The sequence below is a fragment of the Heptranchias perlo genome, chromosome 20 (assembly GCF_035084215.1).
Source record: "Heptranchias perlo isolate sHepPer1 chromosome 20, sHepPer1.hap1, whole genome shotgun sequence".
In the NCBI taxonomy this organism is placed as follows: Eukaryota; Metazoa; Chordata; class Chondrichthyes; order Hexanchiformes; family Hexanchidae; genus Heptranchias; species Heptranchias perlo.
In genome coordinates this window covers 18,945,063-19,017,151 of record NC_090344.1, presented here as the reverse complement: position 1 = coordinate 19,017,151, position 72,089 = coordinate 18,945,063, and the positions used below count along the sequence as shown (strand labels likewise).

General features: G+C 44.0%; 11 non-coding genes across 11 annotated transcripts; 3 read left to right on the top strand and 8 right to left on the bottom strand.

The window, feature by feature from the left end:
* Positions 1–12,030: 12,030 nt before the first annotated feature.
* Positions 12,031–12,112, bottom strand: trnas-gcu (transfer RNA serine (anticodon GCU)). The gene has a single exon. It is a non-coding gene; the product is annotated as a tRNA-Ser (tRNA).
* Positions 12,113–12,823: 711 nt separating this feature from the next.
* trnat-ugu (transfer RNA threonine (anticodon UGU)) lies at positions 12,824–12,897 on the bottom strand. The gene has a single exon. It is a non-coding gene; the product is annotated as a tRNA-Thr (tRNA).
* A 7,918-nt stretch (positions 12,898–20,815) lies between these two features.
* On the bottom strand, positions 20,816–20,886 carry trnag-ccc (transfer RNA glycine (anticodon CCC)). The gene has a single exon. It is a non-coding gene; the product is annotated as a tRNA-Gly (tRNA).
* A 5,713-nt stretch (positions 20,887–26,599) lies between these two features.
* On the bottom strand, positions 26,600–26,685 carry trnak-uuu (transfer RNA lysine (anticodon UUU)). The gene is given in 2 exon segments: positions 26,600–26,635; positions 26,649–26,685. It is a non-coding gene; the product is annotated as a tRNA-Lys (tRNA).
* A 7,701-nt stretch (positions 26,686–34,386) lies between these two features.
* Positions 34,387–34,458, top strand: trnaw-cca (transfer RNA tryptophan (anticodon CCA)). Its single transcript has one exon. It is a non-coding gene; the product is annotated as a tRNA-Trp (tRNA).
* A 3,899-nt stretch (positions 34,459–38,357) lies between these two features.
* On the bottom strand, positions 38,358–38,449 carry trnar-ucu (transfer RNA arginine (anticodon UCU)). Its single transcript is given in 2 exon segments — positions 38,358–38,393; positions 38,413–38,449. It is a non-coding gene; the product is annotated as a tRNA-Arg (tRNA).
* Positions 38,450–41,063: 2,614 nt separating this feature from the next.
* On the top strand, positions 41,064–41,136 carry trnar-acg (transfer RNA arginine (anticodon ACG)). Its single transcript has one exon. It is a non-coding gene; the product is annotated as a tRNA-Arg (tRNA).
* An 11,037-nt stretch (positions 41,137–52,173) lies between these two features.
* Positions 52,174–52,258, top strand: trnak-uuu (transfer RNA lysine (anticodon UUU)). Its single transcript is given in 2 exon segments — positions 52,174–52,210; positions 52,223–52,258. It is a non-coding gene; the product is annotated as a tRNA-Lys (tRNA).
* A 6,947-nt stretch (positions 52,259–59,205) lies between these two features.
* trnar-acg (transfer RNA arginine (anticodon ACG)) lies at positions 59,206–59,278 on the bottom strand. The gene has a single exon. It is a non-coding gene; the product is annotated as a tRNA-Arg (tRNA).
* A 9,299-nt stretch (positions 59,279–68,577) lies between these two features.
* trnag-gcc (transfer RNA glycine (anticodon GCC)) lies at positions 68,578–68,648 on the bottom strand. Its single transcript has one exon. It is a non-coding gene; the product is annotated as a tRNA-Gly (tRNA).
* Positions 68,649–71,580: 2,932 nt separating this feature from the next.
* Positions 71,581–71,651, bottom strand: trnac-gca (transfer RNA cysteine (anticodon GCA)). The gene has a single exon. It is a non-coding gene; the product is annotated as a tRNA-Cys (tRNA).
* Between the last annotated feature and the right edge of the window lie 438 nt (positions 71,652–72,089).

Sequence of the window (72,089 nt, the reverse complement as noted above, 5' to 3'; positions counted from 1 at the left end):
TTGCGAGTTGAACCGAAGCGAACGGGGAGAAGTCGGATTCCGTCGTGTCGGGTCGCGTTGGGGGGATAACGTTCACTGCTTTATACTCGGGCCCGGGGCACTCTCCCACCGGGGTTTATTAACCTGTTCCCTCCGATCCTCTTCCCTGCACCGACCGCTGCGACTCCCGCAGCCTCTCCGACCGCTCATGCTCAGAAAACACAGCCGAACAATGAGCCCCTACTGCGCCTGCGCACTGGGCTCCTCTGATTCAGATGGGCGACATTCTGCACCGCGCTGCTTGCTGGGGGCTGCAGCCGCCATTGATGCGCTTAATCTCCGGACTGAAAGCAAAGAGATTGGAATCAGGGAGAACGCGTTTGGACCAAGGGTAATAAAATAAACTGAAACCCCAACGCTTGGTGCTATTCAAACCGCAACAAACAATCAGTGCAGCCGCGACCCGCTACTTTGGTGATCGGCACATAAGATTTTTTTCCCGTGACTATTAATTTCGTTTTATTAAATGTTACAACTGAAGGGTTCAATTAATGTTTATTGCACAACTGTCCCTCAGGACGTCACTGTCACCATTAACTCGCCCTGGTGACTAAGGAGAGTTCCGAACCAATAGGAAGAGCGGAGATGGACTGGAGGACCAAGCGGGCGGCTGATCCTCCAACCCAGTCAGAGTGTGTGAGGAGCGGGACTTCCGGCACGGAGTGGGCGGGTCTGAGTCCGGATGACCCGAATTGTCTGAAACTCTGCATCATTTTTAAAACTTGATTTATCTTAAACACCAGGAGAAAATCGGACCTTTATATTGTAGCTTGAAACAGATGAAACCCTGTGAAGCGGATCTAACGTTTCAACATTTGTTGGTAAAATGGATTAATTAAGGACACCATGACAAAGGAAATGAAGCGGATGTTGTGTTGATGGATTGTGAAAAGGTGTTTGATAAGGTTCCGTACAGGAGCCTTGTTGATAAAATTAAGGCTGAAGTAAATAAAGGGAGTGGGACAGCGCGGATAGGTAGTTGGGTAAAGGGTAAAAAACAGAGAGTAGTGGTGAATGGATGTTCTCCAGACTGGAGGAATGTAAACAATGGTGTCCCCAGGGTCAGTGTTGGGACCATTGCTCTTCTCAATATAAAGGAATGATCTGGGTTTGGGTATATGGGGCACAAGATGAAAATCATCAGTTGACGCCAAAAAAGGAACCAGAGCAAACTGTGAAAAGGACTGTTCGTGACTTTAGTGTGACATACACAGGTTAGTAAATGGGGCAGTTTGGTGTCAGATGAAATTTTTAAAAGGGCAATATGAGATGATACATTTTGTGATTTAAAAAAAAGATAAAATCGGGACAAAATGATAAATGTTTAAAAGGAGTAGAGGAGCCGAATAGTAGCGGGGTGTAAGACTCTAACTAACGCCTTGTCTTATTAATTAGCAGATTCGAGTGTCTAGCGTTATCAACTTTAATACTTTATTAAGAGATACAGGATGAGCAGATTCTCTGTCTTCTAAAGTATCTTATATTGATCCATCAATCAGAGTAAACATGCAAGACCCTGGTGTCCACAGTAACTTAAACGAGTTCAGCCCATTGGACGGAACCTCGGATGCCCTGAGCTTAATCTCTGGTGTCTCCAGTCCCCACTGCCCCCTTCCATCTGCATCCCCTCACTTTGATACCCTGTAGTGATCCATCTCTGTCACCTGACTTTTCTTTGTCTTCTGTGCTGGGTTTAGGCCGGAAGCGAGGAAATGACAGCTGGAGCTTCTCCAATCTGTGATTTAAAAGGACACATTCCTTGATTCCCAGCGATTACTTTTGTTCAGTAATTTTCTCATTATCCCTAAACTACCCTGCCGACTGTTAATTATGTTATTTCTTACACTTTTACAATTATAGGTAGAAACATCACACGTTATCATCCATTCTATTATTTTGCTCACTCTGGTTTAAGTTTATAGTTTGGTTAATAACAGACAAACTCCTGTTCTTTCTCCTTATCAGATTAGAGTTTCCAACTAGCCGATTCTGTGGAATGGAATGTCTGATCAATGTTGCCATGGCGACCTGTCTTCTGTGAAACGCTTGTTTGAGTTTCTAACTCAGACTAAATTTCTCTTTCCCATAATACACATTAGATCAGATTTATGTCAATGTGTTTTAAACATGTTATGTTAATATCTCTAAAATCTACAAGGGGTTCAGATACACAAATCTTTAAAAGTGGGAGGGCAAGTTGATAAAGTGGTTAAAAAAGCAAACGAAAACCAAGGTTTCACAAATATGGGTATAGAGTACAAAAGGACAGAGGTCATGTAAAACTGTACAAATTATTGATTAATCTGCAGTTAGAATATGGTGTAAAGTTTTGGTCGTCTTACACTAGGAAAGATGTCATGGCCATGGAGAGGGTGTAGAAGAGATTGACGGAGATGATACCAGAGACTTTAGTTATGAGGAGAGACTGGAGAAACTGGGGCTCTTTTCATTAGAACAAAGAAGGGTGCGTGGTGTACAAAAATTGATCAGCTAAATCAAGAAAAAACTATTCCCATTGGTCGGTGAGTCGGTAACTGGAGGGAATCAATTTCAAATCTTCACCAAAAGACTCAGCTCCAGGGATAAAATATCGAACAAACTGTACAAAAATGTTAGGGACACTCACTGTCCTTCCAGATCTGTGTCAGGGGAGAAACTGATGGTTTTCTCTTCTCTTCGGAAGCTACAGGGAAATAACGGGGGACTGGAACTAACTGGATTGCTCTTACAAAGAGCCAGAACAGGCTCGATGGGCCGACGGGCGTCTTTCTGTGCTGTCATGATTCCATGATTCCATGATTCTATCTTCGGGTTGAATGTTCTCGTCGAGGTGATGGATGTTAGCTTCGGAGAATTTGGCATTCTGAGCACCTAGTATCTGCTTGAAACACTCTCCATTCAGGTACAGCAAGCGTTAGATATAGAGAAAAGCTCCCTCTACACTTTCCCATCAAACACTCCCAGCGCAGGTACAGCATTTGTTCGGTACAGAGTAAAACTATATTTACACCGAGCCATCAAACACTCACAGACCATACTGAGAAGGGTTTCTAGCCACTGCTGTAATGTCATAAACAGTGCCACTCAGCCCATCTGGGCTTTCCTTGTCCCATTAAAGGTGAAGAGCTGGGACATCCTGTCTCAAAACAAATCCCAGCTGCTCGAAGTGAGGATCGTAGGGGAAGGGTCAAGGCCCAGAGTGTGGAATGCCTGTATAAAATGCCGTCTTTGTTCAAGTCATGACGCTGATCAAAGTCTGCGTGAAGTTCTCTTGCCATTTCTGTCAAGATTTGGAAAAGACCTGCTGCCTGACACTTTAAATGTTGCTCAACTTCAGCTGTAGCTCACAGTGTCCGAACAGGCACTGTTATCATATGATATAGATCCTTCGATTTATCTCCTTGCACTCCATATCATTTTTTCATTCGTTCAAGGGATGTGGGCGTCGCTGGCGAGGTCAGCATTTATTGCCTATCGCTAATTGCCCTTGAGAAGATGGTGGTGAGCCGCCTTCTTGAACCACTGCAGTCCGTGTGGTGAAGGTTCTCCCAAAGTGCTGTTCGGAAGGGAGTTCCAGGGTTTTGACCCAGCGACGATGAAGGAACGGCGATATATTTCCAAGTCGGGATGGTGTGTGACTTGGAGGGGAACGTGCAGGTTGTGTTGTTCCCATGTGTCTGCTGCCCTTGTCCTTCTAGGTTGTCGAGGGCGCGCGTTTGGGAGGTGCTGTCGAAGAAGCCTTGGCGAGTTGCTGCAGTGCATCCTTTGGAAGTACAGACTGCAGCCACAGTGCGCCGGTGGCGAAGGGAGTGAGTTTTTTAGGTGGTGGGTGGGGTGCCAAACAAGCGGGCTGCTTTGCCCTGGGTGGTGTCGAGCATCTTGAGTGTTGTTGGAGCTGCACTCATCCAGACAATTGGAGAGTACTCCATCACACTCTTGAATTGTGACTTGCAGATGGTGGAAAAGCTTCGGGGAGTCAGGAGGTGAGCCCTCGCCGCAGAATACCCAGCCTCTGACCTGCACTTGTAGCCACATTACTTATGTGGCTGGTCCAGTTGAGTTTCTGGTCAATGGTGACCCCCAGGATGTTGATGGTGGGGGATTCGGCGATGGAAATGCGTTGAATGTCAAGGAGAGGTGGTTAGTGTCTCTCTTGTTGGAGATTTTCATTGCCTGGCACTTGTCTGGCGCGAATTTTACTTGCCACTTATCAACCCAAGCCCGGATGGTGTGCAGGTCTTGCTGCATGCGGACACGGACTGCTTCATTATCTGAATGGTTGCGAATGGAACTGAACACTGTGCAATCCTCAGCGAACATCCCCATTTCTGACCCTATGATGGAGGGAAGGTCATTGATGAAGCAGCTGAAGATGGTTGGGCCGAAGACACTGTCCTGAGGAACTCCTGCAACAATGTCCTGGGGCTGAGATGATTGGCCTCCAACAACCACTGCTATCTTCCTTTGTGTTGGGTATGACTCCAGCCACTGGAGAGTTTTCCCCCTGATTCCCATTGACTTCAATTTTACCAGGGCTCCTTGGTGCCACACTCGGACAAATGCTGCCTTGATATCAAGGGCAGTGACTCTCACCTCACGTCTGTAATTCAGCTCTTTTGTCCATGTTTGGACCAAGGTCTGGAGCCGAGTGTCCCTGGCGGAACCCAAACTCAGCATTGGTGAGCAGATCATTGGTGAGTGAGTGCCGCTTGTTGGCATTGTAGACGACACCTTCCAGCACCTGGCTGATGATTGAGAGTAGATTGATGGGGCGGTAATTGGCCAGGTTGGATTTGTCCAGCTTTTTGTGGACAGGACATTCCTGGGCAATTTTCCATGTTGTCGCGTAGATGCCAGTGTTGTAGCTGTACAGTTTGGCTAGATGCGCGGCCAGTTCTGCAGCACAAGTCTGCAGCACTACTGCCGGGAGCTAGTCGGAGCTCTTTACAACACAAGCTTATCACAGCAGTGCTGTCTTCAAATGGTATTCCAGTGTGAAAAAATGCATAATTTCAAAGCGAAGCAACGTGTGCAAGATTGGAAGGAGGTGCGACTGGAGATTATGGGCCTTGGGCAGCGAGAGCATCTCTTCAACATTAGATAGTCAGTATCTGAAAGAAGCAGGGAGATGAGGTCCTTGTATCTATTCATCCTGCAACAAACAAAATCCTTCGCCTCTCAATGCCCAGCATCTTTCTTTCCCACTCCCTGCAGGGAAGTCTTGGTTTCATTAATTCTCCGTGTTTGCATCAAACATCTAATTCAACTGGCAGATCTGGCCTTGTCTTCGAGTCATAAGTCACCCCAACATGCTAACATCATGTTAGCAACACAAGATAACCTGTTTTATGTTCATGGAATTCATTCGAGTCAGCTTTCTAGAACAATATGTCGAGGAATCAACCACGGAAAAGGCTATTTTAGATCTAGTATTGTGTAATGAGACAGGATTAATTAGAAATCTTATAGTAAATGATCCTCTGAGAAAGAATGATCATAATATGATAGAATTTCATATTGAGTTTGAGAATGATCTCGTTAAGTCCGAAACTAGGGTCTTAAATTTAAACAAAACCAATTGCGTAGTTATGAGGGGCGAGTTGGCTGAGGTAGTTTGGGAAATTCGATTAAAAATATGATGGTTTTAAGCAATGGTGAACATTTAAATAAATAAATAATAATTCTCAATGAAAATACGTTCCCTTGAGGAATAAAAACGCCACTGGAAAAGTGGTCCAATCTTGGCTAACTGGAGAAATTAAGGATAGTATTACGTTAAACGAAGCGGCTTACAATGTTGCCATCAAGGCTGGTAGCCTGAGGATTGGGAGAGTTTTAGAAACCAGCAAAGGATGACGAAGAAATTGATACAAAGGGAGAAAATAGAATAAGGGTGAACTAGCAAGAAGTATAAAAATGGATTGTAAGAGCTTGTACAAGTATGTGTAAAGGAAGACATTAGCACAAGTAAACATGGGTCCCTTGGAGGCAGAGACAGGAAAATTATAGTGGGGAGTAAGGAAATAGCAGAGACGTTAAAAAAACTACTTTTATCTCTCTTCAGAATAGAAGACACAAAAAATATACCAGAAATTGTGGGGAACCAATGGGCAAATGAGAGTGAGGAACTTAAAGATTAAGATTGGTAAAGAAAATGTACTGGAGAAATTAATGGGACTAAAAGCCAACAAATCCCTTGGACCTGATTGCCTGCATCATAAGGTTTTAAAAGAGGTGGCTGCAGAGACTGTGGATACATTGGTTTCGATGTTCCAGAATTCCCGAGATTCTAGAACGTTCCCCTTGGATTGGAAGGTAGCAAATGTAACCCCGCTTTTCAAGAAAGGAGGGAGAGAGAAAACAGGGAACGACAGGCCATTTAGCCTGACAATAGTAATAGGGAAAATACTAGAATCTATTACTAGGGACGTGGTAACAGGACACTTTGAAAATCATAATTTGATTCGTCACACGCAACACGGTTTTATGAAAAATAAATCGTGTTTAACAAAACTATTAGAGCTTTTTAGAGAGCAGCTAGCAGGATAGATCCGGGAGAACCAGTGGATGTAGTATCGTTGGATTTTAAAAACGCATTCGACAAGGTGTCACATAAGAGGTTGTTCCACAAGATTAGGGCTCATGGGATTGTGGGTGGTATATTAGCATGAATTGAGGATTGGTTGACGTGCAGAAAACATAAAGTCGGAAAAATTTTCGGGTAGGCAGGCTGTAACTCGTGGGTTGCCGTGAGGATCAGTGCTTGGGCCTCAGCTATTTACAATCTTTATCAACGACTTAGATGAGGGGACCAAGTGTAATGTGTCCAAGTTTGCTGACGATACAAAGGTAGTTGGCGAGAAGATGAAAAATGAAGTATAAAGTGGTGAAATGTGAGTTTATTTACGTTGCTAGGAAGAATAGAAAAGCAGGATATCTTTGAAAAGGTGAAAGACTAAGAAATGTTGGTATTCAAAGGGATTTGTGTGTCCTTGTACACGGATCACAGAAAGTTAACATGCAGGTGCAGCAAGCAATAAGGGAAGCAAATGGTATGCTGACCTTTATTGCAGGGGGGTTGGAGTACAAGGTTCAGGGGGAACTGATGGGGTAAACAGAATAAAAATATGTCCGCCCGTTAGCGTGCCTCGGACTCGGGGACAGAGCATAAATATTCGGGTCAGGACTTTCAGGCGTGAAGTTGGGAAACACCTCTGCAAGCAAAGGGAGAAGAAGGGTGGTGAAGAAGGCATTCAGCATGCTTGGTTTCATTGGTCAGAACATTGAATGCAGGAGTTGGGATGTCTTGTTGAAGTTGTACAGGGCATTGGTGAGGCCACACTTGGAGTACTGTGTACAGTTCTGGTCACCCTATTATAGAAAGGATATTATTAAACTAGAAAGAGTGCAGAAAAGATTTACTAGGATGCTACCGGGACTTGATGGTTTGACTTACAGGGAGAGGTTAGACAGACTGGGACTTTTTTCCCTGGAGAGTAGGAGGTTAAGGGGTGATCTTATAGAAGTCTATAAAATAATGAGGGGCATAGATAAGGTCGATAGTCAAAATCTTTTCCCAAAGGTAGGGGAGTCTATAACGAGGGGGCACAGATTTAAGGTGAGAGGGGAGAGATACAAAAGGATCCAGAGGGGCAATTTTTTCACTCAAAGGGTGGTGAGAGTCTGGAACGAGCTGCCAGAGGCAGTAGTAGAGGCGGGTACAATTTTGTCTTTTAAAAAGCATTTGGACAGTTACATGGGGAAGATGGGTATCGAGGGATATGGGCCAAGTGCAGGCAATTGGGACTAGCTTAGTGGTATAAACTGGGCGACATGGACATGTTGGGCCGAAGGGCCTGTTTCCATGTTGTAACTTCTATGATTCTATGATTCTATGAAACGGCAGTTGATGCGAGCTCAATTGTCAATTTTAAGACTGAAATTGATCGATTTTTGTCAACCAAAGGCATTAAGGGATATGGGGCTAAGGCGATAATATGCAGTTAAGTTACATATCAACCAGGATCTCACTGAATTGCGCATAAGGCTCGAGGGGCGAAATGGTATACTTTTGCTCCTCAGCCCCTCATTGTTGCAGAATGATCCTGCATTGTATTGGGAATCGAACCAAGGTCTCCAGCGTAACAGATAAGAATTAGAGCCCGAGCACCATCAATGCGCGCGTTTGTAACAGCAGCATGTGTCCGGTTGGAACCCTAACTGAATGAACATGCCGTTTACAGCTGCGGTGGCCGAGTGTTTAAAGCGTTGGACTCAAAATTCAATTGAGGTTTTCCTGCGCAGGTTTGAATTCTGCTCGCAGAGCGACTGTTTAAAGATTACTTCAGTGCTGAAATAGATTAATTGGAGTTAATTGACTGCATTTATCTCTCTCCCAGAATGAGAGATTCTCCAGCGAGGCCTATGATTTTAACTTGTGTCCAATCTTCTCTTGCAAGATTTCAAGACCCAAGAAGGAATCTCTCCAAATCTGTAACTTAAATTTGCTCGTTTGCATAACCTGACATTTATACTCTTTATTTTCTTTGTCTGCATCTCTCTATCTCTCCATGTCTCTGTCTCTTGTCTCTCTGTATTGTCCACAATGGACTTCTCAGGCTTCCTTGAACGGCGAGAGCTGATCGAACCTGTAACAATAGCAGAGAATGTGAAAGAAAAAAAAAGACTGAGACAGCAGGAAAAGGAAAGGTGCAACCCAGCTGATAAATTCGTAGCTAATGTCTCCACATTCATGGCTCATCGCTCTCATAGTGAATGAAAGCAGCAATTTGAGTAAAGTGTACTTATGGTGGAGTGTAAACTATGACAATGCCTGGACAGACGACAATGTCGTTTCAGAGTAATTCATTCTGTGAAGTGTTACTTGATAATACAAGTCGTACATTCAAAACAAATTTGATAAAAAGAGAGCAATATTGTTGATCTGAAATAATTAGTGTAGAACCTGATATTGCTCTACATCGTATATCTTACAAGAAAGCGAGTTCGGATGGCCATGGTGTGCTGAAATGATGGCGGATCGGCTGCGTGGCAGCGAAATTTTACAGGGGCTGCACGGCTCTTTTGCCAGTTGATCTTTGGATCTGATTCCCGCTCAGGGAGTTTTACTGGCTCAAATCCAGGATGAACCCTGTTGTGTTCCCGTTTTTGGTCAAAAATCACCAATTGGCTTCTCACATCTTTTCAGCGATGCAAAAGGCAGGTTTGAATAATCTCCAGCAGAGCATGTTTGAACACCAGAGGACAGAATGCAGAGGGTTTGTTCACGAAACACAAGTAGACGAAATGAAGATAATCTTTCAAGAAGTTGTACAGATTGAACCCGGAACATGAATTTATCCCAATTCAGGCGATCTCATGGGTACAGAATAAAAAAGGTAAAGGAAGCTGCATTGGACTGGAACCAACCCCTGGTTTCCCGCCGGCAGGCGAGGATTCCACACTGAGCCACCGATGCACACACGGCTGCAGGCTGCACGTGTAGCGTTGGATACGTGTCGAGAACATGTAGTTTGAAAAAGTTCCTGTGATGAGCCTGCGCAGTCTGCTCGACAGCCGCGTGCTAACTGTGGGTGACCAAACGAGTGGGTCAAGCATGGTCTTGAAATTCACTGGGGGTTCGAAATCGGCTTACACCGCCACTGTGAAATGGTTAAATAAATAAGAGCTGTAGTTACAAGGCAGTGTTTACTTTTTTCAGAAATAAATTTATAATCCAGCCCTACATACACCTCTAAGATTTCACGACATGCGACGAATTTCCTTTAAGCTGCAGCTTAAATTCTGCTCAATCATAGAATTGGAGATTTGTACTATTCTTCTTTGCATGTATCTCTCTATCTCTGTCTGTGTTTCTTCACTTTCGGTGTTGCTCCCCATTGGACTTATCAGGCTTCCTTCAACGGCCAGGTCTGGAAATCCGGGATGGGAAAAGGCTGTCGGTTCTTCGTCCAATTGTTGGATTTCGACGGGATGAGTTTTGCTATTTTCCGTCTCCGTTTTCGGAAAATATAAACCCAGATGGGATTTCCCCTCCTCGGGTCCCGTCACCTCCGGGTAATGGGAATGAACCCGATCTATCACTCGGTCTAAATATCTGTATTCTCATTGGTTAACAATAAAATTACGGGGTTACGGTTATTTTCAGGACACATTTTAGAAATTAACACATAACAGACTTATTCGAAAACTAGAAGCACGTGGGATTAAAGGGCCGGTGGTAACGTGGGCAAGTAATTGGCTCAGTGATAGGAGGCAGAGATTAGTGGTGAACGCATGTTTTTCTGACTGGTGAGAAATATGCAGTGGAATCCCCCAGTGGTCGGTATTAGGACTATTGCTTTTCTTGTTATATATAAATGATTTGGATGTGGGAAAAGGGAGTACAATTTCGAAGTTTGCGGATGATACAAAACTTGGCAACGTAGTAAATAATGAGCAAGATAATAGCAGACTTCAGGAGGACATGGACAGACTGATGAAATGGGCGGTCACTTGACAGATTTAACGCCGATCAGTGTGAAGTGATGCATTTTTGGCAGAAGAACATGGAGAGGCAGTATAATCTAAATGGAACAATTTATGGGGGGTTCCAAGAGCAGAGGGACCTGGTGGTTTATATTCATAAAACAGGGCAAGTTGATAAGGCGGTTAAGAAAGCGTATGAGATACGTGGCTTTGCAGACAGGGCCATTGAATACAAAAAAAAGGAAATCATACTAATCCTTACAAATCAGTGGTTAGGCCTCAGCTGGAGTGTATTGTACAGTTCTGGGCACCACACTTTAGGATGAAAAGGCATTGAAGAGGATTCAGAACAGGTTGACCTGGATGATACCAGTGATGAGGGACTTCAGTTATGTGGAGAGATTGGAGAAGCTGGGATTGTTCTCCTTACAGCAGAGATGGTTAACGGGAGACCTAATAGAGATATTCAAAATAATGAGGGGTTTTGAAAGAGCAAGTCGGGAGAAACTGTTTCCTCTGGCAAGTGGGTCGGTAAACAGAGGTCATAGATTTAAAATAATTGGCAAAAGAACTAGAGGGGAATTGAGGAGAATTTTTTTCACACAGAGGGTTGTTAAGATCAGGAACGCACTTCCTGAAATGGTGGTGGAAGCAGATTCCATGGGATCACTCAAGAGGCAATTGGACATAATTGAAGAGGACTAATTTGCAAGGTTATGGGGAATAATCTCGGGTGTGGGTCTAATTTGGAAAGGTCTTCGAAAAAGCCGGCACTGGCACGACGGCCGAATGGCCTCCTTCTGTGCTGTAAGATTCTATGATTCTTTCATTCTATGATTACCTTCTGAATCATTGCAATTGAAGCTATTCATTGTTGAGCAACCAAGAAAATTATAACCGTGATATTCGGCTTCTCCATTCCCTTATGAATATCGCAGATTATAATGTCCAGGCGGGGGTGGGTCTGAATGGGGGATAGAGTGCGGAGCTTGGAATGGATGCCCAGCAGAATGAACTTGGTCTCATCAGTTTTTGATATTTTTCCCACCAGTTGCCCGAAACAGGCGGTGAACCTTCTTCTCGAGAGAGGATCGTCATTTCAGTTCAGAAGGAAAAAGGTATCAAGAAAATCGGGTACAACGCACACAGAATGATCCGGGAATTACAGCACACCCCTTTTAAACAGACACAGATACGAAATAATCCGGGACTTCCAGGACGTCCCTTTTAAACAGACACAGACACGGAATGATCCGGACATAAATCATAATTATGGTACATAAATTTCTCTTATGTTGATCATAAGATTTACTCTTTTTACAATGACACCAATGTACAATCTGATACTTCGCGACTTTACAATCTCAACACCTTCTTGGAAGGAACTGTTGCTTATTTCAGCAAACAATGCAAACCCCTCCGTCTGCCGTTTCGAGAAGGATGGGACTTCAACCAGACCAACTGGGTGGACTGAATGAGAGAAACAAAACTTAAACACAATGACGACGAGGATGGGATTCGAACCCACGCGTGCACAGTACAATGGATTAGCAGTCCATCGCCTTAACCTCTCGGCCACCTCGTCGCATGCGAAGATACGCGAAAGCCCCTTTATTCAAAATGAAAATACTGAAACAAAAACTGCAAATGTGTTTTTCCTCAGCAGGTCTTGAAACATGGAGACAGAGCTAACGTTTCAGGTCGATGACCATCACATGAAACTCCAACTCACTCAACTTGCGCCTTGTCGATGGTTGAACGGCTTCAGGGAATTAGAAGGTGAGTCACTTGGCGCAGAATATCCAGCCTTTGACCTGCACTTATACAACAGTACAACTTTCGCAGTCCACCAATCCTTCGGCATATCACCTGTAACCAGGGAGGATTGGAAAACTATGGTCAGAGCCTCCGTTAATTCCTTCCTTGCTTCTGTTAACAGCCTGGGATATATTTAATCGGGGTCTGAAGATTCAGGTTGAGTGATTTGAGGACTTAATTTTCCTCTTTGCAAAGATTTTCACCGCAGGTCAAGATCAAAAGTCTCGGTCCAAATTAGGACTACTTCCGCGTGTGAACCTCAAATCGTGAATTCCACCCTGACCCCAGAAACAAGAACGTGTCTTTCAGTTAACCCGTTGCAGACACATTCTATGAGAGGTCTGACTGAACAATGAAAGGGCGTTTTCGAAGAGTCAATTTGATATCCGTTTCCTCCTCAAACCTGAACAAATCCCAATTCCAAAGTGTCATTTTGTCGCTTCATTCCACAAATTAGTTAAAAGTAACTAGTTATGCAAGGCACTGCTGGGAGTTGAGCCCAGGATCTCCTGTTTACAAGACAGATGCTTTAACCAACTAAGCCACAGCGCCCATTCATAACAACTGATCCCCACTCCTCTCACTAATATCTATCAGCGATCCGTCACTGTCTGTTTGGGGTTCAGACCGTTTCATCTTTGTCTGTTTCGCTTGTCCGTTCACCTGTGCATCCCGATGCTGCCTGCATATCTCGTTGCGTTCATCTTTGTGTGTCCATCAATGCGTTGATATACGGATGAGTATGTGTACTTATGTTTGTTACATTAAATAAATTACCAGTTTAGACAATTCTCGCTCTGAAAGTGAAGAACTATTGAGACGAACTTTACAGCAAAGTATTGTTTATTGCGGTGCTGAAAACTAAAAACCGTAAGAGGTCCAAACAGGGAAAAGGAGAAAATCCTGTTGGAAAATGAGGACAACAGTCAAGATTTTTACCAGTATATTAAGTGAAAGAAGGGAGGCTTAGAGTAATGTGGGCCGCTTAAAGACAGATGGAGGTGATATTGTAATTGAAAATCATGAAATGTAGAGTTGCTAAATATTTACTTTGCTTCGTTCTTCACAGAAATAAATGAGGATAACATATCAGAGATATGAGGAAAACTGTAAATAAATTAAGGGGATTCAGTATAAGTACAATAATGGCAATGGAGAAAATAATTAGATTAAAGATAGACAAATCTCCAGGACCAGATATTGACCATCCCAGGGGACTGAGAGGACTAGGTGAGGAAATTGTACATGCTTTAGTCATGATCGTTCAAACTCTCTTGATTCAGGAATTGTTCCTTTGATGGAAACAATTTCAATGTCACTCCATTATTTGGGATGGATAGCAGAGATGATGTTGGAAATTATAGTCCCATTAGTCTGACATCCGTTGCGGGGAAGTTGCCAGTATCCGTTATCAGGGAAAGAAAGATTGAGCACTTGGATAAACATGAATTGATCAGAGAGAGCCAGCATGGATTTGTAAAGGGTAATTCAAGTCTAACAAAACTAGTTGAACTTTATGAAGATGTAACTAACGTGGTAGATGATGGAGTGTCCATGGTTGTTATATGATATTGAATTCCAGAGGTATTCGATAAGGTACCAAATAAGAGACTGTTAACGACAATGACGGTGCGTAGAATTTAAGGCACCCTAATGAAATTGGTAGGGAGTTGGTTAGAAGGTGGGAGACAGAGACCCGGCATATAAATGATGTAGACAAAGGAATAGAGAGCCGTATATCCACGTGTGTCGCTGACACCAAGATAGGTGTCACAGTGAGTCGTGTAGATGGAAGCATAAAGTTGCCAATGGAAACTGATAGATTAAGTGAGTTGGCAAAACTGTGGCAGATGGAGTAACATAGAATTACAGAGAATGTACATCACGGAAACAGGCAATTCGGCCCAACTAGACACTGCCGGTGTTCATGCTGCAAACACGCCTCCGCCAACCCCTCTTCATCTAACCCTATGAGCAAACCCTTATATTCCTTTCTCCCCCATTTGTTTTTCTAGCTTCGCTGTAAACGAATCCATGCTATTCGCCTAAACTACTCTTTGTGGGAGCGAATTGCACATTCTAAATACTCTCTGGGTAAATGTGTTCCTCTTGAATGTCATGTTGAATTAAATAGTGACTACCTTATATTCATTGCCCCAATGATTTGGAGTCCCCACCTCCACAAATGCAAACACCTTATCTACATCTAACCTATCAAACCCTTGCATAATCTTAAAGTCATGTATCAGGTCACCCCTCAGCCTTCTCTTTTCTATACAGAAGAGTTCCAGTCTGTTCAACCTTTCAATATGGAGAAGTGTGAGTTCATCTACTTTGGACTGAAGCAAGATAGATCAGAGTATTCTCTAAATGGTGATAAGCTAGGAACTGTGGAGGAGCAGAGAGGTTTAGGGGTCCAAGTACAGAAATCGCTCAAAGCCAATGGAATGGTAGAAAAATTAATTTAAATGTCTCATGGCATGTTGGCCTTTATCTCAAGGAAGCTGGTATTCAAGGGGGCGGGGGGGGGGGGGGAGAAGGTTACAGATAGAAATCTCTGCTGAGACCCCATTTAAAGTACTGCATTCAGCTCTGGGCACCACACATCAGGAAGGAAATATTGGCCTTGGAGTGGGTTCAGCGCCGAATGACCAGAGTGATACCGGGGCTAAAATGGTTAAATTATGAAGACAGGTTATGCGGAGGTCGGTCCTCATTTTTCTCTTATGGATCCGGCCCCGTCCGTTTACTGTGGACGGGAGCGCGTCTGATGCTAAGTCAGTCAGAATCGGATGCAAATCACATAACAGGCACAGCGGCTCTGGAACTGGCGACTGGTTTTACATTGAGTCTGTTTTATGGGATAGGCTGTGCATTGTTTGTATAATAATAATAAGTTGGATACAATGAAGGTTTTCTTCAGTTATTTCCCATTTCCACCCTCACCAGTTTTATATAGTAACAGGTAACAATGTTTAAGGGATGTGATGTCCAGTGTTGGTGGAATCAGTGTAATTTAACTTGATACATTGACGAATCTCTTGTCTATCCCACGCTCTTACCTCAGGTTTAGATCCTCACCTAGTTTAAAACCAGTCACTCACTGATATAAATAAACCAGTAACAACCCCGAAACCTCAGCGGGTATATTTGTTCCGATACTAAGTGACGGTCCCAATTTCCACTGAAATTCTCGATCAGCAAATAGTAGAGGCTGTTTTCGGTTTGACAAACTGTGAAACCGATTGTTTTAAAAGCCGGGAAGAGGGAAAAAATGGTGATTGCTATAAAGTGTTATATATTAACTCTTTCTGTTTCCGATTTACTATTTATCTTTGTGTGTTGCTGACAGGAGCGGCTATAACGGAGCCCGGTTACTGGGTAACGAGCTGCACTGAATCATTGTCCTGTGTTACAGACCGGCTCGTTAGACCTGTTCATTTCGTCTCATCTCATTGTCAGCAAACAGGAAATTACTGAAGTTAAGGCTGGTGAATAACAGCTCGAAATATCAATCCTCTCCACCATTGGGGACTGAGTCTTCCGAAAAACAGGGATTTTCACTCGTGCAAATTTCATCCACATTTTCTGCTCTTCATTTCTCTGATCTGTTTGATGCGGCTTTCCCTTCAATTCACGACTTACAGGAAAAACCCGATTTTATAGTCGATTTTCGGGTCAAGAGGTATGGTGAGATTTCAAATAATTGAAATCGACCCTTATTAACCCCAATATCGTCACCTACACGTTTGACGAATGCAAAGCGGCTTCACTCACGGTTTTGCTGCACAACTCGTTCAAAGATACTGTCGGTAATTCGAGGGTCTTTGAAGTGATGACACGAACATCACAGTTCGCGCTGCCGTTTTTTTCAAGACGCTTCAGATTCATGTGGAATGATTACGGTCTGGCGGTTAAATCCGTTCCCTTTTCACAAATCCCCCTTTGAACCTGTATCCTTCAGTATTTTTGATAACCGATACTAAATCGGTTTGCCCTGTACTGTACATTACTTTTAAAATATTACAGATAAGCAGAGCACTTGAGCTGTCACGGCTGTGACTTTGACTTTTCTCCCTCTCCTCCAGATCGCCTGGACAACTGTCACTAACCACAATCTTCTGTTACACTTCTCCATCAGAAAGTTCCGAGCCTCGGTTTTCACATGAAATAACTCCCATCTCTTCAATCAACGACAGCTCGGAGAGAGTTTCTCAGTTTCATTTCACACTTTATCCAAATCCTCCTTCAAGTGCCATCAAAAATTGTCCTTTCGTTAATAATAATATAAATAAAAGTTCTTATCTTCTGGGGTTTTGTTTCAGATTCCACGACCTTTAAAGTTCACTGCGGACATTTATCGAAGCGCATCTTGATTGGAGGCTTCTTGGAGAAATCGGAGAAAGATCACAAAGCGATAATTGGGAGACGGAAAATGAAGCTGTTTGACGGGAGCACAGATGTTACCGATTGTGCGCTGCTCTTGTGGCGCAAACGGTCAGCGTGCTGTACTCTTGTTATGCTCCAAAAATGCCCAGGTTGTGAGTTTTAGCCTCACCTGGAACAGTGGAACATTTTAACCGGAGTTCAAGGTTCAACTGATATGTTCCATAACGCATCTACTTCTTAGTGTTCCCACGTGGGCACTTGGGTTCCTCTGGTCTACCGTCTTGCAATAGCAGGTGTGAGTTTACTTGTTTATAGGGGGAGAGGGGGCGATTAGCGGCAGCTGATATGGCAAAGGGGCCGGTACCAGATCTTTAAATCTAAAGAACCAAACAAACAATTCTTCCTTTCGTTTAGCGGATATTCATCGGTTGGAAGTTTCGTGTGGGGAAAATTTGGAAGGGAAATCTGCTGCCTGGTGTCACTGTATAACGGGTGAAATTATTCAGTTTACAGATGTTGATACGCTGAAAGGTCGAGAGGCCTTTTCCAACTCCCGTGTGGGACAAGTTCAGCTTTTGAGCCATTGGGTAAAGTGTTATTTTAATTGGTGCTAACGAATGACAAGACATTTGGCACAAACAAACAGAATTGTAACCTCACGAGTTCACTGTCCATGTTTCTTAAATCATGTTCAACAGAAACAAGGATTCTCCTCAACACGTCACTGAGAATTTTCAAAAAGGGATCCTCATCATGGTTCGACGTCAACGAGGGATAATTCATAGTACAGGAATCTGCATAGTGGAAACTTTTCTAATCGCGAGTCCGGGTAGCTCAATCGGAAGAACATCGGACTTTTAAAACCGATAATGATCTGAAGGTTCAAAGTCTGGTTCAGGCTGTAAATTTTGAAACAGCTGGCAAGTTCTGTCTTTGCAGCGGAGCAACAACTGCGGGACAGACGATGCTGCGATGTGCTGTCAAAGCTTCGGTGGTATCTTATTTCCCAGGGATGGACAGAAATGCGCTTTCTTCGGCGGCATTCGCTGCTTTCCGCCAGCAACGTGTGATTGGAGAGAGCGGGGCCGGACAGGCGGCCTGAATGTTATCGCTGTCATGGCCTCACTCAATCCGGGAGCTGGGGAACATCGAAATCGAAAAACTGATGGATGCAGTGCTGTTTAGAACTGCAGTTATTAACCGAGGCAGCGCTGCAGGATTCTTTAATGATCTCTCACAAATCAACGGAAAACTGTCGCAATTTGCAGCTTTGAGAGGGGCTTTCTGCACCGTCAAGGCAGGAAACGGGAGTGAGGAAGAGACACTGTCGGTAACTCTGCAATGCTTGAGTTTGTGTAGAACTGTGCAGAGGTTCGATGAGGTGCTGTATTTTATTCATATTTAACTACAGAGTGAATTCTTGCTTTATTTATATTTATTAAATGTTAGTGGATAACGTTTTCAAAATATTTCCGCTCGGTTTCGAACCAGGGTTATTTAGTGTGTTAGACGAACGTGATAATTAATACACAACGAAAAGTCAACTGTGTAAATGCATATCGGCTTAACTCAGGAGATACGTGCCGTCTGCAAATGCTCTCAGTGCGAGAGCCGGGTCAGATTCCCGTTCAGGGAATTAACTTTTACATAATAGTTTATTGTATTAATTTAGCAAAAATCATTAAACTCTGCAAAAAGATGAATACTCGTTTTAATCGCCATTATTCAACCAGCAACATTCTGTTTCAGACTGAAGGAAATCCTAACATTTTTTTTATTCATTCATGGGATGTGGGCGTCGGTGGAAAGGCCAGCACTGATTGCCCAATCCTAATTGCCCTTGAGAAGATGGAGGTGATCCGCCTTCTTGAACCGCTGCTCTCCGTGTGGTGAAGGTTCTCCCACAGTGCTGCGAGGTCGGGAGTTCCAGGATTTTGACCCAGCGACGATGAAGGAACGGCGATATGTTTCCAAGTAACGATGATGTGTGATTTGAAGGGGGGCGTGCAGGTTGTGGTGTTCATATGCGCCTTCAGCACTTATCCTTCCAGGTGGGAGAGGTCGCGGGTTTGGGAAGTGCATCTTGTGGATGGTACACACTGCAGCCACGGTGCGCTGGTGGTGAAGGGAGTGAATGTTTAGGGTGGTGGATGAGGTGCCAATCAAATGGGCTGCTTTTTCCTGGGTTGTGTCGAGCCTCTTGAGTGTTGTTGGAGCTGCACTCATCCAGGCAAGTGGAGAGTATTCCCTCACACTCCTGACTTATGCCTTGTAGATGTTAGAAAGGTTTTGGGGAGTCACGAGTCTCCAGTGCAATCACACCTTTCCTGTAATGTGATGACCACAACTGCACGCAGTACTCAAGTTGTGGCCTAACTAATGTTATATACAGTTCCAGCGTAACCTCACTGCTGTTACAGTCTATGCCTCGGCTAATTAAGGAAAGTATCCTGCATGCCTTTTAACCACCTTATCTACCTGTCCATCTACCTTCAGGGATCTGTGGATATGCACTCCAAGATCCCTCTGTTCATCTACACCTCTCAGTATCCTCCCAAGCAAGGTAGTTTCAGAGCAACTAATTGTGAAACGTCTTACTTGATCATACAGGTCGTCCAGACATAACCATTTGGTAAAGGGAGACGAATATTGGTGATTGGAAATAGTTAGTGTGCAAGTTGATATTGCTGTACACCTGAATAGAAAACGAGATGGGATGGACAGAAGCGGTCTGAAAGATGGCTGATCGGCTGTGGGAGACAGCGGACATTTATACTGGCTGCAAGACGTCAGCTGCAGTGGTTTGTTGTTCTCGGGGTATGATTCTCACTTTGGGGATTTTATTGATTAATGATACGAATGATGCCGGGTTCGAATCCACGACGACCCTTACAACCACAAGGCTTTTTGTGAAAAGTCACCAATTGGATTCTGATACCTTTTCAGTGTTGCTGTTGGTCGAATTGAATTATATCCAGAGCAATTTTAAGATCCAGAGGAGAGAGTACGGAACTTTCCAAGGCGAAACACATGTGAAGTAAATAAATGTCTCAAGCTGATGAGGAGATTGAAGCTCGATGTGAATTTACCTTCAGGCGGCCTCATTGATATTAGATGACAGGATAGAAAGCCACATATCCAAATTAGCCGATAACACCAAGATGGGCAGCATTGTACGCAGTGCAGATGGAAGAACAATATTACAGAGAGACATTAATATAATAAATGAATGGGCAAAACTGTGACAAATGGATTTCAATTTAGTCCAGTGTGAGGTCATCCACTTTGGACCGAAAGATAATATTTCAGAATACTTTCTAAATGATGAAATGCTGGAAACTGGTCCAAAGGGACTTCGGGGTGCAGCTACATAGTCATTAGAATGTCATGGACAGGTGCAGAAAATAATCAAAAAGGTTAATGTAATGCTGGCCTTTATATTTAGAGGAATAGAATACTAGAGAATAGAGATTATGCTACAGCTATTCAAAGCTCTGGTTAGATCACACCTGGAGTACTGTGTTCAGTTCTGGGCACCGCACCTGAGGGAGGATATATTGGCTGTGGAGGGAGTGCAGTGTAGATTTACTAGAATGATACCTGGACTCCAAGGGTTAAATTCCAACGAGAGATTACACAAACTAGGGTTGTTTACCCTGGAATTTGGGAGGTTAAGGGCTGATTTTATCGAAGTTTTCAAGATATTAAGGGAATTGTTGGGGTCGATAGAGAGAAACTATTTCTGCTCGTTGGGTGCCTGGGACGAGGGGACAAAGCATCAATATTAGAGTCAGCAATTGCAGGAGTGAAGTTGGGAAACACTTCCACAAGAAAAGGGAGGTAGAAGTTTGGAACTCTCTGTGGCAAACAGCAGTTGATGCGAGCTTAATTGTTAATTTTAAACCTGAGTTTGACAGGTTTTTGTGAACCAAAGGAATTAAGGTATATGATGCTCAGGCGGTTTTCTGGATGTTGGTCACAGATCAGCCATAATCTCATTGAATTGCGGAACAGTCTCGAGGGGCAAAATGGCCGTTGCCAGTTCCCAAGTTGCTCATTGGTGCAGAAAACAAAGCGATCCTGCATTGGCCGGGAATCGAACCCGAGTCCCTCGCGTGGGAAGCGAGAATTCTACCACTGAACCATCAATGCTGGTACATCTATTAACTGCAAATGTCCACTTCCGTCTCTTCGCTCTCATCGTGAATGAAAGTAGCAATTTGAGTAAAGTTTACTTCCGGTCGAGTGTGTAATGTGACGATACCGAGACAGACGATAATGTCGTTTCAGCGCAGTTCATTCTGTAAAGTGTTACTTGATATTACAAGTCGTACATTCAAAACGAATTTGATAAAGAGAGACTAATATTGTTGATATGAAATAATTGGTGTAGAACCTGATATTGCTCTACATCGTACATGGTCCAAGAAAGCGAGATTGGATGGACAGAGCGTTCTGAAAGGATGGCGGATCGGGTATATGGGAGCGGAATTTTACCCTGGCTGAACGTCTCCGTTGCCTTTGGGTCTGATTCTCGCTCAGGGAGTTTCACTGGTTCAAACCGGATGAACCCCGTTGTGTCCCCATTTTTAATCAAAATCACCAATTGGTTTCTCACATCTTTTCAGCGGTGCAGAAGGCAGGTTTGACTTATCTCCAGCAGAGCATGTTTGAGCACCAGAGGACAGAATGCAGAGTGTTTGTCCACGTAACACACAGAGACGAAATGAAGATAATCTTTCAAGAAGTTTTACAGATTGAAGCCGGCACGTGAATTTATCACAATTCAGGCGATCTCATGTGTGCAGAATGAAAAGATAAAGGATGCTGCATTGGCCTGGAACCAAACCCCTGGTTTCCCACCGGCAGACGAGGGTTCCACCACTGAATCGCTAATGCACACACAGCTGCAGGTTTCACGTGTAGCGTTGGATATATGTCTTGAATACGCAGTCTGCAAAGCTCCTGTGCAGCCTGTTTTTACAGCCGCGCGGTACCTGTGGGTTAACTGAGCGAATGAGGCAAGGCATGGACTTCAAAATTCACTGGGCGTTCGAAACCAACTCACACTCATAGTGCGAAATGCTCAAATAAATAACAGCTGTAATGACCAGGCAGTGCTTCTCTCAGAGATAAAGAGATAATCCAGCCAAATGTTTGCTTATAAGATTTCACGATATGGGGTTTAATTTAAGCTGCACCTTAAATTCAGCTTCATCACCGAATGTGGAGATTTATACTATTATTTTCTTTGCGTGCTTCTCTATCTCTGTCTGCATTTCTTCTCTCTCTCTGTGTTTTCCCCTGATGGACTTATCAGGCTTCCTTGAACGGCAGGTCTGGGTGGAATATGGCTGACGGATCTTCAGTCAAATGTTGTATTTCGACGGGATGATCTTTGCGATTTTCCGTCTCCGTTTTCGGAAAATATAAACCCAGATGTGATTTCCCCTCCTCACGTCCCGTCACCTGCGGGTAATGGGAATGAACCTGATCTATCACTCGGTCTTAATATCTGTATTCTCATTGCTCAAGAATAAGATAACGGGGTTACAGCTATTCTCAGGTCACATTTTAGAAATTAATACACAACAGATTTATTCGAAAACTAGACGCACGCGGGGTTAAACGACCAGTGGTAATGCGGGCACGTAATTGGCTAAGGGATAGGATGCAGAGAGTAGTGGTTAACGGATGTTTTTCTGACTGGAGCGAAACATGCAGTGAGATCCCACAGGGGTCGGTACTAGGACTATTGCTTTTCTTGTTATATATAAATGACTTGGATGTGGGAATAGGGAGTACAGTTTCGAAGTTTGCGGATATTACAAAACTTGACAAAATAGTAAGTAGTGAGGAAGATAGTCGCAGACTTCAGGAGGACATGGACAGAATGGTGAAATGAGCAGTCCCGAGACAGATTTAATGCAGATCAGTGTGAAGTGATGCACTTTTGGAAGAAGAACATGGAGAGGCAGTATAATCTAAATGGAACAATTTATAGGGGGGTTGGGGCGGGGTTGTGAAAGAGCAGAGGAACCTGGGGGTGCATATTCAAAAACACGGCAAGTTGATAAGGCGGATTAGAAAGCATAAGGGATACTTTGCTTTGTAAATAGGGGCAGTGAATACAAAAAAAGGAAATCATATTAATCCTTACAAATCAGTGGTTAGGCCTCAGCTGGAGTATATTGTACGGTTCTGGGCACCACACTTTTGGATGAAAAGGCATTGAAGGGGATTCAGAGCAGGTTGACCTGGATGATACCATCCCACGTACTCCCCGCGTGGGAGACTTCTACTGCCTCCTAAAGATACACAAAGCCAACACACCCGGACGTCCTATCGTATCATGCAATGGAACCCTGTGTGAGAACCTCTCTGCATACGTCGAGGGCATCCTGAAACCCATTGTACAGGGAACCCCCAGCTTCTGTCGCGACACTACAGACTTCCTACAAAAACTCAGCACCCACGGACCAGTTGAACCAGGAACACTTCTCACCACGATGGACGTCTCGGCACTCTACACCAGTATCCCCCACGATGACGGCATCGCTGCAACAGCCTCAGTACTCAACACCAACAACAGCCAATCTCCAGACGCCATCCTACAACTCATCCGCTTCATCCTGGATCACAATGTCTTCACCTTCAATAACCAGTTCTTTACCCAAACACACGGAACAGCCATGGGGACCAAATTCGCACCCCAATACGCCAACATTTTCATGCACAAGTTCGAGCAGGACTTCTTCACTGCACAGGACCTCCAACCAACACTATACACCAGATACATCGACGACATTTTCTTTCTATGGACCCACGGTGAGGAATCACTGAAGAGACTACACGATAACATCAACAAGTTCCATCCCACCATCAAACTCACCATGGACTACTCCTCAGAATCGGTTTCTTTCTTGGACACGCAAATCTCCATCAAAGACGGGCACCTCAGCACCTCACTCTACCGCAAGCCCACGGACAACCTCACGATGCTCCACTTTTCCAGCTTCCACCCTAACCACGTCAAAGAGGCCATCCCCTATGGAAAGGCCCTACGAATACACAGGATCTGCTCAGACGAGGAGGAACGCGATGGACACCTACAGACGCTGAAAGACGCCCTCGTAAGAACGGGATATGACGCTCGACTTGTCGATCGACAGTTCCGACGGGCCACAGCGAAGAATCGCATAGACCTCCTCAGAAGACTAACACGGGACGCAACCAACAGAGTACCCTTCGTCGTCCAGTACTTCCCTGGAGCGGAGAAACTACACCATGTTCTCCGCAGCCTTCAACATGTCATCGATGACGACGAACACCTCGCTAAGGCCATCCCCACGCCTCCACTGCTCGCCTTTAAACAGCCACCCAACCTCAAACAGACCATCGTTCGCAGCAAATTACCCAGCTTTCAGGAGAACAGCGTCCACGACACCACACAACCCTGCCACGGAAACCTCTGCAAGACATGCCAGATCATCGACACAGATACCACCATCACACGAGAGGACAACACCCACCAGGTACATGGTTCATACTCCTGTGACTCGGCCAACGTTGTCTACCTCATACGTTGCAGGAAAGGATGCCCCAGAGCATGGTACATTGGCGAGACCATGCAGACGCTGCGACAACGGATGAACGGACACCGCGCAACAATCGCCAAACAGGAGGGTTCCCTCCCAGTCGGGGAACACTTCAGCAGTCATGGACATTCAGCCACCGACCTTCGGGTAAGCGTACTCCAAGGCGGCCTTCGAGACACACGACAACGCAAAATCGTCGAGCAGAAATTGATAGCCAAGTTCCGCACCCATGAGGACGGCCTCAACCGGGATCTTGGGTTCATGTCACGCTACACGTTACCCCACCAGCGAACAAATGTTATCTGTTTTTAATATAATGGGTCATTTGCTGGCTTTCTATGCCTTCCGGATGTTTCTGCCTCTCTCTGTTTTTTTTCCTGTTTGTTTTTTTGTTGAATGTGTATTCGGGGGTTCTGCAGGTGACACCTCTCTGTCTGAACACGGTGATTGCCTTGGCAACGGGCAGTTGCAGGGGCATTCTGCAAACACCATGTACTGTTCTATATGTATAAATGCGTAGGCTTCAAGGAGCTCCTGAACATTTACCTGAGGAAGGAGGAAGTCTCCGAAAGCTTGTGAATTTAAAATAAAATTGCTGGACTAAAGCAATTAAGATTAGTAATGAAAAAGTACTGGAGGAATTAATGGGACTAAAAGCTGACAAATTCATTGGCCCTGGTGGCCTACATCCAGGGTTTTAAAAGAGGTGGCTGCAGAGATAGTGGATGCATTGGTTTTATCTTCCAGAGTTCCCATGATTCTGGAAAGGTCCCCATGGATTGGAAGGTACCAAAAGTAACCCCGCTATTCAAGAAAGGAGGGAGAGAGGAAGCAGGGAACTACAAGCCATTTAGCCTGACAATAGGAGGAGGGAAAATGTTAGAATCTATTACTAGGGACTTGATAACAGGACACTTAGATAATCATAACATGATTAGGCACATGCAACACGGTTTTGTGAAAGGGAAATCGTGTTTGACAACTCTGTTAGAGGTTATGAGGGTGCAGATAGCAGGGTAGATAAGGGAGAACCAGTCGATATAGAATATTTGGATTTTCAAAAGGCATTCGATAAGGTGCCACACAAAAGTTTGTGAGACAAGATTAGGGCTCATGGGATAGGGGGTAATATATTAACATAGATTGTGGATTTGTTGATGTACATAAAATAGAAAGTCGGAATAAACAGGTCATTTTCGGGTTGGCAGGTTGTAACTAGTGGGGTGCCGTGAATATCAGTGCTTGGGCCTCAGATATTTACAATCGATATTAATGACTGAGATGAGGGGACCGAGTGTAATGTATCCAAGTTTGCTGACGATACAAAACTAGGTGGGAAAGTAAGCTGTGAGGAGGACGCAAAGAGGATGCAAAGTGATACAGACAGGTTAAGTGAGTGGGCGAGAAGTTGGCAGATGAATTATAACGTGGGGAAATGTGAGGTTATTCACTTTGGTCGGAAGAATATAAAAGCAGAATATCTTTCTAAAGGTGAGAGACTGCGAAATGTTGGTATTCAGAGGGATTTGTGTGCTCTTGCACACGGATCACAGAAAGTTAACATGCAGATGCAGCAAGCAATTAGAAAAGCAAATGGTATGTTGCCCTTTATTGCGAGGTGGTTGGAGAACAAAGATAAGGAAGCCTTGCTGTAATTATATAGGGTTTGGTAAGACCACATCTGGAGTACTGTGTACAGTTTTGATCTCCTTACCCGCGGAACGATACACTTGCCTTAGAGTGGATGCAACAAAGGTTCACTCGATTGATTCCTGGGATGAGAGGTTTGTCTTGTGAGGAGAGATTGAGTAGAATGGAACTATATTCTCTGCAGTTTTCAATGATCAGGTGATCTCATTGAAACATATAAAATCCTTAGAGGGCTTGACAGGGTAGATGCTGGGATGCTGTTTCCCCTTGCTGGAGAGTCTAGAGCTAATGGTGTTAATCTCAAGATAAGGGGCCGGCCATTCAGTACAGAGATGAGGAATAATTTCTTCACTGAGAAGGTTGTGAACTATTGGAATTCTCTACCCCAGAGGGCTGTGGATGCTGAGCCATTGAATAGATTCAAAACTGAGATAGATAGAATGCTGGACACGAAGGAAATCAAGGGATATGGGGACAGGTCGGGAAAGCGAAGTTGAGGTCGAAAATCAGCGATAACCTTATCAAATTGGCGAAGCAGGCTCGAGGGACTGGATGGCCAACTCTTGCTCCTTTCGCTTATTTTGGTCCGTTGGAAAAGCAGAACTTTTAAAAGTTTTCGCCTGAACAGGGACTTGAACCCTGGGCCCTCAGATCACTACCTGCTCTTAAAAGTCTGATGCTCTACCGACTGAGCTATCCAGGCTCGCTGTTGGATTAGTTTCCATCATACAGATTCATGGTCGGACTCTGAATTATCCCTGTCGATGTCGAATTCGGGGGAGTGTCCCTTTTATCGAATTTTCAGCAACGTGTTGAGGAGAATCCTTGTTTCTGTTGAATATGATGAAAGAAACATGGACAGGGAACTCGTGATTTTGCAATTCTTCTTGTTTGTACAAAATGTCTTGTCATTCGTTAGCAGCAATTAAAAAAAATACTTTACCCAATGGCTCCAAAGCTGAACTTGTTCAACACGGGAGCTGGAAAACGCCTCTCGATCTTTCAGCCGATCAACAATTGAAAGCGGAATAATTTCACCCGTTGCACCGTGACACCAGGCAGCAGATTTGCCTCCCGAATTTTCCCTACACGACACTTCAAACCGATCAATACCTGCTTCACTGAAAGAAGAATTGTGTGTTTGGTTCTTTCGATTTAAAGATGTCGTGCCGGCCGCTTTACCATTTCATCTGTCGCCAATTGCCCTCTCTCCCTCCTTTTAACAAATAAACTCTCACCTGCTATGGCAAGACGGGAGGCCAGAGGAGCCTCAGTGCCCACATGGGGACATGAAGCAGTCGATGCGTTATGGAACCAGTTGTACCTTGAACTCCATTCGAAATGTTGAGCAGTTTCATCTACTTTAGATGGCGCTGGAGCTCACAACCCCAGCATTTCTCGAGCGTATAATTATTGTGGAAATAACGCGCGCTGACCGATTGCGCCACTGGAGCCGCGCACGGTCTGTGTCACCAGTGCTCGCATCAAACAGCTTCATCCTCGGTCTCTCAATTATCGCTTCCTGATCTTTCCCACACAGAAGCCTCCAACCAAGAGGCGATTCGTCAAACATCCGCAGTGACCGTTAAAAGCCGTGGCATCGGGGGAAAAAAACCCAGACCATCAGAACTTTTAATTATATTGTTATTATTATTAACTTCAGGAGAATTATTTTCATGCTACTTTGAGGAATTGGAGAAATTGGGAGCTGAAACTAAGAAACTCTCTCTGGGCTGTCGGTGATTGAAGAGATGGGCGTTATTTGATTTGAAAACCGAGACTCGGAACTTTCTGATGGAGAAGAGTGACAGAAGATTGTGGTTAGTGGCAGTTGTCGGGGAGATCGAGAGGAGAGGGAGAAAAGTCAAAGTCACAGCTGTGACAGCTCAAGTGCTCCGCTTATCTGTAATATTTAAAAAGTAATGTACAGTACAGGACAAAGCGATTTAGTATCGGTTATCAAAAATATTAAAGTCCAGGGTTCAAAGGCGGATTCGTAAAAAGGGAACGGATTTAACCGCCAGACCGAAATCATTCCACATGAATCTGAAGCGTCTTGGGGAAAACGGCAGTGCGAACTGTTATGTTCGTGTCATGACTTGAAAGACCCTCCAATTACCGACAGTATCTTTGATCGAGTTGTGCAGCAAAACCGCGAGAGAAGCCGCTTTGCATTCGTCAAACGTGTGGGTGACGATATTGGGGGTGATAAGGGTCGATTTCAATTATTTGAAATCTCACCACGTGACCCGAAGATTGACCGCAGAATCGAGTTTTCCCTGTAAGTCCTGAATTGAAGGAAAAGGCACAACAAGCAGGTCGGAGAAATGAAGAGCAGAAAATGTGGATGAAACTTGCACGAGTGAAAATCCATCTATGTTGGAAGACTCAGTCCCCAGTGGTGGAGAGGATTGGTATTTCAAGCTGTTTCACAGCTCACACACACACCATTGACTCATTTAATCACCTTCAACAACTCGATTACATCATCACTTAATCTTCAATACACAAGGAAATACAAACATTTTCTATTCAACTTGTCCGCATAATTTAACCATTTTAGCTCCGGTATAATTCTGGTGAATCTGCGCTGCACCCGCTCCAAGGCCATTATATCCTCCCTGAGGTGTGGTGCCTAGAACTGAATGCAGGACTCGAACTGTGGTCTCATCAGAGTTTATATAACTGTAACATAATTTCCACCCCTTTGAATTCCAGCTCCCTTAAGATAAAGGCCAAATTTCGATTTGCCTTTTTAATTATTTTTTTGTAACTGTCCACTGACTTTTAATGATTTCTGCACTTGGACCCGTAAACATCTTTCCTCCTCTACAGTTCCTAGTTTCTCACCAGTTAGAAAATACTCTCATCTTTCTTGCTTAGGTCCAAAGTGGATGACCTCACACTTTCCCTTATTGAAAGATTGAACAGAGTACGGCACTTTCCATAGAAAATAGAAGGCTGAGGGTGACATGAAATAGGACTTTAAGATTATGCAAGGGTTTGAGAGGTCAGAGGTATTTGCAATTTTGTGGGGTGGAGTCCAAAATTGGGGCCATAAATATAAGATCGTCACATTTAATCCAATATGGCATTCAAGAGAACCTTATTTACAATGAGGCTCGCTGGAATGTGCAACTCACTACCACAAGGAATAATTAAGGCGAAAAGCATGGATGCATTTACAGGGAAGCGAGATAAACACAGGGAGGAGAAAGGAATATTCGGGTTTGCTCATAGGGTTAGATGAAGAGGGGTTGGAGGAGGCCCGTCTGCAACATAAACACCGGCATAGTCTAGTTGGGCCGAATTGTCTGTTTCTGTGATGTACATTCTATGTCATTCTATGTAAGCTCCATATGCCACAGTTTTACCAACTCACTTCATCTATCAATTTCGCTTTGCAACTTTATGCTCCCATCTACATTACTCACTGTGTCACCTAACTTGGTGTCGTCGACAAACTTGGATATATGGCTCTCTATTTCTTCATTTGCCTCATTTATACATATAGTAAAAAGCTGATGCCCCGGTACAGATCCCTGGGGGACACCATTAATCACATCCTGTCAATTTGAGCACAGATCCATTATCCCTACTCTCTGTCTCCTACCTCCAAACCAACTCCCTACCCATGTAAATAGGTTGCTTTAATTTCCATGTGATCTCATTTCTGTTAACAGTCTCTTATGTGTTCCCTTATCGATTGCCTCTGGAAGTCAATATACATATAACACCCATAGACACTGCATTATCTACCACATTATTACATCTTCAAGAAGTTCAGCTCGTTTTGTTACACTTGACTTACCCTTTACAAATCGATGTCGGCTTCTCTGATCAATTCATATTTATCCAAGTGCTCAGTCACTCTTCCCTAATAGCAGATACTGGTAACTGCCCGACAATAGACGTCAGACTAATAGGTCTATAATTTCCTACTTTATCTCTCCTCCCATTCCTAAATAATGGAATGACATTGGCAATTTTTCAATCCATGGAACAATTCCTGAAACAAGAGAGTTTGAACGATCATGACTGAAACATGTACAATTTCCTCACCTACTCCTTTTAATCCCCTGGGATGGTCACCATCAGGTCCTGGAGATTTGTCTATCTTTAATCTAATTATTTTCTCCAATACCATTATTTTACTTCGATTGAATCCCCTTGATTTATTTCTGGGTTCGATGAGGTCAGGGTATAATTCTCGATTCGAACTTCATACCCCGGAGAAACCCAAATTTAGCCCTCGAATTTTGATCTTGACGTGTGGTTCAAACTTTTGTAAAGAGGGAAAAGAAGTCCACAAATTACTCCACCTGAATCTCAAGCGCTTTCGGAAGAAGTTCAGTTCAAACAATCTGGACTTTAAAGGCACCTCAATGACCTACACTTTCATTGAACGAGCTTTCTTTGCAATTGCATTCCGCCTTGAAACCGCTCTGGGCTGTCATCTCACTGAAGCAGAGTTTGGCCGCTTTGTATCTGTGAGCATGTCGGTGACGAGGTTCGCTTTGATATCGGTCGCTTATAATTTTGAAGATCTCGTCAAGTTCAGGGAAAAGAAACCGAGAATCGAATTGTCCCTGTAAGTGATGAATTGAAGGGATTGGTGCTTCAAGCAGAACAGGAAAATGCGCAGTGCGGTCGATCAGGAGTTCCAAATCCACCCTCTCGCCACTCGGCGATCATATTGACTGAGCTTTATTCTGGCCCAGTGTCAGCGCGCTGAAATCGAGTATTTCACGGCACGTTTCTCTTAACTTCACAGTTGCTGGTTTAAGAGTGAAAACCGGCTCGTTGGATTTTCACTCCCGCAAGCTTCAACCATTCATTGTGGAAAAGTAAACTGACAGTGGACAGCTGTTATATTAGTCACTGCAGCCTCAAGGTTTAGCTCAGTGAATTACTGGTTTAGAAGGTGGACTCTTCACTTGTCTCGATGGTGCTATTGGTTAGATTGATTCGAGCCCTTATTTTATTTTTCCTGAGGATTCATCGCCTCAAAGTTCCAGGGTTTAATGTGTGTTTTGTCTGCAAGAAAATGTACCGTGATCATTGCCGGTTGAGCAGAGCTAATATTCCACCATTTACCATGTGGACTAAAAAAAACCCTTGTGATCGCAAAGCAGGCACATTAAACCTATAAAGGAATGGAACATTGGCTTCACGGAAATCACAATTCATCTTGACAGACAAGGTCCCGAAAGGCTAATTCTCTGTGACATGGAGATTTCTGTAGTGAGCGAGACCAGACTGTTTCTATATTCAGCGAATAAATGTCGCACCCTTTATGTTGGAAAAGCAAAACGGTGGGGATTTTTGTCATAGCCCGATGCCTTTCGTGTTGTATCAATTGTCCATCTTTGCATTATTTTCATCTTGATCGCATAACCAGTTAGGTCGTTCTTGTGATAAACGGCGACAATTGCCTGCCTTGATAAATTTAACAACGGCTGCACCAGATTCCGGGCATCGTAAACACTAAACTTTTAATCCCACTCTTAAGATACAGTCTGTAAAATGATGAAATTTCATCACATGCAAAGCACAAAAATCAAAGCTTCCTACCACTCGCTGTGTAAAGAAGTTTTTACTCATGTCACCTTTGGTTCTTTTGCCAATCACCTTAAATCTATGCCCTTTGGTTCATGTCCCTTCCGCCAATGGGAGCAGTTTCACTCTATCTACCCTGTCTAGGCCCTTCATGATTTTGAATATCTCTGTCAAATCTCCTCTCAGCCTTCTCAGTTCCAAGGTGAAAAATCCCAGCTTCTTCAGTCTATCCATGTAATTTAAGTCCCTCATCGCTGGAATCATTCTGGTAAATCTCCTCTGCGCCCTCTCAAGGCCTTCACATCCTTCCAAAAGTGCACTGCCCAGAACTGGACCCAATACTCCATTTGTGGCCGAAATAGTATTTTATAAAGGTTCATCATGACTTCCTCTTTCTAAAGCCCAGGACCCCGACTGCTTTTTAAACCGCTTTCTCAACCTGCCCTGCCACTTTCAACGATTTGCGCACATATACCCCAAGGTCCCTCTGTTCCTCTCACCCTTTTAGAATTCTGCTCTCTAGTTTATATTGCCTTTCCTCTTTTTTCACATCGAAATGCATCATATCGCATTTTTCCGCGTTAAACTTCATCTGCCACGTGTCCGTCCTTGTCACCAGCGTGTCCATATCCTCTTCATGTCGATCCACCTATCTGTTCTCTACCCGTCCACGTTTTGTGTCATCTGCAAATATTGATATTGTACCATTTACTCCCAAGCCCAAGTAAATAATATATATCAAGAAAAGACGTTATCGCAGCACCGACCCCTATGGAACACCATTGCCCACCTCCCTCCAGTCCGAAAAACAAGCTTTCACCACAATTCTCTGTTTCCTGTCATTTAGCCAGTTCTGTAACCATATTGTTTTTGCCCCCTGTGTTCCATGGGCTGCAATCTTGATCAATAGCCTACCACGTGACACTTGATCAAACGCTTTTTGAAAGTCCATATACACCACGTCAACTGCATTGACCTCATCTACCCTCTCTGTTACCTCATCAAACACTTTATCAAGTTGGTAAAACACGATTTGCTTTTAACAAATCCGTGCTGGCATTCCCTAATCAATCCACACTCGTCCAAGTGACTGTTCATTCTGTCCCGGATTATCATTTCCAAAACTTTCCCCATCACCGAGGTTAAACTGACTGACCTATAGTTGCTGGGTTTATCTTTACACCCTTTTTTTGAACAAGGTTGTAACCTTTGCAATTCTCCAGTCCTCTGGCACCATCCTCATATATAAGGATGTCTGGAAGATTATGGCCAGTACCTCTGCAATTTTCCCCTTTACTTCCCTCAGCATCCTAGGTTGCATCACATCCGGACCAGTTGACTTATCTATTTTAAGTACAGCAAGCCTTTCTAGTACCTCTTCTTTCTAATTTTTTAGCCCATCCAGTATCTTAACTATATCTTACTTTACCTAGAATCTGGCAGCATCTTCTTCCTTGGTAAAGACCAATGCAAAGTAATCATTTAGTACCTCTGCCATGCCCACTGCCTCCATGAGTAGATCTCCTTGATGGTCCCGAATCGTCCCCAACCCTCCTCTTACTACCCGTTTACTGTTAACTTGTCTGTAGAAGACTTTTTGATTCCCTTTTATGTTTTCCGCTTTCTTTTGCTCTTTCTTTGCCCCTCTTATTTCCTTTTTCACTTCCCCTCTGATCTTTCTCTATTGTCTCTGGTTGGCACTTGTGTTATCAACCTGACACCTGTCATACGCCATTTTTTCACCCTTCATCTTACTCTCTATCTCTCTTATTATCCATGGAGCTCTGGCTTTATTTCCCCTACCTTTCTACCTCGTTGGAACGTACCTTCTCTCTACCCGAATCATCTTTTTAAAAGCCGCCCACTGTCCAATTATAGTTTTGTCATACAATGTTGGATTCCAATTTACCGGGGCCAGATCTGTTCTCATCCCACTGAAATTGGCCCTCCTCCAATTGAGTATTTTTACTTTAGAGTTGACAGAGTCCATCTCCATAGCTATTCTAATCCTTATGAAACTGATCGCTGCTCCCTAAATGCTCCCCCACTGACACTTGCTCCACTTGGCCCGCCTCATTCATGTGAACCAAGCCCAGCAATGCCTCCTTCCTCAGTGGGCCAGAAACGTACTGCTCGAGAATGTTATCCTGAACACATTTCAAAAATTCTTCCCCTTCTTTGTGCCTTGTATTATTGTTATCTCAGTCTACATGAGGATATTGGAAATCCCCGGTTATTAATACTCTATGGCTTTTGCACCTCTCTGTAATTTCCCTGCAAATTTGTTCCTCGATATCCGTCCCACCAGCTGTTGGCCAATAGAATACACCAAGTAGTGTAATCGCACCTCTATTGTTCCTTAACTCTAACTCAGTACCCAGGAGAAATTCCCTCGTTCCTGAGCACTTTGTATTAAGCAGAAGTTAGCAGCAATCAGTGTTTGTAGTGGGACTGAGAAATGCATGAACAGGCGGCACCCTGTAAAACAGAGCTCCAATATCGGTTTAAATAAAGTCCTGAACTGACAGAGCGGAGGGCAGATGAGGATTGAATTGAATCCCAATTCACTGAATCTAAAAAAGGTTAAAATAAGTGAATCTGTCAGGAGTGGGATTCCTGAGCTTGTGTGTGAGCTGAAACTGGATCGGTCCCGTTCTGTGACGAAAGAATGCCAGGCGGCTCCCAGACAGGGCTCAGGCCGGGACTGGCAGCTCTCCGCTGGTAACGGCTGGATTCGAGAGCGGGGCTCCTGCGCTGTTGCTGTTGCTGCTTCCGCCTCTTCGAGTCCCTGTGGCGGTTGGTACCGATCTCCCTCCTATGGATCCGGATCCAGCTACTTGCTGTGGACCTCGTGGCGCAACGGCAGCGCGTCTGACTCCAGATCAGAAGGATGCGTGTTCGAATCACGTCGGGGTCATCGCATTTTCGCAACGTTTCACTGTCACTCTGTTTTATCGCGGGACAGTCTTTCAGGGATGGTCCATTCACTGTTTGTAAAATAATATTGATCATAGAACGAACACACCACAGAAGGAGGCCATTCGACCCATCAATTCCTTACCTGCCTTTTGTAAGAACAATCCCATTGGTCCCATTCCCCGTCCCTTTCCCCGTGGCCCTGCATTTTCCCCTTCAAGTATTTATCAAATTCTTTTTGAAAGCCACGATTGAATCTGCTTCCACCGCCCTTTCAGGTAGCGCATTCCAGATCATAACTATTCGCTGCGTAAAAAAGATTTTCATCCTGTCGCCTTTGGTTCGTTTGCCAATCACCTCAAATCTGTGTCCTCTTGTTCCCGACACTTCCGTCAATGGGAACAGCTTCTCTTTATTAACTTTATCTAAACCCTTCATGACTTTGAACACTTCTATCAAATCTCCTCTGAACCTTCTCTGTTCTAAGCAGAACAATCCCAGCACGGTGTAAATGCGGTCAATTTGCTCCAATTTATTTATTTGGGCATTAAACAAAACGTGAAAGTCTGGCAAGGCGATTTGCGAACAAAGCTCGTTGCTTTAAGACAATAAATCTAATCGCTGCGTGGGCGCTGGGTTCCAATCCGACTACTGATAGAATTTCTGGCAATGTTCATTTTGACCTGTTCGCAGAAAACCCGCTTGTCGTGCGATGGAGCAGATGATGTGAAAAAAGCTGAAAGTGAAAGTGCAGATATTAGTTTGATCACAGTGACTGGACAAGTTTCCACAGGGAAGGGCCTCTTACACTTAAGATTCTTTCCAGCAGAGTGGGACAGGTGATCAAAGTGACCGGACTCTCGCGGCGCAATCAGTCAGTGCGCGGTCCTTATATAACAGTACATGATCGGGAAATGGAGAGATTGTTAATTCGAGTCTCAGCTAAGTCAAACAATCCTTTTGCTTGTGAACATTTCGACCAGAGTTGAAGGTACAATTGGTGTGCTCCAAAATGCATCTACTTATTTGAATTGACATGTGGTTCCTCCGGACTACTCTGTTGCAAAGTTTAGTATTTTTTTATTCGTTCATGGGATGTGGGCGTCGCTGGCGAGGCCGGCATTTATTGCCAATTCCTAATTGCCCTTGAGAAGGCGGTGGTGAGCCGCCTTCTTGAACCGCTGCAGTCCGTATGGTGACGGGTCTCCCACAGTGCTGTTAGGAAGGGAGTTCCAGGATTTTGACCCAGCGACGATGAAGGAACGGCGATATATTTCCAAGTCATGATGGTGTGTGACTTGGAGGGGAACGTGCAGGTGGGGTTGTTCCCATGTGCCTGCTGCTGTAGTCCTTCTAGGTGGTAGAGGTCGCGGGTTTGGGAGGTGCTGTCGAAGAAGCCTTGGCGAGTTGCTGCAGTGCATCCTGTGGATGGGACACACTGCAGCCACAGTGCGCCAGTGGTGAAGGGAGTGAATGTTAAGTGTGGTGGATGGGGTGCCAATCAAGCGGGCTGCTTTATCTTGGATGGTGTCGAGCTTCTTGAGTGTTGTTGGAGCTGCACTCATCCAAGCAAGTGGAGAGTATTCCATCGCACTCCTGACTTGTGCCTTGTAGATGGTGGAAAGGCTTTGGGAATTCAGGAGGTGAGACACTCGCCACAGAATACCCAGCCTCTGACCTGCTCTCGTAGCCACAGTATTTATATGGCTGGTCCAGTTAAGTTTCTGGTCAATGGTGACCCCCAGAATGTTGATGGTGGGGGATTCGGCGATGGTAATGCCGTTGAATGTCAAGGGGAGGTGCTTAGACTCTCTCTTGTTGGAGATGGTCATTGCCTGGCATTTGTCTGGCGCGAATGTTACTTGCCAGTTTTGAGCCCAAGCCTGGATGTTGTCCAGGTCTTGCTGCATGCGGGCTCGGACTGCTTCATTATTTGAGGGGTTGCAAATGGAACTGAACACTGTGCAATCATGAGCGAACATCCCCATTTCTGACCTTATGATGGAGGGAAGGTCATTGATGTTGCAGCTGAAGATGGTTGGGCCTAGGACACTGCCTTGAGGAACTCCTGCAGCAATGTCCTGGGGCTGAGATGATTGGCCTCCAACAACCACTACCATCTTCCTTTGCGCTCGGTATGACTCCAGCCTTTGGAGAGTTTTCCCCCTGATTCCCATTGACTTCAATTTTACTCGGGCTCCTTGGTGCCACACTCGGTCAAATTCTGCCTTGATGTCAAGGGCAGTCAGTCTCACCTCACCTCTGGAATTCAGCTCTTTTGTCCATGTTTGGGCCAAGGCTGTAATGAGGTGTGGAGCCGAGTGGTCCAGGCGGAACCCAAACTGAGCATCGGTGAGCAGGTTATTGGTGAGTAAGTGCCGCTTGATAGCACTGTCGACGACACATTCCATCACTTTGCTGATGATTGAGAGTAGACTGATGGGGCGGTAATTGGCCGGATTGGATTTGTCCTGCTTTTTGTGGACAGGACATACCTGGGCAATTTTCCACAATGTCGGGTAGATGACAGTGTTGTAGCTGTACTGGAACAGCTTGGCTAGAGACGCAGCTAGTTCTGCAGCACAAATCTTCAGCACTACAGCTGGGATGTTGTCGGGGCCCATAGCCTTTGCTGTATCCAGTGCACTCAGCCGTTTCTTGATATCACGTGGAGTGAATCGAATTGGCTGGAGACTGGCTTCCGTGATGGTGTGGATATCGGGAGGAGGCCGAGATGGATCATCCACTTGACACTTCTGGCTGAAGATGGTTGCAAATGCTGCAGCCTTGTCTTTTGCACTCACGTGCTGGACTCCGCCATCATTGAGGATGGGGATGTTTGCAGAGCCTCCTCCTCCCGTTAGTTGTTTAATTGTCCACCACCATTCAAGACTGGATGTGGCAGGACTGCAGAGCTTTGATCTGATCCGCTGGTTGTGGAATCGCTTAGCTCTGTCTATAGCATGTTGCTTCCGCTGTTTAGCACGTATCTAGTCCTGAGTTGTAGCTTCACCAGGTTGGCACCTCATTTTTAGGTACGCCTGGTGCTGCTCTTGGCATGCTCTTCTACACTCCTCATTGAACCAAGGTTGATCTCCTGGCTTGTTGGTAATGATAGAGTGAGGAATATGCCGGGCCATGAGGTTACAGATTGTGCTGGAATACAAATCTGCTGCTGCGGATGGCCCACAGCGCCTCATGGATGCCCAGTTTTGAGCTGCCAGATCTGTTCTGAATCTATCCCATTTAGCACGGTGGTAGTGCCACACAACATGTTGGATGGTCTCCTCAGTTCGAAGACGGGACTTGGTCTCCACAAGGACTGTGCGGTGGTCACTCCTACCAATACTGTCATGGACAGATGCCTTTGTGACAGGTGGATTGGTGAGGACGAAGTCAAGTAAGTTGTTTACAGGAGGGAGGCTGCGGTTTTGGAGACTCAAACTATGATTTTGATCCATCTATAAATCTTGGGATCAAACTGGAGCTTCAAACCAGCATCTTTGACCGCTCAGCCAGGATACTTTCCATCCTGCACTGCAGGAGGAGTTTTACAAGAATAGAATTACAGCAAACAAGAATTCTACTCCTCAAGCACCAATGCTCGCACGGCAGCAGGATGCATGTGTCCAGTTAGAAACCTGTCTGAAGGAACATGCAGTCTGACAGAACCGGAAGTCCAGCAGATTGACTTTCGGTCTGAGCAGAGGATGAGTCTCCTCCTTGAGAGTGTTTCGCCAATCCAGCTCAGAGTGGATTTAGAATAATAAATTCGGGTGTGACTGGAGCCACTTGTGTAAGATGAAGTGTCGGGGGCAGTTTCACATCCTTGACGGACATTAATGATCCTGTTGCGGTTTTGCTGCAAAATTTCACTTCCCAGCTCCCGAAACTAAAATTCACCTCTGGTGGGACTCGAACCCACAACCTTTGAATATCTCCTCCAATTATTAAGTAGAAGTCCAACACGCTACCCATTGCGTCACAGAGTCGGTTATGCATTATGTGGGAGAGCGGGGATCCTGTGCTGTGGTTGAGGCGGTCAGGCTGCTCCTCCTTCCGCCTCTCACATTCCGAGAGCCGCGGCGGCAGTCTGCACGGATCACCCTCCAATGGATCCGGCTCCAGCCGCTTGTTGTGGTCCTGGTGCAAGAACAGTCGCGTCTGCCTCCACATCAGAAGGATGCGTGTTTTGAACCAGGTTGAAATCACATCATTTTCACTGTGGCTCAGGGTCCTGCTGATAGATTTTGGATCAGGACAGTGTTTTAGTGATGGGCTGTTCAGTGTTTGTGCAACAACATCAAAATTAAGTTTGAGACATTAATGATCTTTTTTCTGTTACTTTCTATTTACACCCTCTCCAGTTTTATGTGGAAACAGTTAACAATGTTTAAGTGATGTGGTGTGCAGCGTTTGTGGAATCAGTGTAATTAAATTTGATACTTTCATCTATTCTTTCTCTAACCCAGACTCTGATCATTAGATTTGTAGCTTCACCCTGTTTAAAATAGGTTACTCAGTGATATAAATAAAAAAGTTACAACCCCGAAACCTCAGCGGGTATATTTGTTCCAATGCTTTGTGATGGTCTCGATTTTCATTCAAATTTTCAATCAGCAAATCCCAACGGGTGCTTTGGAATTGACAAACTAATTTATTATTTGGCTGGTTACTGGAAATTATCCAGTGGGGATTTCCTTACCTGTACAGATATAGTTATAAATAAATTCCATCATTCCACAAATGACAGTTGTGTAAATAAATATATCTCGATATCCAACATGGGAAAGCAGCTCTTCATGTTCTTAAACAAATTTCCTCATTTTATTTTATTAATCCACTTACGTTTCAATGTAGAACATATATTCAGAGTATCCCTCTAAACTTAAAGAATGGTAAAACAATTGCAGGTTTTACAAACACATAACATGCGATCGTATAAGTAAGATTACGGCCTACTTTGTGAAATTTGTATTGTAATTGTCTTTATGATGGTGCGAAAAATATTTCTAGATGCCCGTCCCCAACTTAACAGAGAAACTAAGATGAAAACCAAAAGGATTTTTCAAAAACTATTTGGAGCGATTTGATCGGTTCCACTTCTCCTTTCTTTAATTGTTACCTTTTGCTAATTGTTCATCTTGATTCGTTTGCTTCACTTTTTCAGTCATTTATGGTGAATTTCGATCCGTTAACGATCTTAAATATGTGATTTGTTTGTTCCCTCCATCTTGACTTGTGATTTGTTGACCTTCAGGTAAAAGTCTGAAGCAGAAATGTGTTTATATTCAGGCGTGACTCTGAAGTGTGAGACCGAGAGGTGATGCCGGATGTGTGACCGAGAGAACAACTGCTGGAGGCACCCCGTGTGGCATTGCACATGGTAAGTCGGATGACAATGTTTTATATTGACTGAACGGCGATGTGTATAACACACAACGGATTTTACTGCTGCTTTAACTCCACAACGTATAATCACCATAAATGCGCAAAGTCTCAGATCAGTTAGAATTGAATTGCTGTTGGTGAGGGGAGTTTGTACATTGGAAGGAGTTTATACATTTACAGCTCCAAGTCAACCTGCAAACCTCTCTCGCCTGTAGGTGACGTCACCATGAGACGTCGACGTTCCTTTGCGCTTCTGGACTTCTGAAGTGTGATTGAACCTTACCAAAAGTTTCCTATAATTAGTAAGGAAGGAAGGTATCAGTGTAAATGTGAGATCTAAACGTGGATGTTTCACTGGGTACCATGGGAACCGGATACAATGCTCATTCCAGTTATTTGTCCAGCAGGAAACATAAATCATTCTCTTCAACTGTACTCGCCCGAAGGAAAAGGAAACAAACAAAACTGTTCGGTTCTTTGTTTAAGCTTCTTCTGCTGGTTAAGGTTCACTCACCGAGAAAGTGACAGAGAGAGAGACTGAGAGATTGGATTGGCTTTTTCACTTTGTAATCGATTATACATTGTACTTATTGTAAGAGACGGTTCAATCCCAATTGTCATGTGCCTGATATTCTCATTAATACTAAGATGTGTTCAAAATGAGTTTCTACTAATTTTACAAAAGCTGAACAGCGAAAACTGCTCTGAAACGAATATCGCTTCGCAACTTTTAATGGAGATGGGTTGCTGGTTGTAACTAAAGTAGTTTGTAAAATCAGCCCTCTGGAACAGTATCCTCGAAACGTGTTTCGGAGACATTGTATGAGAGGTCCATCTGTATAATGAAGGAGCACTTCCGCACTGCAGTTCTGGAATCCTTTCCTTGTTGACTCCGAAACGAATACAAATATTATTTTTTTAAATGTTGTTTCGTTGCTTAACTCACAAATTGGGCAAATATCACATCGGAGGCTTAAGTCAATAAAGGACCCGACGAAACAGGCACTTTGAGCAGCGAAGCCACGGAGCCAAATCAAGCTGCAAAATCACCATCTCCTCTCACTGACACCTGTCAGATACTCGCCACTGTGTGTTGGAGTTTGAGGCCGTTTGGTTCGTTTCTATTTCTCTTGTCTGTTTCGCTGTGTTCATCTGTGTCAACCTGTCGGTAGATTTAATGAAAAATTAAATAAAATACACTAACGGTCATCACATGGGCCAGTGGCGCAATGGATAACGCGTCTGACTACGGATCAGAAGATTGTAGGTTCGACTCCTACCTGGCTCGGGTTCATGCAATTTTATCTCTGACACTGGGGAACGAAGAATCAAATTTCATAATAAGATATTGTTTATGGTGAAGCAGGAAAGAAAACATTCCATCTTGAAAGATTTTGGTTCAATTACAAAAAGAAACTGTGACCACAACGTTTTCCAACAAGCCGCCTTTTAGTTTGATGTCAGACACACGAACATTGCAGCACGACGTGGAGGCACCGCGCTGATGACCTTCAGGTGGATCCGGGCCGTTCAGACACTTCGTGTGACACAAGAGCTTTCCAATCCCCGCGAGCTCCTGGACGCCGAGACGTTCGTTAAAAGCAGGATTCACCGGCAGGACCGCTATTCCGCTCCCTTTGCCGGTCTGCAGGAAATCGGATGCTGAAAATACAAAGTAGGACGTACAGTATCTGGAAAACAGTTAAACTTTCAGTGTTCAGACTTTGGTGAGAACTATAAACAGGACTTTGGATACATATAAACTGGGTGTGGAGTAGGAATGCGCTGTTCTTTTATAAACTGTGGGAGTGTAGGTATGAGTGTGATGTTTATATATGAACTGTGGGTGTATATATATGAGTGCGATGTTTATGTATGAACTGTGGGTGAGTACATATGAGTGCGATATTTATGTATGAACTGTAGGTGCGTATATATGAGTGCGATGTTTATATATGAACTATGAGTGTGTATATATGAGTGCGATGTTTATATATGAACTATGGGTGAGTATATATGAGTGCGATGTTTATATATGAACTGTGGGTGTGTATATATGAGTGTGATGTTTATATATGAACAATGGGTGTGTATATATGAGTGTGATGTTTATATATGAACTGTGGGTGTGTATATATGAGTGCGATGTTTATATATGAACTATGGGTGAGTATATATGAGTGCGATGTTTATATATGAACTATGGGTGAGTATAAATGAGTGCGATGTTTATTTATGAACTATGGGTGAGTATATATGAGTGTGATGTTTATATATGAACTATGGGTGAGTATATATGAGGCGATGTTTATATATGAACTATGGGTGAGTATATATGAGTGCGATGTTTATATATGAACTATGGGTGAGTATATATGAGTGCGATGTTTATTTATGAACTATGGGTGAGTATATATGAGTGTGATGTTTATATATGAACTATGGGTGAGTGTATATGAGTGCGATGTTTATATATGAACTATGGGTGTGTATATGTGAGTGCGATGTTTATATATGAACTATGGGTGAGTATATATGAGTGCGATGTTTATATATGAACTATGGGTGAGTATGTATGAGTGTGATGTTTATATATGAACGGTGGGTGAGTATATCTGAGTGCGATGTTTAGAAATGAACTATGGGTGTGTATATATGAGTGTGATGTTTATATATGAACTGTGGGTCTGTGTTTTTGAGTGCGATGTTTATATATGAACTGTGGGTGTGTCCATATGAGTGCGATGTTTGTACATGAAGTGCGGAATGACCGGGAGGGGCAATTCCCCCTGGGGTTTTATGTTCTTCCAACATAAGGGCACAAAGATCAATTAACAGTGGGGTGGAAATAGTTCATTTGGGAGGGCGTTTGACTGAAGGTCCAAAGATCTCGGGTTTCGGCAGTTTGAGTTGTTTAATTTCTGCTTCTTTCAATCCTAGAATGGTTACAGCACAGAAGGAGGCCAGTCGGCCCATCGAGTCCATGCCGGAACTCTGCTAGAGCAATCCAGCTCGTCACACTCCCACGCAGTTTACCCGTAGCCCTGCATTTTTTCCCTTCAAGTACTTATCCAATTCCCTTTGAAAGCCACGATTGAATCTGCCTCCAGCACTCACTCAGGCAGTGAATTCCAGGCCTTAACCACTCGCTGTGTAAAAGCGTTTTTCCTCATGTCGACTTTCATTCTTTTGCAATCACCATAAATCTTTGTACTCTGGTTCTTGACCCTTCCGCCTATGGGAGCAGTTTCTCTCTATCTCCTCTGTCTAGACCCTTCATGATTTTAAATACATCGATGAAATCTCCTCTCAACATTCTCTGCTCTAAGGACAACAACCCCAGCTTCTCCAGTCTATCCACGTAACTGAAGTCCTTCATCCCTGGAACAATTCTAATAAATCTTTTCTGCACCCTCTCTAAGGCCTTCGCAACCGTCTCAAAGTGCGGTGCCCAGAACTGGACACAATACTGCAGTTGTGGCCGAACCAGTGTTTTATAAAAGCTCATCGTAACCTCCTTGTTTTTGTTCTCTTTGCCTCAATTTGTGAAGCACAGGATCCCATGTGCTTTTTCAAACCGTTTCCTCAATCTGCGCTGCCACTTTTAAAGATTTGATCACACATACCCCCAGATTTCTCGGTTCCTACAGCTCCTTTAGAATTAAGCCCTTTAGTTTAATTCGCCTCTCCTCGTTTTTCCTCCCAAAATGTATCGCTTCGTTTTTCTCCGCGTTAGATTTGATGTGCCATGTGTTCGCCCATTCCACCAGCCTGTCTTGTCCTATCACTATCCTCTTCACTGTTCATTGCACTTCCAAGCTTTGTGTCATCGGCAAATTTTGAAATTGTGCCCTTTACACCAAAGTCCAATTCATTATATATATCTAGAAAAGCAGTGGTCCGAGTACCGACCCGTGAGGAACACGACTGTACACCTCCCTCCAGTCTGATAAACAACCATTCACCACTGCTCTCTGTTTCCTGTCACTTAGCCAATTTCGTACTGCCACTGCCCCTTTTATTCTATGGGCTTCAACTTTGATGACAAGCCTATTATACAACACTTTATCAAACGCCTTTTGCTAGTCCAGATATACCATGTCAACCACATTGCCCTCATCGAATCTCTCTTACCTCAACAAAAAACTCAATCTAGTTAGTTAAACACGATTTGCCTTCAACAAATCCGTGCTGCTTTCCTTAATTAATCCACACTTGTCCAAGTGACGATTAACTTTGTCTCGGATTATCGTTTCTAAAAGTTTCCCCTTCACCGAGATTAAACTGACTGACCTGTAATTCCCGAGTTTATCCATACACACCTTTTTGAACAAGGGCGCAATATTTGCGATTCTCCAGTCCTCTGGCACCACCCCCGTAACTAAGGATGATTGGAAGATTATGGCCAGTACCTCCACAATTTCTACTCCTAATTCCCTCAGCAAACTAGGATGCATCCCATCCGGAACGGGTGACTGATCTACTTTAAATACAGCTGGCCTTCCGAATACCTCCTCTTTATCAATTTATAGCCCATCTCAACTACTTCTTTCACTGTAACTTGGCAGCATCTTCTTCCTTGGTAAAGACAAATGCAACGTACTCATTTCGTACCACAGCCATGCCCTTTGCCTCCATGCGTAGCTCTCCTTTTTGGTCCCTAATCGGTCCCACCCCTCCTCTTCCTACCCGTTTACTGTTCATGTGCCAAAAAGAAGACTTTTGGATGCCCTTTTATGTTAACCACCAGTCTATACTCATACTCTCTCCATGCCCCTTTTTTCCCTTTTCACTTCCCCTCTGAACTCTCTGCATTCAGCCCGGTTCTCAATTGTATTATCAACCTGGCATCTGTCCTACGCCTCTTTTTTTCTGTTTCACTTTACTCTCTATCTCTTTCGTCATCCAGAGAGCTCTGGCTTTATTTGCCCTACTTTCCACCCTCGTTGGAATGTATCTAGACTGTACCTGAACCATCAGTTCTTTAAAGGCCGCCCATTATTCAATTACAGTTTTCCATGTCAATCTTTGATTCCAATTTACCCTGGCCATTCGCGTTCTCAACCCACTGAAATTGGCCCTCCTCAATTTACTAATTTTACTCTCGATTGCTCCTTCTTCTTTTCCATAAACCTTATGGATTCTAAACCTTATGACACTATGATCGCTGTTCCCTAAATGTTCCCCCATTGACATTTGCTCCACTTGGCCCACCTCATTCCCCAGAACCAGATTTGGGTCGATTCTTGCGTTCATTTACAGTGAAATTTTAAATCCGCCACTGGAGGATTGGAGATGGAATAGAAAGGAATCAAGTTTGGGATAAAGTTCGATCATATTCCTTTAGCTTTTATTTTTCTATTCCCCTCTGCCTTTTTCTCTTGGTTTTGTCTCCCCCGGTTCCAGGTGACCATTTGATTTGATGCATTTGTCCTAAACTGTTGCCTTTTCCAGATATAGGGGCGGTCAGACCCCGTCTGTCTGTCTGTTACTGCTTCTGACCATTAATGGGAACAGGCCGCGAGTTAAACGTTTATCTGCAAACCAGAGGAAGACAAGTCAAAAGAAGGATCTGTTTTTTTCCGCTCCAGGGGCAAAGATGCAATGGATGTAAACCAGAAAATTCCCTTGACTCGGAGTGTGGATTTGCTTGTAAATGTTGGATTTTAAGAGTTGCAAAAAACGGATACAAATACATTGAGCTTCTGATGGCCCGTACGGGGATCAAACCCGCGATTAGGACTAACCAAGTGAGCTAACGACCCTTTCTAATACTCCGTTATTGATTTGAATTATGTTTTGTACCTGTACGCTCGTTGGCAGTGGTTTATGTCCATGGACCCTTAAATTTGTCTACTCCTCCACAATTCCTAGCTTCTCGCCATTTAGAAAATACTCTGATCTCGAACAAGCAGACCAACGCGGCCTTTCCTACTTGCCCCTTTGAAATTCAGGTCATTTTCGGGGCAAACAAGCTGCTCGCAGAAAATGGCATTTTCTGTTGGAACTACCATCGCGACAGAAGGTGATGTTCAGGCAATGACAGCACCAAGTGCAGGTAGGCATGTACATGAAATGGGAAGTGAGGTAAAATACGACCACAAGCTGCCGGTGTAAATTTTTCCATTTCCAAAATTCACGCGCCGAATGCAGCTCCTGGAAAAACTGCAAGGAAACGCAGGTCCACCGTGAATCGTTTGAAGCAACTGGCAGTTTAAATTAGCATCTCCTGCTGCTCCTGTCGGGGGTGAGGGAGAGACACTGTCGGCATCTGCGAGCAGTTTTATTTTGTACAGAACTGGACAGAGAAACAGCAAATATACCGTGGCTGTGAGATATTCTATATTATTCATATTTGACGACAGGAATATCCGCCGTCAGAAGCTGAAAAGAAGGGAGAGATAAGAGGCCTGAGAATGAACACAGAGTTGAATGAACCACGAAAGAGTGAAAGAAAAACAAATGTCATCAGTTCCACTTTGTCTGGTGCGGAATGTTGGGAGCTCCCCGGTGGACTGGTGGTGAGGATTCAGCGCTTTTACCACCGCGTGGTTCGATACTCGGTCAGAGAATTAACGTTAACAAAAGCTATGAACTTATTAAATTAATCACATGAAGCTAATTAAAGCCTGTTCGTCGTTGAATCACTGTTTTAATCAACCGATAACTTTCTATTTCAGAATGAAGGAGATGCTGACGTGGTTACCGAGAGACAGTCAAAACTTTAATAAGATTTTTGTGCTTTGATGTGATGAAATTTCATCATTTTATAGACTGCATCTTAAGAATGCGATTAAAAGCTCAGTGCAGGCGTTGTTAAATTTTAAATGAAGAGGCAATTGCAGCCGTTTATCACAGGAACGCCCTAACCGGTTCTACGATCAAGATGAAAGTAACGCAACGAGGAACATCTGATACAACACAAAAGGCAGTGGGCTATGACAAAAATCCCCACCGTTTTGCTTTTCAAAAATAAAGGGTGTGATATTTATTCTCTGAACATAGAAACAGTCTGGTCTCACTCACGACAGAAATCTCAATGTCACAGCAAACCAGCTCTCCTGCAGCTCGTGCGGCCTCCCTTCGGGCCTTTTGATTTCCGTGAAGTCAATGTTCCATTCCTTTATATGATTCATGTGACTGATTTCCGACCGCACGTTAAATGGTGGAATATCTGCCCTGCTCAGACGGCAATGATTCCGCCACATTTTCTTGCATCCAAAATATGCAACCCTGGAACTTTGAGGAGATGAAACCTGAGGAAAAATAAAATAACGGCTTGAACCATTAAACTTTCGCGCTAACCGATAGCGCCACCAATAGGTCATCTGTAAAACCATTAATTCACTGGGCGTAACTTTGAGTTTGCAGCGACCAATATCACAGCTGTCCAGAGTCAGCCCAAAATGAATGGTTGAAGCTTGCAGAAGTGAAAATCCAACCAGCCGGTCTTCACTCTTAAACCAGCAACTGTGAAGTTAAGAGAAACGTGCTGGAGAAATACTCGATTTGTGCGCGGTGACACTGGGCCAGAGTAAAGTTCAGTTAATATGATTGGCGAGTGGTCAGAGGGTGGATTTGGAATTCCTGAGCAAACGCACTGTGCATTTCCAGATCTGCTTGGAGCACCAAACCCTTGAATTAATCAATTACAGGGAAAATTCGATTCTCAGTTTGTTTTCTCTGACGCTTGGCGAAATTTTAAAAATTGAAAGCGACCAATATCCGAGCGACTCTCGTCACCGACATACAGATACAAAGCGGTCACACTCTCCTCAGTGAGATGAAAGCCCAGAGCGGTTTCAAGGTGGAAGTCGGTTGTAAGCAAAGCTCATTCAATGAAAGTGCAGGTCATTGAGGTGCCTTTAAAGTCCTGATTGTTTGAACTGAACTTCTTCCGAAAGCGCTTGAGATTCAGGTGGAGTGATTTGGGGACTCCTTGTCCTTCTTTGCAAAAGTGTTTATCCGCAGCTCAAGATCAAAATTCAAAGTCTAAATTAGGGCTTCTCCGGGGTATGAACCTCGAATCGAGAATTATACCTCTACCTTAACGAGCCCAGAAACAAGATCGTGCCGTATATCCCGTATATCCAAGTTTGTGGACGACACCAAGTTTGGTGACACAGCGAGTAATGTGGATGGGAGCATAAAGTTGCAAAGAGAAATTGATAGATGAATTGAGTTGGTAAAACTGTGGCAGATGGAGCTTACATAGAATTACATAGAATGTACATCACAGAAACAGGCAATTCGGCCCAACTGGACTATGCGGGTATTTATGCTGCAGACGAGCCCCCTCCAACCCCTCTTCATCTAACCCGATGAGCAAACCCTTACATTCCTTTCTCCTCCAGGTGTTTATCTATCTTCACCTTAAATGCATCCATGCTATTCGTCTTAACTACTCCTTGTGGTAGCGAGTTGCACATAATAACGACTCTCTGGTTAAATATGGTTCTCTTGAATGCCATATTGGATTTATTAGTGACTATCTTGTATTCATGGCCACAAATTTTGGAGTCCCCACCCCCAACGTGCAAACACCTTATCTACGTCTGACCTATCAAACCCTTGCATAATCTTAAAGTTCTATATCAGGTCACCCTCAGCCTTCTCTTTTCTATACAAACGAGACGCAGACTGTTCAAAGTTTCCATATGGGGAAGTATGAGGTCATCCACTTTGGACCTAAGCAAAATAGACCAGAATATTTTCTAAATAGTGGGAAGCAAGGAACTGCGGAGGAGCAGAGATATTTAGTGGTCCAAGTACAGAAATCACTAAAACTTAGTGGATAGATGCAAAAATAATTAGAAAGCCTAATGGAATGTTGGCCTTTATCTCAAGAGAGCTGGAATTCAAAGGGGTGGAAGTTTTGTTACAGATATAAAGCTCTGCTGAGACCATATTTCGAGTACTGCATTCAGTTCTGGGCACCACACTCAGGGACGATACATTGGCCTTGAAGGGGGTGCAGCGCAGATTGACCAGAATTATACGGCGGCTAAAATGGCTGAATTGTGAGAACAGGTTGTGTGGACAAGGCTTGAATTTCCTTGTGTATAGAAGATTAAGTGGTGATGTAATTCAGGTGTTGATTAAATGATCCAATGGTGTGTGTGCGAGTTGGTGCTGAATCAGTCCCCTTCAGTGAAGAGGGGATCGGCAGGTGCCTGGCAGACACGGCTCGGAACGGGACTCGCTTCTCTCCGGCGGCAGCGGCTGGTTTCGAGAGATCACTCTGCCTCCCGCACTCTGGGAGAACCGCAGAGGTCGGTCCTCATTTCTCTCTTATGAATCCTGCCCCACCCGTTTACTGTTGACGGGAGCGCGTCAGATACCAAGTCAGTCAGAAGCGGATGCAAATTACATCAGGGGAAAATAGCGGCTCCGGGTCTGGCGCCTGGTTTTATATTGACTCTTTTTTAAGGAATAGACTGTACAATGTTTGTACAATAATAATGTTCAGAATTAAGTTTGATACAATGAAGGTTTTTTCAGTTACTTTTTATTTCCACCCTCACCAGTTTTATATAGTAACAGGTAACAATGTTTAAGGGATGTGATGTACAGTGTTGGTGGAATCAGTGTAATTTAACTTGATACATTGAAGAATCTCTTGTCTATCCCAGGCTCTTACCTCAGGTTTAGTCCCCCAGCTAGTTTAAAATCGGTCACTCACTGATATAAATAAACCAGTAACAACCCCGAAACCTCAGCGGGAAACCGGAAATTACTGAAGTTGAGGCTGGTGAATAACAGCTCGAAATATCAATCCTCTCCACCACTAGGGACTGAGTCTTCCAACAAACAGGGATTTTCATTCGTGCAAGTTTCATTCACGTATTCTGCTCTTCATTTCCCTGATCTGTTTGATGCGCCTTTCCCTTCAATTCACGACTTACAGGAAAAACTCGATTTTACAGTCGATTTTCGGGTCATGACGTATGGTGAGATTTCAAATAATTGAAATCAACCCTTAATAACACCAATATCGTCACCTACACGTTTGACGAATGCAAAGCGGCTTCTAACGCACAACTCGTTCAAAGATACTGTCGAGAATTGGTGGGTCTTTCAAGTCATGACACGAACAACAGTTCGCACTGCCGTTTTCCCCAAGACGCTTCAGATTCATGTGGAATAATTTCGGTCTGGCGGTTAAATGCGTTCCCTCTTCACAAATCTGCCTTTGAACCCGTGTCTTTTAGTATTTTTGATAACCGATACCAAATCGGTTTGCCCTGTACTGTACATTACTTTTTAAATATTACAGATAAGCAGAGCACTTGAGCTGTCACAGCTGTGACTATGACTTTTCTCCCTCTCCTCTGGATCTCCCCGGCAACTGCCACTAACCACAATCTTCTGACACACTTCTCCATCGGTTTTCAAGTCAAATAAAGCCCATCGTTTCAGTCACCGACAGCGGAAAGAGAGTTTGTTGGTTTCATCTCACACTTTCTCCAAATCCTCCTTAAAGTACCAACAAAAATTGTCCTTAAATTAATAATAATATAAATAAAAGTTCTTATCTTCAGGGGTTTTGTTTCAGATTCTACGGCTTTTAAACTTCACTGCGGCTATTTAACGAAGCGCATCTTGATAGGAGGCTTCTGTTTGTCACGAAACGATAATCGAGAGACCGAAAGTTCCAGGTTTTTGTGATCTTGCAGCGCAATCGATCAGTCGAGGAAACTTTTGTGGTGCTCTCGAAAGGCTCAGGTTGTGAGTCCGAGCCTCACCGATAATAGTCGAACCTTTCGCTTCGAACATTTTGACCGGAGTTCAAGATACAACTGGTATGTTCCGTAACGCATCGACTTCTTAGTGTTCCCATGTGAGCATTTGGGTTCCTCTGGCCTACCGTCTTGCAATAGCAGGTGCGAGTTTACTTGTTTATAGGGGGAGAGGGGGGGCTATAAGCGGCAGCTGATATGACAACGGGGCCGGTACGAGATCTTTAAATCTAAAGAACCAAACACACAATTCTTCTTTTCGTTAATCATAGAATCATAGAATCATAGAAGTTACAACATGGAAACAGGCCCTTCGGCCCAACATGTCCATGTCGCCCAGTTTATACCACTAAGCTAGTCCCAATTGCCTGCACTTGGCCCATATCCCTCGATACCCATCTTCCCCATGTAACTGTCCAAATGCTTTTTAAAAGACAAAATTGTACCCGCCTCTACTACTGCCTCTGGCAGCTCGTTCCAGACACTCACCACCCTTTGAGTGAAAAAATTGCCCCTCTGGATCCTTTTGTATCTCTCCCCTCTCACCTTAAATCTGTGCCCCCTCGTTATAGACTCCCCTACCTTTGGGAAAAGATTTTGACTATCGACCTTATCTATGCCCCTCATTATTTTATAGACTTCTATAAGATCACCCCTTAACCTCCTACTCTCCAGGGAAAAAAGTCCCAGTCTGTCTAACCTCTCCCTGTAAGTCAAACCATTAAGTCCCGGTAGCATCCTAGTAAATCTTTTCTGCACTCTTTCTAGTTTAATAATATCCTTTCTATAATAGGGTGACCAGAACTGTACACAGTACTCCAAGTGTGGCCTCACCAATGCCCTGTACAACTTCAACAAGACATCCCAACTCCTGCATTCAATGTTCTGACCAATGAAACCAAGCATGCTGAATGCCTTCTTCACCACCCTATCCACCTGTGACTCCACTTTCAAGGAGCTATGAATCTGTACTACTAGATCTCTTTGTTCTATAACTCTCCCCAACGCCCTACCATTAACGGAGTAGGTCCTGGCCCGATTCGATCTACCAAAATGCATCACCTCACATTTATCTAAATTAAACTCCATCTGCCATTCATCGGCCCACTGGCCCAATTTATCAAGATCCCGTTGCAATCCTAGATAACCTTCTTCACTGTCCACAATGCCACCAATCTTGGTGTCATCTGCAAACTTACTAACCATCGGTTGGGAGTTTCGTGTAAGGAAAATCTGGAAGGGAAATTTGCTGCCTGATGTCACTGTCTAACGGGAGAAATTATTCTGCTCACAGATGTTCATACGGTGAAAGGTCGAGAGGCCTTTTCCAACTCCCCGTGTGGGACAATTTAGCTTGAGAGCCACTGGGTAAAGTGTTTTTTTTAATTGGTGCTAACGAATAATAAGATATTTGGCAGAAAAAAGAAGAATTATAAATCACAAGTTCGGTGTCCATGTTTCTTACATCATGTTCAACACGTTAGTGAGAATTTTATAAATCGGATCTTCACCATGGTTCGACGTCTCCGAGGGATAAGTCAGATTCCTACCATGGATCTGTATAATGGAAGCTTTTTGAATGTAGCGCCTGAGTAGCTCAGTCGGTAGAGCATCAGACTTTTAAGGTGGGTAGTGATCTGAGGGTCCAGGGTTCAAGTCCCTGTTCAGGCTGTAAATTTTGAAACAGCTGGCTTTGCAAAGTTCTGCTTTGCATCGGAGCAATAACTGCGGGTCAAACGATGTTGTCAAAGCTTCCGTGGCATCTTGTTTCCCAGGGATGGGCAGTAATGCTTTGTCTGAAGCGGAATTTGCTGATTTCCATCAGCAACGAAGGAAGGACATACTTGCATTGGAGGCAGTTCAGAGAAGGTTCACTTGGTTGAATCCGGGTATGGAAGGGTTGTCTTGTGAGGAAAGATTGAACAGTTGGGTTCATACCCATTGGAGTTTAGAAGCTCATTGGAGTTTTCCACACCATCCACCCGACGAAGCAGGAAGCTTCCGAAAGCTTGTGGAATTTAATTTAAAATAAATTTGTTGGACTATAACTTGGTGTTGTAAAATTGTTTACAATTGTCAACCCCAGTCCATCACCGGCATCTACACATCGAGTTGAGAAGAATGAGAGGAGATCTTATGAAACATGCAAGATTCTGAGGGGACTCGATAGGATAGACGCTGAGAGGATGTTACCCCTCATGGGGGAATCTAAAACTAGGGGGCATAATCTCAAAATAAGGGGTCGCCCGTTTAAGATGGAAATGAGGAGGAATTTCCTCTCCCAGAGGGTCGTGAATCCCAAAATACTGTGGAGGCCGAGTCATTGAATACATTCAGGGATGAGTTAAAAAACAATTTTGATCAGCAAGGGAGTCAAAGGATATGGGGAAAGGGCGGGAAAGTGGAGTTGAGGTAATAATCAGATCAGCCATGATCTCATCAAATGGCGGAGCAGGCTCGAGGGGCCGCATGGCCTACTCCTGCTCCTATCTCTCTTGGTCTAACGTGTGAGTGGAGAGAGCGAGGGAGGACAGGCGGCCTGAATGTTGTTGCTGTCGTGGCCTCACTTAATCCGGGAGCTGGGGAACATCGAACATTGAAAAACTCATGTGTTTGTTGCCGCGGCTGCAATACTGTTTATAACTGTAGTTATTAACCGAGGCAGCGCTGCAGGATCATTTAATGATCTTTCACAAATCAACTGAAACCAGTCGCAATGTGCAGCTTTGAGAGGGGCTTCCTGCACCGTCAGGGTAGGAAACGGGAGTGAGGGAGAGATACTGTCGGTATATGTGTAGTGCTTGAGTGTGTGTAGAACTGGGCAGAGGAAGGAACCTCGACCGGTTCTGTGAGGCGTTGTATTTTATATATATCTAAACACAGAGTGAATTCTTCCTTTTTTATATTTAGTGATTCTGAGTGGACTACTTTTTCCTAAATATTTCCGTTTGGTTGTGTATCGGGGACATTTCGCGGGTTAGTTGAACGTGATAACCACGACACTACGGAAACTCTACCGATGGAGCTGTTATATGAAAATCGCAGAAGAGAGCTGCCTTCTGCAAATGCTCTCAGTGCGGGAGACGGCTCCGGTTCCCGTTGAGGGAATTAACTTTTACAAAATGATTCACTGTATCAATACGCAAAACTCATTAGCTCTATAAAAAAGACGAATGCTTGTTCAAATCGCGATTAATCAACCGGTAACTTTCTGTTTCAGGCTGAAGGAAATCCGAACATGTTTTTTTTTTATTTATTCGTTCACCAGTCATAATATAGTAAGTTTAGAGGGGAAGTGAAAAAGGAAATAAGAGTGACAAAGAGAGAGTTTGAGAATAGACTGGCGTCCAACATATAAGGGAATTCAAAAGTCTTCTACAGACATGTAATCATTAAACGGGTTGTAAGAGGAGGGGTGTGGCCGATTAGGGACCATAAAGGAGATCTACTCATGGAGGCAGAAGAGATGGCTGAGATCCTAAATGAGGGCAATTAGCGATGGGCAATAAATGCCGGCCTCGTCATCGACGCCCACATCCCATGAACGAATAAAATAAAAGGACTTTGTGCATGTGTTTACCAAGGAAGAAGATACTGCCAGAGTCTCAGTAAAGGAAGATATAGTTGAATTACTGATGGGCTAAAAAATGATAAAGAGGTATTTGAAAGTCCAGCAGTACTCAAATTAGATAATCACCGGTCCAGGAGGGATGCATCCCAATTTGCTGAGGGAAGTCAGGATGGAAGTTGCGGAGCTACTGGCCATAATCTTCCAAACATCCATAGATACGGGGGTGGTGCCCGAGAACTGGAGAAACAAAAAAGGGTGTAAGGATAATCACAGCAACAATAGGCCGTTCAGTTTAACCTCAGTTGTGGGGAAACTTTTAGAAACGGTAATCCGGGACAGAATTAACAGTCACTTGGACGAGTGTGGATTGATGAGGGAAAGCCGTGTTTAACTAACCTGATAGAGTTTTTTTGATGAGGCAACAGAGAGGGTAGTTGAGGGTAATGCAGTTGATGTGGTGTATATGGACTTTCAAAAGGCGATTGATAAAGTGCCACACGGTAGGCGTATCATTCAGATAGCGGCAAATGGAATAAAGGGGGCAGTAGCAACTGATGCAGAATTGGCTAAGGGACAGGAAACAGAGAGTGATGGTGAACGGTTGTTTTTTTGGACTGGAGGGAGATGCACAGTGGTGTTCGCAGCGGTCAGTGCTGGGACCCACTGCTTTTCTTGATATAAAGTGATGACTTGGACTTGGGTGTGCAGGGCACGATTTCAAAATTTGGACATGATACAAATCTTGGAAGGGTAGTATACAGTGAGGAGGATGGTGATAGACTTCAAGAGGTTATAGAAAGGCTGGTGGCATGGGCGGACAAGTGGCAGATGAAATTTAACGCTAAAAATGCGAAGTGATACATTTTGCTGGGAAGAACGAGGAGAGGCAATAGAAACTAGAGGGCATAACTCTAAAAGGGGTACAGGAACAGAGAGATCTGGGGGTTTATGTGCACAAATCGTTGAAGGTGGCAGAGCACGTTGAGAAAACCATTAAAAAAGCAGACGGGCTTTATATAAAGAGGCATAGAGTACAGAAGTATGGAAGTCATGATGAACTTCAATAAAACACTGGTTCGGCCACAACTGGAGTATTGTGTCCAGTTCTGGGCACCGCACTTTAGGAAAGATGTGAAGGCCTTTGAGAGGGTGCAGAAGAGATTTATTAGAATGATTCCAGGAATGAGGGGCTTTAGTTACGTGGATAGACTGGAGAAGCTGGGGTTGTTCTCCTTGGAACAGAGGCGGTTGCGAGGAGGTTTGATCGAGGTATTCAAAATCATGAAGGGTCTGGACAGAGTAGATAGTGAGAAACTGTTCTCATTGGCGGAAGGTTCAAGAACCAGAGGACATAGATTTAAAGTGATTGGCAAAAGAACCAAAGGTGACACGAGGAAAAACTTTTTTACACAGCGAGTTGTTAGGATCAGTATCGCATCGCCCGAGGATGTGATGGAGGCAGAATCAATCATGGCCTTCAAAGGGGAACTGGATAAGTACATGAAAGGAAAGGCCGATGGAGTGGGATTACCTGGATTGCTCTTGAATAGAGCCGAATGGCCTCCTCCCATGCTGTAACCTTTCGACAATTTCTATGGTTTCATGGGATGTGGGCGTCGCTGGCAAGGCCAGCATTTATTGCCCATCCCTAATGGCCCTTGAGAAGTTGGAAGTGAGCTGCCTTCTTGAACCTCTGCAACCCGTGTGCTGAATGTTCTCCCACAGTGCTGTTTGGTAGGGATTTCCAGGATTTTGATAAAAGCGACGATGAAGGAACGGCGATATATTTCCAAGTCGGGAAGGTGTGTGACTTGGAGGGGAAATGAAGGTGGTGGTGTTACCTAGCGCCCGCTGCCCTTGTCCTTCTCGGTGGTAGAGGTCTCCGGTTTGGGTGGTGTTGTCGAAGAAGCCTTGGCGAGTTGCTGCAGTGCATCCTGTGGATGGTGCAAACTGCAACCACAGTGCGCCGGTGGTGAAGGGAGTGAATGTTTAGGGTTTTTTAAGGGGTGCCAATCAAGTGGGTTGCTTTGTTCGGGATTGTGCCTAGCTTGTTGACTGATGTTGTAGCTGCACTCATCCAGGCAAGTAGAGGGTATTCCATCACACTCCTGACTTGTGCCTTGTAGATGGTAGAAATGCTTTGGGTAGGCACGAGATGAGTCACTCGCCGCAGAATACCCAGCCTCTGACCTGCTCTTATAGCACAGTATTTATATGGACGGTCCAGTTAAGTTTCCGGTCCATGGTAACCCCCAGGTTGTTAATGGTGGGAGATTCGGCGATGGTCATGCTGTTGATTGTCAAGGGTAGGTGGTTGGACTCTCTTGTTGGAGATGGTCATTGCCTGGCACTTGTCTGGCGCGAATGCTACTTGCTATTTATCAGCCCAAGCCTGAATGTTGTCCAGGTCTTGCTGCACGCGGGCAGCGTCTACAAAGTTCTCTCTTGCACTTGCAGTGAAGTGGACGGCAGTTTTCACTTTTAAACCAATGCTAAGAAAAAAATGTGTCCGAGAAAGACTCGATTTCAGCGGGTGACTCTGGGACAATGGATAGTTCAGTTAAAATTTGTAATTGCCGACTGGCGAGAGGGTGGATTTGGAGCTCCTGTGTGGCTGCACTGCGCTCTGTCCCGATCTGTTTGGAGCGACATTCCATTCAACTCATCACTTACAGGGACAGTTCGACGCTAAGTTTCCTTTCCCTGGCGCTTGGTGAGATTTCAATAATTGGATAAGACCGTGTCTAATCCAACTCCGTCACTTAAAGGCAGACAGATACAAAGCGGCAACACTGTGGTTTGTTGAGATGAAAGCCGAGTGCGATTTCAGGTTCGAATGTAATGTCGAACAAAACTTATTCAAAGAAAGTGCAGGTCATTGAAGTGCCTTTAAATTCCTGATTGTTTGCACTGAACGTCTTCCCAAAATGTTTGAGATTCATGTGGAGCGATTTGGGCGCTTCTTTTAATTTCCTACAGAAGTTTCAACTGTAGTTCAAGATCTAAAGTCCTGGGGCCACTGTCGTTCACAATTTATTGGTGCTGGGACAAGTGTTGTTCACAATTGATCGGTGCTGGGTTCACTGTTGTTCACAATTTACTGATGCTGGGATCACTGTTGTACACAATTTATCGGTGCTGGGACCACTATTGTTCACAATTGATCGGTGCTGTGATCACTGTTGTTCACAACTTATTGGTGCAGGGACCACTGTTGTTCACAATTTATTGGTGATGGCGCCTAATTGGGAGCCTCAGTTAATACAAAGGAAAAATGCGAAAAATACAGGCAATCATTCGTAACCTTACAGCATGGGCTTGTAAATGGCAAATTAATTGAAATATAGCTAAGTGTGAGGTGGTGCATTTTGGTCGGAAGAATAAGTGGGCCACATACTGCTTGGATAATAAGAGTCTAAATGGGATAGAGGAGCAAAGGGATCTAGGGATACATATACACAAATCACTAAAAGTCGCGACATTGGTTGATAAGGCCATGTGAAAACAAACTAAGCACTGGGGTTCATTTCTAGAGGGATAGAATTGAGAAGCAAAGAAGTTATATTAAACTCGTAGTGAACCTTTGTTAGACAAAACTTGGAGCATTGTGCAAAGTTCGGGTCTCCATATTATATGAAGGATATAGGGACAATGGGGAAGGTGGAAAACACTCACAAGGGTGATACCAGAACTGAGAGGATATACTTATCAGGAAAGGATGAACAGACTATGTTTTTTTTCTCTGGAAAAGAGAAGGCCGAGGGGTGACCTGATAGAAGTCTTGAAGATAATGAATGGGTTTGATAGGGTAGACATAGAGAAAATGGTTTCACTTGCCTTGTGGGAGAGTCCAAAACTAGAGGTCATAAGTATGAGATAGTCACTATTAAATCCAATAGGGAATTCAGGATCAACTTCTTTACCCAAAGAGTGGTCGGAATGTGGAGCGTGCTACCACAAGGGGTAGTTGAGGCAAATCACATAGATGCATTTAAGGGGAAGGTGGATAAAATCTTGAAGGGTCCAGACAGAGTAGCTGCTCCCATTGGCAGAAAGGTCAAGAACCAGGGGACAAAGATTTAAGGTGATTGTAAAAGAATCAAAGGCGATATGAGGAAAAACGCTTTTGTGCCGCGAGTGGTTAAGATTTGGAATTCACTGCCTGAGTGAGTGCTGGAGGCAGATTCAATCGTGGCTTTCAAAGGGGAATTGGATAAGTACTTGAAGGGAAAAACATGAAGGGCTACGGGTAAATAATTAAAACTGCAGAAACTCGAGATCTTCAGATCTTTAGTCTAACGCCCGCCCAACTGAGTGATTTCCGCCTAATGTTAATTGAACTTTGTGTCATTCGTTGGAACAACATATAATCCCGGGTGGAATTGTCCCTTCAGGTCATTCCGCACTTGATGTATAAACATTACACTCATATATACACACCCACATTTCATATATAAACAGCTCACTCATATATACACACCCACAATTCATATATAGACATCGCACTCATATCTACGCGCCCACAGTTTATAAAAGAACAGCGCACTCCGACTACACACCCAGTTAATATCTACCCAAAGTCCAGCTTATCGTTCTCACCAAAGTATGAACACTGAAAGTTTAACTGTTTTCCAGATACTGTCCGTCCTGCTTTGTATTTTCAGAATCGGATTTCCTGCAGATCGGCAAAGGGAGCGCGATATCGGTGCTGGCGGTGAATGCTGCTTCTGCCGGACGCCTCGATGTTCAGGAGGTGGAGGGGATTGGAAAGCTCTTGTGTCACACGAAGTGTCTGAAAGGCCCGTATTCACATGCAGGCCATCAGCGCGGTGGCGACACCTCGTGCTGCAATGTTAATGTGTCTGACATCAACCGAAAAGGCGGCTTGTTGGAATCACGTTGTGGTCAAAGTTTCTTTTTTTTGTACATAACTGAAACTAAATCATTCAAAATGGAATGTTTTATTTGCTGCTTCACCATAAACAATATGTAATTCTAATGTTTGACTCATTCATTCCCCAGTGTCAGGGGGAAAATTGCATAAAATAGAGCCAGGTAGGAGTCGAACCTACAATCTTCTGATCCGTAGTCAGACGCGTTATCCATTGCGCCACTGGCCCAACTGATAATTAGGGCCTTTTATTACATTTTTCATTCAGAATCAATCCACACATTGCCACAGAGAGCTGAACGGAGCGAGAGATGCAAACGGTGCAGGTAAACACAGCGAAATAGACGCGACAAATCGAAAAGTACAAAACGGCCTCAAACTCCAACAGACAGTGGATGTGACCAGGGCTGGAGCGCTTCAGCTGTGAAGAGAGACTGGGAAGATTGGGTTTGTTTTCCTTGGAGCAGAGGAGGCTGAGGGGGGACATGATTGAGGTGTACAAAATTATGAGGGGCACAGATAGGATGGATACTAAGGAGCTTTTTCCCTTCGTTGAGGGTTCTATAACAAGGGGACATAGATTCAAGGTAAAAGGCGGGAGGTTGAGAGGGGATTTGAGAAAGAACTTTTTCACCCAGAGGGTGGTTGGAGTCTGGAACTCACTGTCTGAAAGGGTTGTGGAGGCAGGAACCCTCACAACATTCAAGAAGCACTTGGATGAGCACTTGAAATGCCATAGCATACAAGGCTACGGACCAAATGCTGGAATATGGGATTAGAGTAGACAGGGCTGATGGCCGGCGCGGACACAATGGGCCGAAGGGCCTCTATCCGTGCTGTATAACTCTATGACTCTATGAATCTGACAGGTGTCAGTGAGGGGAGGTCGTGAAGTTGCAGCTTGATTTGGCTCCGTGGCTAAGCTGCTCAAAGTGCCCGTTTGGTCGGGGCCTTTTTTGTCTTAAGTCTCCAATGTGATATTTACCCAATTTGTGAATTCAGCAACAAAGTAACACAGGGCGGTGTTTGTATTAATTCCGGAGCCAACAAGGAATGGATTCCAGAGCTTCAATGCGGAAATGTTCCTTCACTGTGCAGACGGACCTCTCATACAATGTGTCCGAAACACGTTTCGAGGATACTGATCCAAAGGCCTGTGTGCACAAACTTCTTTACTTACAACCAGTAACCCCATCTCTATTAAAAGTTGCGAAGCGAAACTCGTTTCAAAGTTGTTTTCGCTGTGCAGCTTTTGTAAAATTGGTTGAAACTCATTTTGAACACATCTTGGTATTAATTAGTATATCAGGCACAGGATAGCTTGGGTGGAACCGTCTCTTACAATAAGTACAAAGTGTAATAGACTACAAAGTGAAAAAGCCAATCCAATCTCTCAGTCGCTTTATCTGTCGCTTTCTCTGTGAGTGAATGTAAACCAACAGAAGAAGCGAAAACAAAGAACCGAGCAGTTTTATTTGTTTCCTTTTCCTTCGGGCGAGTACAGTTGAAGAGAATGATTTCTGTTTCCTGCTGGACAAATAACTGGAATGAGCAGTGTATCTGATTCCCATGGTACCCAGTGAAACATTCGCGTTTATATCTCCCATTTACACTGACACCTTCCTTCCTCATTAATTATAGGAAACTTTTGGTAAGGTTCAATCACACTTCAGAAGTCCAGAAGAACAAACAAAGGTCGACACCTCATGGTGACGTCACCTACAGGCGAGAGAGGTTTGCAGTTTGACCTGGAGCTGTAAATGTATAAACTCCTTCCAATGTACAAACTCCCCTCACCAACAGCAATTCAATTCTAACTGATCTGAGACTTTGGGCATTTATGGTGATTATACTTTGTGGAGTTAAACCAGCAGTAGAATCCGGTGTGTGTTATGCACGTAGCCGTCCAGTCAATATAAAACATTATCATCCGATCTACCATGAGCAATGCCACACGGGGTATGTTAGGTTACGGACAGTTCTGCCTCCAGCAGTTGTTCTCTCGGTCACACATCCGGCATCACCTCTCGGTCTCACACTTCAGAGTCACTCCTGAATATAAACACATTTCTGTTTCAGACTTCTACCTGGAGGTCAACAAATCACAAGTCAAACAAATCAAATATTTAAGAACGTTAACAGGTAGACCATAAATAACTGAGGAAAAAATGAAGCAAACGGATCAAGATGAACAATTAGCAAAAGGTAACAATTAAAGAAAGGAGATGGGGAACCCACCAAATCGCTCCAAATAGTTTTTGAAAAATTCTTTCGGTTTTCATCTTCGTATCTCCATTAAGTTGGGGCCTTACATCTAGAAATATTTTCCGTAACATCATAAAGACAATAAGAATGCAAATTTCACAAAGTAATGATTAATCTTACTTATACATTAGCATCATGCTCTGTGTTTGAAATCTGGGATTGTTTTACCATTATTTAATTGTAGAGAGCATTTCTGAATGTATGTTCTACATTTAAACGTAAGCAAATAAAAAAAATGCGTAAGTTGTTTTTAATGACAGGAAGAGCTGCTTTTCATGTTACATGTCGCAATTTATTTATTTACGCAACTGTCATTTGCGAAATGATCGAATGTATTTATTTAATTGTCGGTACGGGTAAGGAAATCCCCACTGGATCATTTCCAGGAAACAGTCAAGTATTTAAATTAGTTTATGAAACCCAAAACACCCGCTAGGATTTGCTGATTGAAATTTTCAATGGAAATCGAGATGGTCACTGAGTATTGCAACAAATATACCCGCTGAGATTTCGGGTTGTTACTGATTTATTTATATCGCTGACTATCCCATTTTGAACTAGGTGATGTTACAAATCTAACGACAAGAGTTTGGGTTGGAGAAGGAATAGACTAAAGTAGCAAATTGAATTGCACTGATACCACAAACATTGCACACTGCAGCCCTTAAAAATTGAGACCTATTTCTATATTAAATTGGAGAGGGTCTAAATAGAAAGTTACAGAAAACGCCATTCCATGCATCAAATTGAATTACACTGATTCCACAAACATTGGACAACACACCACTTAAACGTTGAAATATGTTTCTATCTAAAACTGGAGAGGGTGTAAATAGAAAGTAACAGAAAAAAAAACAATGATGTTTGAAATATAACTTTGTTAATACTGCGCAAACGCTGAACAGCCAATCCCCAAAACACTGTTCCAATTTTGAATCAGTCGCAGAGCCCTGAGCCGGAGTGAAAATGCTGGGACCCAACGTAATTCAAACACGTAGTCTTCGGATCTGGAGTCAGATGCTGCAGTTCTGCCACCAGCTCCACGGGAAACGTGTGGACCCGGATACATAGAATGGAGATTGGTACCGACCGCCACCGCGCCTCTCGGAGTGCGGGGGACGGAAGCAGCAGCCCGCCACACTTCCTCACCAAAAGCGCAGGAATCCCACTCCTGACAGATTCACTTCTTTAAACGTTGGTTAGATTCGGTGAATTGCGATATAATTCAATCTTTAATTGCCCTCCGCTCTGTCAGTTCAGGACTTTATTTAAACCGATACTTGGAGCTCTGTTTTACAGGGTGCCGGCTGTTTAAACATTTCTCAGTCCCACTATTCCCATTAATAACACTTTTTGCTGCTAACTTCTGTTTGATGCAAAACACCGGTCCTGTGAAATTGAACAGCAGTTGCACTGAACATTTTTACAAATACTTACCGTGTTGCGGTTTCTGTATTATAGCGGTTAGCACGTTCACCTCACATGCAAAAAGCCCCCAATTGGATCCCGGGCAGATTTTCTTCATTATATTGGAACTTGCTCGATATGTACCTTCAGGGGCGAGTTTCTTCTCCTGTGTTGATAGGTCGACAATCGGCTGTTCCTGTTCAATTTAACAACGGCTGCACCAAACTCCTGGTGTCATATACACTGACCATTTCTAAAATGCAGTCTGAAAAGCGTTTCACATGCAAAACAAATCATTATTAAACTTGTGAGTGTCACTCGGTAACCACGTTAGCGTCTCTTTCAGTCTGCAACAGAAAATAATAGGTTGGTTAATGGTGTTTACAGAAATATTCATCTTTTCGTAGAGTTTATTTGGTTTCATGTAATTAATTACAGAGGTGTGAACGCCGAATCATAACCACGAGCCCACCAGGCACCTGTACAGACAGTTCACCCAATCCGGTTACTTTGATCTTCTGCCCTACTGTGCTTGAAAAACAAAAGGATGAACAGCCCTTTTCTGTGAAAATGTGTCTTGATGAAACTAGTATCTGCAATTGATGAACTGGAGCGAATTGCGGTCGAAGCAGATCTGGAAAATGCGCAATGCAGCCGCACAGGAATTCCAAGTGAACTCTACGTGGAGGAAAAGGAGTGACAGAAGCAGAAGGAGATGCCACGTGAAAGATTTGGACCTGGACCTGCTGCATGAGACTTTAAATGTGTTCAGCCTTTAACTGTAGCTCACAGTGTCAGAACAGTCACTGTTATCATTACCCTTTTATGTATCTTCTTGCACTGCATCTCCTCAATAGTCCCGGGTTATCACAGCATCGCTTTCTTCAAATTTAATCCAAGTGCGAAAACATACACGATTTCAAACCTAAGCAAAGGTGTGTGAGATTGGAAGGAGAGTGTGAGTGGGGATCATGGGCCTGGGGGGCAGTGAGATCATCTCCTGAACAATAAGATATTCCGCAAAGCGAAGAAGCAGGGAGATGAGACCTTTCCCGGCATGTACAAAATCCATCCCTTCTCAATGGCCAGCACCGTTCTTGCCCTCTCTCTCCCTGCTGACCAGGTCAAGATAGGTTTCATGTATTGGCTGTATTTGCATCAGGCATCTAATTCAATTGGCAGCTGGAGGAGTAGAGGAAGCAGGAGGGTAAGAAGATTCAGAAACAGGAGATGCCACGTGAAACGGGCCGAATTTTGTGTGTTCCAGTTGCTTCAAATGATGCACGGCAGTCCTGCTTCGCCTCGTAACTTTCTCTGCATCGATTCGGCCCGTGCGTGCGTGCATTTTGGAAATGGAAACAGAGACATCAACTACTTGTGGGAGTATTTCACCTCACTTTCCATTTCACGCGCAGGCCGACCCGCACTCGGTACTGTCATAGCCTGAACGCGTCTTTCGTGTTCTCACAGAAAATGCCACTTTGTGCGAGCAGCTTGTTTGGACTGGACTGCACTGAACTGGGACACTGAGAAAATCAGTACTTCAAAAAGAAAACATTCTTCACTCACACATCCTGATACATTAGGGTCCCTGTACTTGAATGATTGTTCCATTCATTGGAACATAGGAACAGGAGTAGGCCATTCAGCACCTCGAGCCTCCAGTTTCAGACATCCTTCCTGAGGTGGGGCGCCCAGAACTGAATGCAGTCCTCCAGATGGGGTCTCAGCAGAGCTCTGTGCAGCTGTAACATGACATCCACCCCTTGTATTCCAACCCTATTGAGATAAACGGGGAGAGTGAGAACTCGAGAGAAAGCGGGAGTGTGCAAATGGGAGAGAGAGAAAGAGAGAGCAATTGGGATGGAGAGAGCACTGTGCATTGCACATACCATCGCTATGTCGATTTCTCAGCAGCGCTTTGAATCCCCACTGAGCTTTCGAACCATTTACTGCACCGCAGCAAAAGTTCCAAAGCAGCATATGGGTAACGTGAAATAAGCTAATCGATAGCCGATTTGTGATGCCATGAGTAGCACGTGGGACTTCTAATCACTGCAAAGGTTGTGTGTCTGAATCTCACCATCGTTGAATTTTAGCTCAGGGTTCGGTGATTTCCGCGCTGGGAAGTGAAATTTTGCAGCAAAACTACAAAAGGATCATTAATGCCCGTCAAGGAAGGGAAACAACTCCCTGCACTTCATCTTACACAAGTGGCTCCAGTCCCACCCGAATTTATAATGCTTAATCCACTCTGAGCTGGATTGGCGAAACACTCTCAAGAAGGAGGCTGATCATCTGCTCACCGCAAAAGTCAATCTGCTGAACTTCCGGCTCTGTCAGACTGCATGTTCCATCAGACTGGTTTCTAACTGGACACATTCATCCTGCTGCTTTTCGAGCATTGGTGCTTGAGGGGTATAATTCTTGTTTGCAGTAATTCAATTCCTGTAAAAGTAGCTCCTGATGATCGCAAGATGGAAAGTATCGTGGCTGAGCGTTCCAACGCGCTGGTTTAAAGCTCAAGCTTAAATCCCAAAATTAGGAGATTGATCAAAATCATAGTTTATGGTTCCAATACCGCAGCCTCCCTCCTGTAAACTAATAACACGAAATATCACATCTGATATTGCAACAAGAGGAACCACGTGGCGATACAAATAATTGATGCATTTTGGAACACTCAATTATACGTTCAGCTCCGTTCGAAATGTTCACAAGGAAAAGGATTCGTTGATCTTGGTGAGACTCAACCAACAACCTCGGAATTTCCCGACCCTGTTCTGTCAGATAAGGAGCGTGCACTGACTGCGCCGCTGGAGCCCGGTCACTCTGATCACCTGTCCCACTCTGCTGGAAATAATATTAAGGTGAGAGGACCTTACCTGTGGAAACGTGTCCTGTCCCCGTGAAGAAAATAATATCTGCAGTTACACATTCAGCTCCTTTCACATCCTCTGCTCCATCGCACTACAATCGGGTTTTCTGTGAACAGAACAAAATAAACATTGGCAGAAATTCTAAAAGCAGCGGGATTCAAACCCACGCATCTATAGAAATTAAATTTAACACCTTAAACCGCGAGGCCACGCTACCATAATTTCACAGTAACGTTTAAAGAGCTGTTTAATGCTCAAATTGATGAATTGAAGCTAATTGATCGCATTTACCCCGTGCTGGAGTTGTTCTCCTTGGAGCAGAGAACGTTAAGAGGAGAATTGATAGAAAAGTTCAAAATCATGAAGGGCTGAGATAAAGTAAATAAAGAGAAACTGTTCCCATTGGCGGAAGGGTCGAGAACCAGAGGACACAGATTTACGGTGATTGGCAAAAGAACCAAAGGCGATATGAGGAAACACTTTTTTACCCGGCGAGTAGTTATAATCTGGAATGCGCTGCCTGAAAGGATGGTGGAAGCAGATTCAATCGTGGGTTTTAAAAAGGAATTCGATAAATACTTGAAGGCATAAAAATATAGAGCTACCAGAAGGAGCGGGGGAATGGGACTAACTGGATTGCACTTAAAATGACCCGGCACGGGCTCGATGGGCCGAATATCCTCCTTCTAATCTGTAACCATTTTATGATTGTATGATTCTATTGATAACCTTTATTTTCTTTGCATGCATTTCTCTATCTCTCCCTGTCTCTGTCTCTTGTGTTGTCGCCTGATGGACTTTTTCGGCTTCCTTGAACGGCGATGGCTGATCGAACCTGCAACACCAGCAGAGAAGGTTAAAGAAAGACTGAGACGGTCCGAAAAGTAAAGGTGCAACCCAGCTGCTGCAGCCAATGTCTACACATACATGTCTCGTCGCTCTCACAGTGAAACAAATCACCAATTTGATTAAAGTATTCTTATGGTAGAGTGTATGTTATCACCATGCCGAGACAGACGGCAATCATATCAGAGAATCAGGCAATCTTAAAAATTTCACTGACATTCACCTGACGAAGGAGGAAGCCGCCGAAAGCTTGTGATTTTCAAATAAAATTGTTGGACTATAACTTGGTGTTGTAAGATTGTTTACATTTGTCAACCCCAGTCCATCACCGGCATCTCCACACCTTAAAAATTTACGCCAGCGGAGGCGATTCCGTCCATCGTGTTTGTACCGACCGGAAAAGAAGTATCCAGCATCGCCAGACTTCCCAGCGTTTGGTCCGTAGTCTTGTCGGTTATAAGAACATAAGAACATAAGAAATTGGAGCAGGAGTAGGCCAATCGGCCCCTCGAGCCTGCTCCGCCATTCAATAAGATCATGGCTGATCTGATCCCAACCACAAATCTAAAGTTATGGCTCTTCAAGTGCACATTGAAGTGCTTTTTAAATCCGATGAGGGTTTCTGCTTCTCCCACCCTCTCAGGCATTGAGTTCCAGACCTCCATCACCCGCTGGGTGGAAAAAAATCCCCTCTGCTCCATTCTAATCCTCCACCAATTACCTTAAATCTATGCCCCCTTTTTATTGACCTCCCTGCTCAGTGAAACAGATCCTTCCTTTCCACTCTATCCAGGCCCGTCATAATTTTGTACACCTCAATTAAATCTCCCCTCAGCCTCCTCAGTTCCAGAGAAAACACCCTCAGCCTATCCAATCTATTCTCATAGCTAAAATTCTCCAGTCCTCTCAACATCGTCGTAAATCACATCTGTACCATTTCGAGTGCAGTCACACCTTTCCTGTAATGTGGTGACAACAACTGTACGCAATACTCCAGCTGTGGCCAAACTAGTGAATTATTCATTTCTAGAAGAACCTCCCTGCTCTTACATTCGATGCCTCGGCAACACATGTAATTAAATAAAATGTCTCAAGATGATGAAGAGAATGATGCTGAATGTGAATTTCCCCCAGGTCAGGCGGTCTCATTGATATTGGATGACGGGATAGAGAACGACATATCGAAGTTTGCCGATGCCTCCAAAATGGGCAGCGTTGTAAGCAGTGAAGATGAAAGCATAACATTCCATTGAGAAATTAATATAATAAATGGATGGCCAAAACCGTGGCAAATGGATTTCAATTTTGGCAAGTGTGAGGTCATCCACTTTGGACCTCACAAAGATAGATCAGAATACTTTACAAAAGGTGAAAAATTCGAAACTGTGGAGTTCCAAAGGAACTTAGCTGTCCATGTACATAGATCAATAACATGTCATGGACAGGTACAGGAAATAATCAAAAAGGCTAATGGAATGGTGGCCTATATATTTAGAGGACGAGAATACAAGGGAATGGACATTATTCCAGAGTCTAAACACTTATGGTTGGACCACACCTGGAGAACTGTGTTCAGTTCTGGACACCGCACCTCAGGAAGGATATACTGTCCTTGGAGGGAGTGCAGTGCAGATTTGCGAGAATGACACCTGGACTCCAAGCGTTAAATTACGAGGAGAGATTACACAAACTATGGTTGTATTCCCTGCAGTTTATTAGATTAAAGGCTGATGTGATCGAAATTATCAAGATATTAAGAGGAACTGATGGGGTATTTACAAAGAAACTATTTCCGCTCGTTGGGGTGTCGAGGACTTGGGGGCAGAGCTGAAACATTCGAGTCAGGACTTTCAGGAGTGAAGTTAGGACACACTTCGAAAGCAAAGGGAGGTAGAAGTGTGGAAATCTCTTCCACAAACGGCAGTTGATGCGAGCTCAATTGTTAATTTGAAACCCATGATTGAGAGATTTTTGTTAACCAATGAAATTTGGAGACATGGAACGAAGGCGGGTACAGGTGGTTCGGTCACAACTCAGCCATGATATCATTGAGTTGCGGAACAGGCTGGAAGGACCAAACACCACAACACTGTTCCAAAGTTCCTCCTTGGTGCAGAATGCAAAAAGATCGTGCATTGGCCGGGAATCGAACCCGGGTCTCCCACGTGGCAGGCGAGAATTCTACCCCTGAACCATCAATGCTGGCTTAGACAGAAATTGCATGTTTCTAAATGGAATCCTGTCTGAACGAACATGCCGTTGACAGCTGCGATGGCCGAGTGGTTCAAGCTGTGGTCTCAAAACTCCAATGGGGTTTTCCTGCATGGGTTTGAATTCGGCTCGCAGTGCTGCGGCTTAAAGATCTCTTCAATGCTCAAATGCATTAATTGGCATTAATTGACCGCATTCACCTCTCTCCCAGCATCAGAGATACTTCAACGTGACCGGTGCTTTTAATCGGGCGTCCAATCTTCTCTTACAAGATTTCAAGACCCGAGAAGGAATCTTTCCCAATCTGCAACTTCAATTCTGCTAGTTTGCAAAACCTGACATTTATACTCTTTATTTTCTTTGCATGCATCTCTCTATCTTTCCCTGTCTCTCTCTCTTGTCTCTCTGTGTGACACCTGATGGACTTCTCAGACTTCCATGAACGGCGAAGGCTGATCTCACCTGCAACACCAGCAAAGAAGGGTAAAAAAGGGACTGAGACGGTTGGAAAAGTAAAGGTGCAACCCAGCTGCTGCAGCTAATGTCTAAACACTTATGTCTCTTCGCTCTCACAGTGAAACAAAGCACCAATTTGATTCAAGTATACTTATGGTAGAGTGTATGTTAGCACGATGCCGAGACAGACGGAAATTCCATCATAGAATCCTAGAAAGTTAGGCGAAAGAAGGAAGCCATTCTGCACATCGTGCCAGTGCCGGCCGAAAAATCTGTACCGAGCCTCATCCCACTTTCCAGCGTTTGGTCCCTAATCCTGTTGGTTACGGATCTTGACGTGCATATTGAAGTTTTTATTTTTCAATGCGATGAGTGTTTCTGCCTCTCCCACCGTTTCAGGCAGTGATTTCCAGACCCCACCACCCGCTGGGAGGAAAAAAAATCTTCCGCTCCCCTCGAATCCTTCTACCAATTACCCTAGATCAATATAACCTGATTATTGACATCCGTGCTATGGGAAATAGGTTCTTGCTATCCATTCTATCTCGACCCGTCATAATTATACACACCTCAATTAAATCTCCCAACAACCTCCTCAGTTCCAAAGCAAACAACCCCAGCCTATCCAATCTAATCTCATAGCTAAAATTCTCCAGTTCTGGCAACAGTGTCGTAAATCTCCTCTGTACCATCTCGAGTGCAATCACATCTTTCCTGTAATGTGGTGACCACAACTGTATGCAGTATTCTTGCTGTGGCCTAACTCTTGTTTTATAAATTTCTACCATAACCTCCCTGCTCTTACATTCTATGCCTCGGCTAATAAAGGAAAGTTTCTTGTATGCCTTTTTAACCACCTTAACTACCTGTCCTCTTACCTTCAGGGATCTGTGGACATGCACTCCAAGGTCCCTCTTTTCATCAACACCTCTCAGTATCCTCCAAAGCAATGTAGTTTCAAAGCAACCAATTCTGAAACGTCTTACTTGATAATACAAGTCGGACAGACGAAACCAATTTCGTAAAGGGAAACGAATATTGGTGACAGGAAATAGTTAGTGTACAACTTGATATTACTGCACACCGGAATAGAAAACGAGATTGGATGGATAGAAAAGGTCTGAAAGAATGGCCGATCGGCTTTGTGAGACAGCGAAAATTTACACTGGCTGCACGAAGCAAGCAACAGCGCTTGGTTGTTCCAGATGTATGATTTTCGCTTTGGGGCTTTCGTTGATTGATATACAAGAAGTTCCGGGTTCAAATCCCCGATGAGCCTTGCTGTCCCACTAATTTGAGTGAAAAGACACCAATTTGCTTCTGACATCTTCTCAGTATTGCTGTTGGTAGGATTGAATTACATGCAGAGCATGTTTGAGCTCCAGAGGACAGAGTGATGGAGTTCCCAAGACGCAACACATGTAAAGTAAATAAAATGTCTCAAGATGATGAAGAGATTGATGCTGAATGTGAATTTCCCCCAGGTCAGGCGGTCTCATTGATATTGGATGACGGGATAGAGAACGACATATCAAAGTTTGCCGATGCCTCCAAAATGGGCAGCGTTGTAAGCAGTGAACATGAAAGCATAACATTCCATTGAGACATTAATATAATAAATGAATGGCCAAAACCGTGGGAAATGGATTTCAATTTTGGCAAATGTGAGGTCATCCACTTTGGACCTCACAAAGATAGATCAGAATACTTTACAAAAGGTGAAAAATTCGAAACTGTGGAGTTCCAAAGGATCTTCGGTGTCCATGTACAGAGATCAATAACATGTCATGGACAGGTCCAGGAAATGATCAAAACGGCTAATGGAATGGTGGCCTACATATTTAGAGGACGTGAATACAAGGGAATAGACATTATTCTGGAGCTACACAAAGCTCTGGTTGGACCACACCTGGAGTACTGTGTTTAGTTCTGGGCACCGCTCCTTTGAAAGGATATACTGTCCTTGGAGGGAGTGCAGTGTCGATTTACTGGAATGATAACTGGACTCTGAGCGTTAAATTACGAGGAGAGATTACACAAACTATGGTTGTATTCCCTGCAATATAGTAGATTAAAGGCTGATGTGATCGAAATTATCAAGATAATAAGAGGAACTGATGAGTTCGTTATATCGAAACTATTTCCGCTTGTTGGGCTGTCTCGGACTTGGGGGCATAGCCTAAACATTGGAGTCAGACTTTCAGAAGTGAATTTCGGACAACTGTCCACAAGCAAAGGGAGGTGGAATTCTCTTCAACAAACGGCAGTTGACGAGAGCTCAATTGTTAATGTCAAACCCGTGATTCAGAGATTTTTGCTCACCAAAGGTATTTGGAGATATGGGGCTCAGGCGGGCACAGAGAGTTTGGTCACAACTCAGCCATGATCCCATGGAGTTGGGGAACAGGCTGGAAGGACAAAACACCAGACTCCTGTTCCGAAGTTCCTCCTTGGTGCAGAATGCTCATGCATTGGCCGGGAATCGAACCCGGGTTTCCCGCGTTGCAGGCGAGAATTCTACTCCTGAACCACCAATGCTGGCTTACACAACACCTGCATGTTTCTCTATGGAATCCTGTCTGAACGAACATGCCGTTTACAGCTGCGATGAACGATTGGTTCAAGCGGTGGTCTCAAAACTCCAATGGGGTTTTCCTGCCGAGGTTTCAATTCTGCTCGCAGTGCTCCGGTTAAAAGATCTCTTCAATGCTCAAATACATTAATTGGAATTAATTGACCACATTTAGCTCTCTCCCAGCATGAGAGATACTTCAACGTGGACTTCTCAGGCTTCCTGAACGGCGAAGGCTGAACGAAACTGCAACACCAGCAGAGAAGGTAATGAAAAGGACTGAGACGGTAGGCAAAGTAAAGGTGCAACCCAGTTGCAGCAGCCAATGTCTACACACTTATGTCTCTTCGCTCTCACAGTGAAACAAAGCACCAATTTGACTAAAGTATACTTATGGTAGAGTG